Source organism: Neovison vison, chromosome 9 (genome assembly GCF_020171115.1).
Source record: "Neovison vison isolate M4711 chromosome 9, ASM_NN_V1, whole genome shotgun sequence".
Classification (NCBI taxonomy): Eukaryota; Metazoa; Chordata; class Mammalia; order Carnivora; family Mustelidae; genus Neogale; species Neogale vison.
Genome location: NC_058099.1, coordinates 80,987,176 through 81,059,264, shown reverse-complemented (window position 1 = coordinate 81,059,264; position 72,089 = coordinate 80,987,176). Strand labels below are relative to the sequence as shown.

General features: G+C 40.6%; 1 pseudogene; it reads right to left on the bottom strand.

Moving 5' to 3' along the window:
- Positions 1-19,182: 19,182 nt before the first annotated feature.
- On the bottom strand, positions 19,183-40,944 carry LOC122916778 (annotated as a pseudogene).
- Between the last annotated feature and the right edge of the window lie 31,145 nt (positions 40,945-72,089).

Here is a 72,089-nt window from a genome sequence, read left to right as displayed (position 1 = left end):
AAAGGTCAGGCAGTCAAAGATTTATGCTTTGTTTTATAAGATTGCTCAGAGAGAGAACTCTTTTCCCTCTCTTGTTTATTTTTTATCCTCCCTAGCCTGTCGTCCATTTTTCTGCCCAAACTAGACCATAGAAAGGGAAATGGGAAAATGTCCTGTAATACGAGCCCAGGAGCTTGCTGTGTCCCCAGATGGCAGGATATGTGAACCAATGAGGCTAGCCTCCCGTGGCCAGGTACCACAACCCACCCAGAAAGGGACACATGCATCACTGTGCCTTGTAAATCTTTTCTAACCTCAGTTCTGAACTGGGATTTATTTGTTTTTCTAGGCAGATAGATCTGGCTCTCTCTGGGCCCTACAAAATGATCTGTCACTGTCTGCCTGACAGTCTGTAATAAAGTCAGCTTGCCAGGTTTAGCAAATGGATGCCATATCTTAGATCATGTTGGTTTTTTTTTCATGTATTAGATTCCCATCTTAGGCCACCCAGACACTGGTCTTTAAAGTACACACCTCCATCTCCCACTCTGGAACATCTATCTGAACAGGGCACTGTAGAGGACAAGGGCTACATGAGTTTATCACTTGCTTTCCGGGTATTCTTATTAATACCTATTATTATTGACATGGTAACATTTAGAGAAACAACTGGTCCATCAACTGATATGTGAGAACCAGGAAAAAAAAAAAACAAAAAACATCTTCAGAGCCTACAAATTTTTAACCAGTATGTTGACCTTTACCAAGCTCACTTGTTTCTCTCCCAATCTGTGTCTCTTTTTTCCCCCTATTTAATTTAATGATATCATTATGATGCTGTGAACAGAGCTAGAAATCCATCAGTGTGCTTTGACTGCTTTCCCCCTTTATCTTCATATCCACGCATCTCATATATTACTGATTAAGCCTGAAAATGGCTGGAAATGGCCCCTGCCTCACTGCAGCCCTCAGTCATCTCTCATTTGGATTATTGGGATAACCTGGGATCTGAGTTCTCTGACTTTGGTCCTTTTCCATTATAGTCTGTATCCTTCCTGCATAGTCCATGATTCTTAACACATCCTCCTCTCTAGAACTATCAATGCTCTCTCCTCTCTCTCTCTCTCTCTTTTTCCTAATACAAAGTTCAAAATGCTTAGAATGGCTTCCCTTTACTTTCCAGACTCATTTGTTGCCATTACCGTCACCCACAAACTCGTGTGCTTGCTCCAGTAACCCTGTAATCCACCATGACCTTCCACATCTCCAAACAACTATTTCAAAATTTCCATCTATCTGGATGGCCATACCCCCCTTCCTTAACTCAGAAAACAAACACACATATAAAGATTGGATTTCAGGGTCTACTTCAAATATCATCTTCATGAACCATCCCTCAACGCATTCAAGATGAATTAAGCTGCCTTGCCCTCTTTTTTCCTGTGCTGCCTCTTTATTCATCTTCTAGGGAAGCACGTATACTCCTGCTTTATGGCAACTGGCAAGTGTTTCTTATTTTCCCTATATCTGAAGTCAGAGTGTATCTCTTTTATGTCTTTACCTCTAGTAATGGACCCAATGTTTAGCCATTAAGCCTAGAATACTCTGATCAGCTGCAGGAACATGACAAATAATTAAATTAAGGAACTGAAAGTATTTGGTTTTTGCAAAAAATTGCGTGAAAAGAATTACATAGATAGTCTATAGTATCTTCCAAAGGCTTATAACATCAATCACATTCAGGCACTTTGTTTAGATTGAAATGGGTTTTTCTCTACAACTCTTCTTCTTGCTTTATATTTGTACAATATTTAAATATTATAATATCAAATTTTAAGTCCTGAAACTTGAAGTGACCTTGAAGAAGTCAGCTGTTGATTTTTTTGGAACTTCTCTAGGTGAAAGTACTCAGAGAACCAGAGAACTTCAGGGCATTTACCACTCTCTCATTGTGTAGACTCTGCTGAGGCTGTTAAACACAGTCCTGGACCTTATTTTACTTCGTTGTTTTTTTTTCCCATGAGTCTTTTAAATTTATCTTTTGCATAGATAATGCATTCACATGTTTCTAAAAGTCTTGCACCGGTCATCTTTTTCCACCAACCCATTACAACCACCCCATTTCTTTTGCTTCCCTTAACTTCTTGTATTCTGTATCCTTCTACAAATACAACCAAATATGGATATACATTTTTACTTTTCTTCTTTTCCCACACAAAAGGTATGTGTTCATCTGGGTCCTCTGGAAAGCTGCAGCTGAGATAAAATTAAATGCAAGAATAATTACCAGTTATAATTGTTGGGTCAAAGGGAATATACATTTACAATTCATAATAAATATTTCTAAAATTGTTCTCCTTAGAGACTGCACCATTTTGCATTCCTTTTGGCAAAGTATGAGGTTGTCAGTTTCTCATTTTGCCAAAAGAATGTGCTGTTGAACTTTTGAATTTTGTCACTCTCCTGTGATAGGATTTTAATTTATGTTTATCTTATTATGAGTAAGTTTTAACATCTTTCATGTTTTTAAGAGCCATTGATATTTCTTTTTCTACGAACTGTTTATGTCCTTTATAAATGTTCTACTGGCTTATTAGGTACTCTTTATATACATGGAAGGATTAGTCTTTTCCTGTAATAAGATATGCAATTTTTTTCTGGTTATATTTTATCTTTTTTGTTTGTTTGTTTGTTTTTTGTTTTGTTTTTGTTTTTGTTTTTTTAATTAAATTTATTTATTTTCAGCATAACAGTATTCATTATTTTTGCACCACACCCAGTGCTCCATGCAATCCATGCCCTCTATAATACCCACCAACTGCTACCCCAACCTCCCACCACCCCGCTACTTCAAACCCCTCAGATTGTTTTTCAGAGTCCATAGTCTCTCATGATTCACCTCCCCTTCCAATTTCCCCCAACTCCCTTCTCCTCTCTAACTCCCCATGTCCTCCATGCTATTTGTTATGCTCCACAAATAAGTGAAACCATATGATAATTGACTCTCTCTGCTTGACTTATTTCACTCAGCATATTTTATCTTTTGACTTTGTTTATGATATATTCTTCCATTCAGAAGATACTCTGTGTAGAATAAATTAGTCATTTTTTTAATGGTTTCATAGATAACTAGAAAGCTTTCCTCTCTCCAAGGTTCTGAAAGAATTATTCCATGTATTCTTCTAGCACTTTAATGTGTGAACTTTTTAGATATGATATTTTAAAATTAAATTTTCTATTGATTTGAAGTGTATCCAAGTCTATATTACAAAATATGAATTCAGCTATCTTTTGAAAAAGCTATCTAATTGTCCTAAAACATACATGTTGAAAAAATAAAAATAAAAAATAAAAGATATATGTTTGAGAAGAATAGGTATTAACTCTTCTTTAAACTTAAGTTGGGTAGAATTTGCCTGAGAAGCAATCTGGCCCTGGACTTTTGTTTGTTGGGAGTTTACTGATTACTGATTCAATTGCTTTGCTGGTTATTGGTCTGTTCAAGTTTTCTGTTTCTTCCTGTTTCAGTTTTGGTAGTTTATATGTTTGTAAGAATTTCTCCATTTCTTCCAGGTTTTCCCATTTGTGGAGATATAATCTAAATTCATTCTATGAAGCCAGCAGTATTCTGATAGCAAAACCAGATAAAGACTCCACTAAAACAACAACAACAACAATAACAAAAAAACTATAGGCCAATATCCCTGATGAACATGGATGCAAAAATTCTCAGTAAAATTCTAACCAACAATACATTGAAAGACTCATTCACCATGATCAAGTGGGATTTATTCCTGGGTTGCAAAGGTGGTTCAATATTTGCAAGTCAATCAACATGATATGCCATATTAATAAAAGATTAAGAACCATATGATAATTTCAGAAAAAGATGCAGAAAAAGAATTTGACAAATTCTTTGGCAAAAGAATTTGACAAATTCTTTGGCAAAAGAATTTGACAATTTGACAACATCCATTCATGTTAAAAATTCTCAACAAGGGGCGCCTGGGTGGCTCAGTGGGTTAGGCCGCTGCCTTCGGCTCAGGTCATGATCTCAGGGTCCTGGGATCGAGTCCCGCGTCGGGCTCTCTGCTCAGCAGGGAGCCTGCTTCCCTCTCTCTCTCTCTGCCTGCCTCTCCGTCTACTTGTGATTTCTTTCTGTCAAATAAATAAATAAAATCTTAAAAAAAAAAATTTGCAACAAGGTAGGGTTAGAGGGAACATACCTCAACATAATAAAGGCCATCTACAAAAACCTACAGCTAATATCATTCTCAAGAGGGAAAATTGAGAGTTTTTCCTCTACAGTCAGGAACAAGACAAGGAGGTCCATTCTCATCACTACTACTTAACATAATACTAGAAATCCTAGCCACCACAATCAGACAACAAAAAAGGAAAATAGGCACCCAAATCTTCAAACTGGCAAGGAAGAAGTCAAACTCTCAATAGTTGCAGATGACATACAGCATGCAGTTGTAGATACTCTACATGGAAAACTCATAAGCTTCTACCAAAAAACTGCTAGAACTGATACGTAAGATTCACTGAAGTTGCAAGATATATAATTAATGTAAAGAAATCTGTTGCATTTCTTTACATCCATAATGAAGCAGCAAAAAGAGAAATTAAGAAATCAATCTTATTTACAGTTGCATCAAAGACAAGGTATCTGGTAATAAACTTAACCAAAGAAGTGAAAGAACTGTACTCTAAAAACTATAAAATGCTGATGGAAGAAATTGAAGATGACACAAAGACATGGAAAAAATTCCATGCTCATGGATGGGAAGAACAACTATTGTTAAAATGTCTGTCTCTATTACCCAAAGCAATCTACACACTTAATGCTATCCTTATCAAAATACCAACAAAATTTTTCATAGAGCTAGAACAAAGAATCCTAACATTTGTATGAAACCACAAAAGACCACGAGTTGCCAAAGCAATCATGATAAAGAAAAGCAAAGCTGGAGGCAACACAATTCTGGACTTTGAGTTGCATTATAAAGCTGTAGTAATCAAAACAGGCACAAAAATAGACACACAGATCAATAGGATAGATTAGAAAACTCAGAAATAAAGCCATAACTATATGGTCAATTAATCTTTGACAAAGCAGGAAAAAATATCCAATGGAAAAAGATAGTCTCTTCAACAAATGGTGGGAAAACTGGATAGTCACATGCAAAAGAATGGAGCTGGATCCCCGTGTTTTATCATAACAAAAATAAATACAAAATGGATTAAAGACCTAAATGTAAGACTTGAAACCATAAAAATCCTAGAGAACAGTAAGTAACTGCTTTGACATTGGCCATACCAACTTCTTTTTTAGATATGTCTCCTGAGGCAAGGGAATCAAAAGAAAAAATAAACTACTGAGATTTCATCAAAGTAACAAGCTTCTACACAGTGAGGGAAACAATCAACAAAACTAAAGATCAATCTACAGATAGAAGGTATTTGCAAATGGTACTTGATAAGGGTTAGTATCCAAAATCTATAAAGAACTTATCAAACTCAGCAACCAAAAAACAAATATTCCCGTTAAAAAAACGGGCAGAAGACATGAGTAGACATTTTTTCCAAAGAATGCATACAGATGACCAACAGAAACAAGAAAAGATAGTCAACATCATTCATCATCAGGGAAATACAAATTAAAACCTCAGTCAGAATGGTGAAAATTAACAACACACAATAAAACAATAGGTGTTGGCAAGGATGCAAAGAGGGACCCTCTTAAACTGCTAGTGAAAATGCATACTGGCACAGCCGCTGTGGAAAACAGTATGGAGTTTTCTCAAATAGTTAAGAAGAGAGTTATCATATACTTCAGCAATTGCACTACTGGGTATTTACACAAAGGATTCAAAAGAATTAATTTGAAGGGATACATGCACCCTGGTGTTTATAGCAGCATTATCAACAATAGCCAAATTATGGAAAGAGCCCAAATGTCCATCAACTGATGAATGGATAAAGAAGAAATAAATATGTCTTCAAAATGGGATATTACTTGGCCACCCAAAGAATGAAATATTGCTATTTGTAAGGATGTGAATGGAGCTAGAAAGCATTATACTAAGCAAAATAAGTCAGAGAAACACAAATACCATATGATTTCACTCATATGTGGAATTTAAGAAACAAAACAAATAATCATAGGTAAAACAGACAGCCAAGCCAAGAAACAGACTCTTTTAACTGTAGAGAACAAACTGATGGTGACCAGAAAGGGGTGTGGGGGAAGATGGGTGAAACAGGTGATTTTTCATTAAGGAATGAAGTTGTCATGATGCACAACAGGTGTCATATGGAAGTATTGAATCACGATATTGTACACCTGAAACTAACATTAGACTGTTATTAACTAACTGAAATTTAAATAAAAACAAAACTAAAATTAAAAAACGAAAGATACATGTTTGTTTATTCTACTGATGTGAAGCCACATCTATCATACAATAATATGTATTTGCTCTATTTCTGGACTTTTCTTTTATAAAGATTGTATTTATGTATTTGACACAGAGAGAGAGATCACAGGTAGGCAGAGAGGCAGGCAGAGAGAGAGGGGGAAGCAGGCTCCCTGCTGAGCAGAGACCTTCTGGACCCTATTTTAAACAAGTTGAGAGTATATGATTCATGACAATTAAAGGATTCCTACCCCCTCCCACCCCCCCAAAATTTGAATTTTCAGCCCTGTTATAAAGGACTTAAAATGGATTGAAGTTCATTTATTTGAACAGAGCTTCAGGAATCCTCTAAAATCTTCTTGCTATGTACACACAGAAAACTGTTATTTTTTTTTCTAAACCAGGTTCTGCAGAATTCCTGTTAATTCTAAAACATACACAGTATCCTTCCAATCCTTGTTTTTTGCTCAAGTTATCCAGATTCATTTTAGGGCTTGTGAAAGTCCAGATACATCCTCTGTTTTTTTTTGTTGTTGTTATTGTTGGTTTTTGTTTTTTGTTTTTAAAATTTTATTGATCCACTTGACAGAGATCACAAGTAGGCAGAGAGGCAGGCGGGAGGGGGCGGGGGGGGGGCGAGTTGGGGGGAAAGTAGGTTCCCTGCTGAGCAGAGAGCCTGATGTGGGGCTCAATCCCAGGACCCTGGGATCATGACCTGAGCCAAAGACAGAGGCTTTAACCCACTGAGACACCTAGGTGCCCCAGACAGACATATACTCTGTTAATAGAATATTAAACTTGCTCACTATAGTCTAGGTGTTAAATACATTATGTTATACTCATCAGTTATATTTAAATTGGTAAACTATACCAATTGGAATAAACTAAGATATATAGAAACACGGATATAATCTGATTATTAATGTAGTTGAAATAATTCATGTCTAAAAGTTACCTTTTCGATAATTTTAAGAACTCAAATAATAAAAAGTTACATGTAAAAAATTTTATTCCAACCTTCCCATCTTCTAAGAAATCAACATAAGTATTTTGGTGTATATGCTGTTATTAATAATGTAAATGAAGTGTGGCAGAATATTCCACCCAGAAATATGCCTCTCAGGCATAAGGATTATTTTGAGCTGATTATTTTAAGAAACAGCAGACCCAGAAAAAGCTCTGAAAACAGTGTAGAAGTTACCCTTTTGTAAGGGAGATTTGCATTTACAAAGGGAATCTCCATTTCTAAATGGCGTCTCCCTCTCTTAACTAAAGAGAAAAGGGTGACTTTAAATTACAAAAGAATCTTATCAATGGAAAAGGCACAGGCTTAAATCTGCATAACAAATCATACCTGGTTTACCAGGATCCCTCTCACCCTTTTCTTTTGTCTTTCTCTGAAGTATTCATTTTTTTTAAGGCTTTATGTACTTCTTAGAGAGAACAAGAGAGAGAGAGAGAGAGAGAGAGCATGCTTAGCAGGTAGAGGGGCAGAGGGAGAAGTGGACTCTCCGCTGAGCAGCAGCTGGATCCCAGGACCCTGAGATCATAACCTGAGCCAAAGGCAGACCCTTAACTGACTGAGCCACCCAGGTGACCCTGTCTGAAGTATTTAAACTTGAATTCTGAGAGTTACTCATTTTTTCCTGGGTATCTTTCATGTATACACAAGATACATATGTTAATAAATCTCTGCTTGTTTCTCTCTCCTTCACTGGTTTCTTGTTACAGGAGCCCCAGCCAAGAATTTAGAAAGCTAGAGGGGGAATTATTTTTTACTTACTTTTGTCATGCATGGAAGTTCTATAATGTTGACTCACCCACCTTTTTCCCTATAAGTTTCTCCCCCCTAATGCAGCAATGGTATCAAACAGAGATAATAAGACAGTGTGAATACACAATACATTTCATTTATTTACAAAAATTATAAACAAATTAGAAAAAGATACGATGCTTTTCTTGTACATATAAAGTTCTAGAATATGTAGGCTCAGCAAAATCCCTTTGAACTATTGACCTAAGTCTGTCCCATTTTGACCTAATTATCACAACAGAAATTCTTCCTACATATCTCAGAATTCTAAGGAAACATCTAAACAAGATGCTATTTTATGCCTGATAACATTACTTTACTGCATAAACATTTCTCAGTAAAATTATTATGAAGAGTGGCACCTCCTATCAGAGAAACAAACAAACAAAAATCTCTCTTGCTCCATTTTTGCAAACTATAATCTTGTTCTGTGCTTTTCCTCTTGTAGTTTCAAAACTACATCCTCCTGCAACATGGAGCTTCTTACCTTGTCCTTCTCTAGGATTTCTCATTGGCCTATAAATGTTCCCCTGAATTCACTGACATAAATGCAATATATTTCTAAACTAAACTGATATGGAAAACAAGGGCAAAAGAAAAATTGAATTTCCTTACTACTTCCAGACCATTGAAACAGGCAGAGTGACCTTCCTTTGGGAGCTCAGCTGCCTTGATGTTGACACTTTGCTAAGAGCAAAAGACAATCTTAGCCCAACCCCCTATGAACTGTGAGTCTATTTTAAACATATAGAAACCCCTTTATAAACTCCCTTTATCGATACTCCCTAAGATATATGTCAGCAATCATCCTCCAGGCACATGGTCCCCTGATAAACATCTGAGGAGTCTCAGGACTGAGCTTCTGCTAAACTATGATAAATGACCTCTTCTGACCAATAGCTAGCCCTCTCAGGGTACTGGAAAACTTGTTCCCACAATAACTAGAAGGTTTGTGCTGTCCCTAACCCCCTTCTAACTTGAGAGTATATGATGGGCCACTCCTCACCACCTCGGTGCAGTTCTTCCTGCCCATGGGTTCTGTCCCCATACTTTCATAAAACCACCTTTTTATAACAAAGACGTCTCAGGAACTTTTCTTTTTTGGAGTTCTCAAGAAATTTTTTCCACATCATAAACTGATGACATTCACCTTCCCTTTGAAACTAGTTTGCCTTTTGATCTAACTAGCCAACACAGGTCACTATGTTTACAATACCAAATTCTGAAATGAGCCAACTTCAATTCAAATCCAGGTGCTATAATAAACTCACAGTGAGACTGGGGAAAATGCTAAAATTCTCTATACATTAGTTTTCTCATCTGTAAAGTGAGTCTTAGTGTATTAGCTTCAGGCAAAGTTTTGAGGATTAAACAAGATAATGCATATAAAGTTCCTGACATTGCCTGGTACATAGCCCTCAGTGAGACTTAATAATTTTGATAAGGAGGAGGGGAAGGAGGAGGGGGATAATGTTAATGATTATGGTAATAATGTCCTAATTTTAATGTGAATAGAGATAGTCTTGTACTGTACTGAATACATTGTTTCCCAGTCACCTCCATGCCATGAAAAATGGCAACACTTAAGAAACAGCAGAGAGCAAAAAAAGTCATCTTCTCCAATCTGAAGGAGATATCATGGTCTTATTAAAAATTTTCTACAGTAAAGAGGATGATGCTATAGTATGGGAGATTTTCTCTAAAGTGAATATTGGCACCCTAAACTACGTCAGACATTTCAGTCCACTCTGGAGTGTCTAGAGCCCTGAAGCTTGGCTTTGACACAGTATTTCTATTTTCATGCCAATGCTCCACTCCACTGTGCTCTAAGAATATAGCGTAAGTATAAAAATGATGACTGGTAGCCCTACTTTGACAATTGTTTTCAAGGTGTGGTGATCCAATTTCAAATTAATTGTAACATAGCATAACAAGAGACCCAAGGTTGAGGATGTACCTTATCCAAAAGTTGCCAGTCACTTCTTGTGTGACTTTGAATACATTCCTTAACTTTTTGGGATCTCAGCATTTCCAGCTAAGTTGGAAGTAATTGTAGAGGCCACTTTCAGGCAATCAACTTGAACAATGGAAATGTGAGTCAGGCGGAAGGGCCCACAGTGACACACTGGCTGAGTTCGAACAAGCCCAGTGGGTGGCCCACATCAAAATATCCGTAAGCCCTAGCTGATCAATATGTTACTTACACCCAGACACAGGTACCAAAAAAGGAAAATTCTGTATGTTCCCATACCTCCTCACCTTCCCCCTATAACAACAGCCTGCCCCAGCCTCTGTTCTGCTGTCCTGCCTGCTGCTCCCTTGCAGTGTGCTCAAGGTGTATTCTATCTCCTTCATTCTGCCTTAGGTGAATTCTTTCACCACGCGTGCCCTGCAGGCTTCCATCAGATTGGCTCACCTCACATTTGGGGGCCCCCATCCAGTCGGGAGACCCCACAGTAGTTAGGCTTGTAAATACTTCTTTTAGTGCTACACTGAAATCAAAAGATTGGTTGTGGTTCCTGCTTTAAGGTAGCTCTGCTGTTACTGGTCTTCTCACGAAAAGCTGAGTCCTGCCTTGTTCTTGAATCAGATCCCAAGACTATAATATTAAGAAAGACCTGTGGCCCCTACATGGCTCAGTTGGTTAAGGTTAAGCATTAGACTCATAATTTCCACTCAGGTCAGGATCTCATGGGTCTTGAGATGGAGCCCCAGGTGGGGCTCCCCGAATGGCAGGGAGGCTGCTTGAGATTCTTTCCCTCTCTCTGCCTCTCCCCCTACTTCCATGCACATGTGCACACTCTCTCTTCCCAATGGGTGAATAAATCTTGAATGAATGAATAAATGAATAAACCTGTCCGAAAGAACTATACCTATACCTGTGGTGAACACATCATGATGCAAAAACTGGTCAAATCACTAAGTTGTACATCTGAAACTAAGGCAATATTGTCTATCAACTATATGCAAATAAAAAATAAAAATGAAATAAACAATGTAAAAAGGAAAAAGAACTCTTCATTCATGTGAAGAAAGCATCCTGTTTAAAATCAACTTTAGTTTAGGTAACTGGATGTATCAAAAGAAAAGTAGTAAATAGAGACTTGCTTCCCTTTCTTCTGAAAAAATCTTGGGAGATACCCAAATCTCTGAATGCAGTCCCACAAACTGGTTTGGAGATCATATAGCAGCGTAATTAGAAAGAAGAAAACTGAAGGAAAGAAGAGTGAAAGGGAAGTAGGGACAAAAGGTAGAAAAACATGAAAACAAAACAATCTATTTCATACCACTCAAAGTGTGGTCCTTGGCCTAGTTACATTGGCATCACCCAAGAACTGTTCTATAGAATCTCATACATCCCACTGATCTGTTGTAGGGATGGTATTGGTGCATGGATCCTTTTTATCTGCCAATATGCCCATCCTTTAGCTGCCACAAGTGCTTGCTGCTAACAACTCACAGCTGCCCCTTTATCTAGAGAGTTACCCCTGGCCAAACAGGAGCTTCCTCACTTGGAAAGCTACACAGTACCCACCCAACAAACTTCAGTTAACAATTGACTGATACCAAGGGATGAAAGCCTGGTTCCTCATCTTAGGATGAGATTACTTAGTGCAGGATGTGTTCCAAAACTTCCTCCTAGGTTCAGACTAAAGCTCATCTTTGACTGAGACTATAGTCACGATTAGCTTTTATGGCCTGCTTTGTCAGGCACTGTTCACTCTTTTTCTCCTGAGAATACTCCTCTAGTGACTTGAATAAGAATCCCCATCTCACGCTCCACTTTTAAGAAACCCAACCTAAGTTGGTTTGTCCTAGAAATAGATCTGAGAAGCAGATGCTAAGGATAGAATTTTGTAGTTAAATCTAACTTGCCAGCTGGATCACGAGTGGTAGGTGATGTACTGATAGTCTTTGGGACGCTGTAACAGACTTTCATCCGAGGAGAAAGGGATGAGATGCAGGTTGAAGGGATGCACTAACTGGTACAATTTCTTAGGCACTGGAGAGATATGGGGAAGTAGCAACTTTAAAGACTGTGAAATTGAGTGGCTGTTGCTAAGTACCATTGACTTAGTGAAGAAAGAAAATGACAGGTTCAGACCTCTTAATAATTCAAAGTAAAGTGTGAGTGTCAGCGGCCTCCTTGGTAGCTTTTGAAAAGATTCTCATCACCTGAAGCCAGAGGGTGGAAATGACTGTAGACAGAGAACTTAAGTGAGATATTGGCAGAGCTTTGAAGAATTCTTGGGCTCAGCAAATCTACCATGACATTATAGGACCTAGAGAGGGAACGAGTGGAACTCTGAGATTTAAGATGAGGGTCTGTAGGTAGATGAACTTGTGATCTTGTATCCTCAATTTCTCTGAGCCTACCAAGCCAGAAGAAGTGGCCTACTTCTTTTGGAGGAGAGATCAGTCACTTTGTTTAAGACTGTGCAGAGGCCTCCAAGGAGATAGGTACCAGACAAAACGATGAATACCACTTTAGAATCTGCCCTCTCATCTCCACCCATACTTTAATATAATCAAATCTCAGCAGAGCCAGCTTGGAGAAGTGCTAGACCTGTCAGGGATGAGGAGGGATTATACATCAAAGTTGCTATAGGACATGCACTGGCAGGAACCAGGAAAATGTGTCTGGGATTGAATCCTGAAGGTGCTACATCAAGAAGGTGGGGTATAAAACTAGATAAAGGAGGATTTACAATATGAGAAAACTTTCTAATGATATAGGATTCAACTACCTGGCAAGAACCCTAAGTGATGCTTCTAAAAGACTTAGGAGAAAAGAAAATAATAGCTGGCATTAAATTAGAGAGGCCATGGAACATTGTGAGAAACAGGGTTATAGAGCTGAGGCTGCTAGAATGGATCAGTCATATACAACTGGAAAACCTACCAGCTGGTCATTTTCCTTAAGAGGCCTGGAGAGCACTCCATTAATTAAAGTAATAAGGAATGAACTGGGGAGGAACACATCAACATCACTGCAATTCACAGTAATGCTTGTCTTCTGTGGGTTGAATTAGTAACTATTATAGAGCTGAGTTGCCTAGAAGCAATGTGGATGACAGGATCTTGGAATAGCATGGTTAGCAAAGTATGAATGGCTGTCAAGAGGGGTCTGACTTAAAATGGTCTTTAGAAATAACTTAGAGTACATGGTATTCCTAGAGGCAAGATCAATAGCAGCCAATGCCCATGGTACTATCAAATCTATCTATCAACTATCTATCTATCTATCTATCTATCATCATCATCTTCCTCCAAAAAATCAGGAGTACATGGGTAGTGCAAAGAAGTGTTTTTAAGTTGGAAAGCAAGGACAGATACCCAAGGAAATCCTTCCAGCATAATAGGAAGGAAAGGAGAAAGAAGAAAGAAGGGATGGATGTTCACATTTTGATTTTGTTATTCTTTTGGAAAATTTTTAATGATGAAAAGTTCTGTTGACTTTTTATTCTCCTGTTGTGGTCCAGCACATATGCTCAATGAGTGAGGAGAGTGGAGAAATTATAGAAAAGTGGAATTGTTTTGAGCACTTAGGCAAGAGAATTGACTAAAGAACAATCATATGAGGTCAGCTAAGACAGGGAGCTTTGTTTCCTTCACTGGTGTGCCCCAAATGCTTCTAAGAATGCCTAGTACACAGTAAACACTAAAGGAACTAATGGATTATTTTCAGGGTTTGTTGAAGCTGACCATTATTATATAACATTTATGGTGGCATCAACATAATTACTTGTGTTGATTTTATCCTAGATGAATTACCCCTTTATTAGAATATGGGTCTTAAAAAGACACACTCGCTTTTGCCCAGCACAACAGATGAAAGACAAATGAAAAGATGTCAAAAGTAGAGTTCTTTAGGTTTGGAATTAAGTAATGAACAATGAAGTTTTCCTTGGAGAGGGAGGAAATGAGACAAACCATTCTCAGATGGACAGGGAGATGTATAAAGTGTCTTGTAGTTCCTGACTAAGTTGAAGAATTGGCATACTGAGGGCATAAGATGAAAGGATGAAATTGGGTGGAATGTCATACTGTGTTTTCAGATGGCAGAAGTGTTCCTAGTGAGAAGTTCTAGGATATGGCCATTACTAAAATGGAATGGAAGTAAAGGGCTCAGGGATTAGAAGCAGTAGATGGTGAGAGACCAGATTATTGGATGGTCTATCCACATGAATGTTGGGGACTCTGATTCCTCCTACTTCAAGTTCTCTCCTGGGCCCCATTCCACCTCTTTCTTATCCCCAAGTCTCCTCAGAATCAGCGTTTCCTGCAACTCCAAGCTTTAGTCAGGGCATAACTCTGGACAAGAAAGCAGAAATGGGACAGAGAGAAAGAGGTCTGGAGTAGACATCTGTTTTTTTTTTCATACCTAGCATTCATTCACCTTTTGGAAACAATAAAGACAATAAAGATGTCTTTATTGACATCTAGAGAACTAACCCCATTCTCAGTATCAGTCTATGGGCAGGTGGAGTTGTCTTTCCCTAACACTTCTATTTTAAGAATGCATCTATAACTCCAGCTTGGCCAAAAGATGATTTTATGCTTTTGACAACAGTGATTGGCCAGGGATGGGCAAAACTGAGCCAAAAATGGAGCCAATAAGGCACAGTGGGATTTTCTACAGGGACTAATGAGAGACATAACAATTTTTAGCTACACTTAAAACTTGGAGGATACACTTAAAGCTACAAAATTGTTAGACGGGGGGAGAAGTAAAGATAGGGGAGGAATAGCAGACAGAGATGCCATCAGGATGCAGGAGTTCAGCTAGATAGTTATCAAACCATTCCAAACACCTACAAATCCAACAGGAGATCGAAGAGAAGAGCAGCAATTCTAGAAACAAAAATTGACCACTCTCTGACAGGTAGGACATGGGAAGAAGTGAATCTGAAGCAACGGGAAGATAAACTATGGGGAGAGGGTCCAGCTCCTAGCAAGCAGTGGAGAAATGGGGCACAAAATTTGAACTTTTAAAAGTCTGCTCCACTGAGGGGCATCACTCCAGAAGCTAAGTGGGGGTAGAGCCCTCGCAGGGACAGTGTGGTCTCAAGTCCCGTGGGGTCACAGAAGGATTGTGGGGTCTGATTGTGGCAGAGCTCACAGGTATCAGAGCAGAAAAGCCGGCTATAGAGACAGAGCTGAGGAGTGAGCTCTCACTCCGGGTTACCTTAAACTGTGATCTGTGGCACAGACAGGCCAGTGCTCTTTGAGCAGGGATCCCACAAGTGGCAGATCCAGGCAGATCAATCTTCATCTGCCGGAAGAGCAGAGCAGCAGGATCTGTTGGGCTTGAAGACTAACCGGGTCCGTGTGCCAGAGAGAGAAATGCTTGTTTACAGGCGGTGTGAGCTTGGAGCACAGCCAGAGGCCAGGGAGATGGGAGTGATTGAGCACTTTTCTCCAGGGCACACTGAGGAGTATGGCCCTGAGCTCTCTGCTTCTCTGGGCCGGAGACTGGGAGGCCACCATTTTTATTCCCATCCTCAGGGCTCTACAGGAAGTGTTCAGGGAACAAAAGCTCCCTAGAGTGAACCTGAGCAGATTACTTAGCCCAGTCCATGGCAAGGGCGGCACAGCTCCGCCTCAGACAAACATTTGAGAATCACTGCAATAGACCCCTCTCCCAAAGATCAGCAAGAACATCAGCCTAGACCAACCTCACTGATCAAGGAGAACAGTGGAATACCAGAGGAGGGGAAAGCAAAGCATGGAATTCATGGCTTTCTCCCCATGCATGATTCTTTAGTCTTGCAAAGTTAATTAAATTTTTTAAATTTTATTTTTTTCTTGTTTTAATTTTTTTGAACTTTTCCTCTTTCCTCTTTTAATGTTTTTTTAACTAGTTTATCTTAACAATACCTTCCTAAAAAAACATTTTAAAACCTTCATTATTATAGTCATATTTTATCCTATATTGTGTATATATATACATATATACATGTATACATATTTGTATACATACTGGGTTTTTTCTTTGAAAAAATTTTGTGATACAAGTTCTTCTAATAGATAAAAATTTACCCTAAATCTAGCACAGGGCTTTGTTCTAGTCTCCAGCCTGAGAAATTTCTCTCTACTTCTTTTCCTTTCTTTTTCCATCCAACTTATCTTATCAATTCCTTTTTTAGAATTTTTTTTTAAATTTTCATCTTTACAGGCATATTCCATGCCTTCATCATGTTTACCCTTATTTTTGTATATATATAAGTTTTCTTTCTTTAAAATTCTAGGAGGTAGTTTCTTCTAAGAGACCAAAATACACTGAAAGTCAAGTGGGTGGTTCTGTTCTATTCACGAGTCTAATATATATATGTAAATATATATATATATATATATATATATATATATATATAAATTTTTTAAAAAATTTAAACTTCTTTTAACTCCCTTTCTTCTCCCCCTGATTTGGGGTCTCTACTGATTTGGTTAGCATATATTTTATGGGGTCTTTGGCACCCTTTTGGTATTTTATTCTCTCCTTCATTTATTCTTAAATGGATAAAATGACAAGGCAGAAAAACTCACCACCAAAAAAAAGAACAAGAGGCAGTACCAAAGGCTAGGGACATGATCAATACGGACATTGGTAAATATGTCAGATCTAGAGCTCAGAATGACGATTCTCAAGGTGCTAGCTGGGCTCAAAAAAGGCATGGAAGATATTAGAGAAACTCTGTCTGGAGAAATAACAGCCCTTTCTGGAGAAATAAAAGAACTAAAATCAAACCAGGATGAAATTTTTAAAAAGCTATTAATGAGGTACAATAAAAAATGGAGGGGCACCTGGGTGGCTCAGTGGATTAAAGCCTCTGCCTTCGGCTCAGGTCATGATCCCAGGGTCCTGGGATCGAGCCCCACATCGGGCTCTCTGCTCTGCAGGGAGCCTGCTTCCTCCTCTCTCTCTCTCTCTGCCTGCCTCTCTGCCTACTTGTGATCTCTGTCTGTCAAATAAATAAATAAAAATCTTTTTAAAAAAATGGAGGCTCTTACTGCTAGAATGAATGAGGCAAAAGAGAGAATTAGTGATATAGAAGACCAAATGAATGCGCTATATTAAATGTATTAACAAGAACAGAAATTAAACCTTGCAGCCTGTAGGGTTTCCTTCCTCTATAATGTTGGCTAGGTCCACAGAAGCTGAAGGATACTTCTACACACCTATGGTCTGGGAGCTAGGGCAAAAGAGAGAGACTATGGTAAAGCCAGATGAGCCATGTTATACCAGCTTCCCTCCCCGCCCCCCAAGTTTGAATACTGGTAAGTCAGGTGGTTCTCAGGGTTTATTTTACTTAACCATTCAGGATAAACCCAAACTACCTTGACCTCTCTAGGTCACCTTTCCTTCCTTCCTTTGGATGCTCCAGTCTCTTTGATGGTTACTTACCAGGTGCCACTTCATTTAGCCATTAGGCAATTTTGACCTTGATGACTTGGACATGAATGAGGACAAAGATCCACTTGGCATGTTTGGAGACTTTTGCGCCAGCAAACTGAAGAAGTTGTCCAAGAAGAAACCCTTGCATTAGGAAGACTTCTGAGAAGATTCCAATCATCCTCACTTGTGGTGTTCACACCCTTGTGTAATTACACCTCCCCTTAAGCATAGGCTGGACTTAGTGATTTGCCTCTGAGTGATAGAATAAAGGAAAGGTAATAGGATGTCATTTCCATTACTGTTTCCAAAAGATTGTAACTTCTATCTTGTTTGCAAACTCTCTCCTTGATTTGATGAAGTAAGCTGCCATTCTGGAGAAGCCTAAATGATAAGGAATCAGCCAGCTCCAGCCAAGAACCAGCCAGGTACTGAGGATCTCATTCCAACAGAGTTTGAGGAACTGTATCCTGCCAGCAACTATGTGACCGAGTACAGGAGTTGGTCCTTCCCCAGTCAAGCCTCCAGATGAGAATGTAGTAGCCTCAGCTGACACCTAAAATACAACCTTGAAGCAGAGAATCCAGGTAGGCCTCACCCAAATTTCTGGCCCACAAAAGCCATGAGATAATAAGTATGTATTTTTTTAACCCAATAAATTTTGGAATATCCATTACATAGCAATATATAATTAAGGTACCCCTCAATTACTGTAACCTTGGGGTAAAATGTTGCATGTCTCAGAAGGCAGGCTTCATATAGGAGGACAATGTCCCTGGCAACATCCCTGAGGGCACTGTCTTCATGCTCAAAGACTATGCCATATATTCACATGTGGAAATGGTATCATTGGGCCTCAGTAGCCCCCTGGAGGTAAGGCCTAGCTGACACAGTATCCTACCCGACAAATAGTTTGGAAGCAGAAGAAAGGGAGTTTAAATCAAGTTCTAGACTTTAAGTGTTTTTTTTTTCACTATTTGTAAAGGCTTGAAGGTTTTCAGAGTAAGCATGCTATAATTTTTATGAAAAAAATAAATATTTTATTTAAAGATTTTTATTTATTTATTTATTTGACAGATATCACAAGTAGGTAGAGAGGCAAGCAGAGAGAGAGAGAGAGGAGGAAGCAGGCTCACTGCTGAGCAGAGAGGCCGATGTGGGGCTTGATCCCAGGACCCTGAGATCATAACCTGAGCCGAAGACACAGGCTTAACCCATTGAGCCACCCAGTAACCCCCCAAAATGTAAATGTTTTAAATGCAGAACATCAGAGCAGAACCAAATAAAGAACCCCAGGACAAAACTGAGAAGGGCACTGTCAGGCTTTGTACAAGGGACTGGTGCCCTTGTAGAACCCAAAAGTGTTAACTACTAAGAGTTGAATGCGCTGCTTCCTTTTCCTGAGCACAAGGCCCAGCCCCAGTCCCGGTGCAGCACACAGAAGAAACTCTTTATTAGAAGAAACATTTATTGAGGAGGATTAATATTTTTGGTTGTGCTAAAGGTTGTTCTCATCAGAGGATATATTGTCATGAAAATTGTGAAGCTTTCTCAATAAGGACTGAATGATTTCTTTAGAGAAATTTTTCTCTCTGGAAGTGCTGGAGAAGCATTTTCTGCCTGAGTAGAAGAGTCAAATCGCTAAACACAATACTTTCGTCAGGGTCAACCCTGGTGGCCCAAAGGACCTGGAATATTTGATGCACAAAGGTGGGGCTTGGATGAGACACACACTCCCCAGAGGGCAAAGACAGGGGTTGACCCTGGCTTAATAGTTGATCCTTGAAATCTTCAGCTTACTGGGGATGTCTGAACATCTGTTGTGTCTCTGTTGTGTCTGACACTTGTAAGACGGTTCTGGTTAACACAGGCAGCTTCTTGGCTGCTGGATGTGAAACTTGCTGGTTTCTTTTGTTGTGGGTCAGAGAGAGCCCAGTAGTTGGAGTGAGGTCTCCTGTCAGACCTGTAGTTCCTCCTGCTGCTGGCTTAACTCTGAGGCCTCAGATCCGTACATATGTGTCAGCTTCTCTTCTAGGACATTCCCAAAGGAAGTGAGCTGGTGAGCTTCAGGAGGCTGATCACTCCCAAAAGCAGCTACGCTTTCAACTGGGTCTCGGTGCTGCAATAAGGTGGACATGAACTTGGTTTTTTGAGGGGGACATTCTTGATGCCATGTGGTTTTTTTCTTGGAATTCATCCACTGAGAAAATTGCCTTATTTTTTTCTGAAGTAACTCTCAAGAGGAAACTATTCGTTCTGTGACAGAACGAATTAGAGAGTGAGGAAGCACTCTCTAATGTTCTGTCCTCAGCATGGTAGCTCTCCTCTCTGCCTGCAGATGTCCCTACTCCTGAGTCCTCACTTCTGCATTTTCTTGCTTTGGGATCCTGAGGTCTCACTTTCTTTGCACTTTTACTTTGTGAGAAATTCGTAGGCTGGCCCTTACAGAAGGCCAGCTTCAAGTCCAAGGACTCCTCCTGCTGTTCTGTGCTAATTGTGCTGTCCTTCAGTTGGACGTGCAGCACCTGGGATGCATCCATGTCCCCGCTGCACACACTCTGGGACTGAGTGAGGGAGGCCTTGGAAGTCAAGCTATCTGAAGTAGGAGGCATGTCAGTGGGACATCCTTGAGCCTGGTTATGCTCCTCACTCTCCAGTTTAAACTTTCACTCACTCAGGATCTGTCTTTTCAGGTGTGATAGTTAAGAATCTTGGGGAACCCGTATTTTTGGTGAGGGGTGTTCCATGGTCAGGGCAGTTTCTACCTTGCTCATGTTGACATTTATCATTTTGGAGCTTCCCAACTCACTGGTTGTCAAGGTGTCCCAAGATTGGGGTTGAAGAGTACAGAGCTCCTTGGTGTCAAATACATCCCTGGACAGGTTGGACATGGCAAAAGTTTTAAATTCTTCTCCACCATCACTTTTTCCTATTCCATTTCTACTCTTTTACTGGAACTCACATTCTCATGCATGGACTCAGGTCCAGCCCCAGCTTGCCTTGTGGGTTCCTCTGGGCCACAGTGTGTTGTCGTGTACAATCTCACTGGGTTGCACTTGAGCTCTGATGCTGTAAGGGCTGAAAAGTCTGGCTGCCCCACTCAGCTATCTGGATACACTCTTCAGTCTTATGATCAGTGAAAGAGTGTGATGCCTTCAGGCCCCCCTGTCCTTCACTGATCACTGATGACATAGCGGGAATAACCCACAGTGGGGACTGACTTTATGGTTCTCACCTTGTTTCCCAAATAAGGTTTAGAGCTTCCCTCAAGGGGTTTAAAAAACTCAGCTTTGGAATCCACCCCAGAAATATACATGACTGAGGAGGGAAAGTCAAATTGGGGGAGAGACCATGTTTTGGCTTCTCTCAACATATAGAATTTTATGGATTCAAGAACCCTGACGGATAGACCCCACCTCTGACTCATGCGAAATCTAATAATATGGGCCTCTAGCACCTGTTGTATACTGGGATCAAGAAAAGAATGCTCAAGAGTGGTGCCCTGGCAGTAAACCCTACCCACCATTGTCTTTTTAGAATCTGTGTTTTCTGTAGTAGACTGGGAACTCCCAGAGAAAGGCAATGTATTGTCATCAGTCAGCCACGAATAACACACACCTATAGGAATCCTACCCACAGGGATCTGCCAAAACTTCTTGCTCATATGTAAACTAAGAATGCTTTTCATTTGATTCTGGTCTGTGTCCTTCCTTGAGACACTTAATAATTCATTCCCTGAGTGATTCCTTGAATGACACATACAGTTACTTGTCTCCAAGGCAGCCCTCAGACCCTTCAGTAGGTAGCATTCTGAGACCCTTTGTGGGCTGTCTTCTGAACTCTTCTCTAGGATATACCCAAGATTCCTCCTCATATCCTACCTTAGCTGGAATTTTGTTTGGACCCTGCTATCTGGAGATGACTTCTCAGGACCAGGTTTCAATGAGATAGAAATTGATTTAGATTGAATCACAGTTAAAGAGCAGTCTGGCAGTGGTGAAACAGATGGCATTGGTGGTGCATGATGAAAAGCAAATGAATCAGTGGGATTCCTCATCTGAGACAGATTTGGTAAGAGGTTGATACCCTGTGAAATGGTGGGGTCAAGAGCAGAGATGGTATTCAGAGGTAAAGTGGCCTTTGGTTGTCTGAGCATCATATGGTAGGAAAGAAGTCAAAGGAAGGGGTAGAGGTATGGAAAGGTTCCCTGGGAACAAAGAATCCTAGGCTTTTGGCTCTAGTGACAGGGAGTGCCCAGAGGAGAGAGAAAGAAAAAGTCAGTTAAAGGGGTTATTGGGTTAGGTGAGAAGATGGATGGGGTTTGGGGGAAAGGATCAGACAAAGAGGCTGGTATTAGGCTCCTAGAGCAACTGTAGAGAAGTCAAGAGATAAAGTGAATGATGAGTGAGTCACAGGAGCTGTAAAACCAAGGGGATCAGAGAAGGAGTAGAATCTTCTGGGGCCTCTGGGAACAGCAGCCAATTCACCTCAGCAGTTGTGCTGTTACACACCCCACAGTAGGGGTCTGGACATAACAGTTGATGAAAGTGGATGGTATCATGACGCCAGCCTAGGGGGTTGTGGGAGACAGGAGGTACAAAACTGAAACCAGGACCAGAACAAACATATGTGACCCTGGCTGGTCTGGCAAAGGTTGCCCCCCACCCACCAACATCCCCAAGACTTTCAAATTCTAACTCTGAGAATTTTCCATCTCACCTCAATTCCAGGCTTCCCTGAGGCCCTAGAAATACATAGACTCTGCTTAAAAGAGGGGTACAGGAAAGAATGTAATGTCTACTCACCTTTACAGAAGAGAAAGCACCTTTCTTGCCTCCCCTCCTTCTGACAAGTTCTCCACTCTAGGAAATCAGGAGAATGATGAAGATAGAAGCAAGAGATCTTATAAAAGCTTGAATAGAGTGTCTGTTAAAGATATCCTTGGTATATTGGACTTGGAGAGCTCCAAGAATTAGGATACAAGGTTGCATGGTGAATGATAATAATAAGACTTACATTATTTGATCATTCACAATGGGCTTTTGTGTGTATTATCTATCCCATGTGATACTGAAAACCACCTTATGTGGAACATAGGTCAATGGTTACCTCAAGGAAGAAGTTGAGTATCCATGATGTCACAGGTCTTTCAGAAAGTCTCAGAACTTCAGAAGTTCTGACTCTTAATGTCTCACATGGCCACCTATTACACAGCACCCATTGTCCAGATCCATTACTGCTTCATGCTCAGTCATGGTCAGAGCAGGGAATCTGAGGAGGGTTTTGCACTCTAACTGTGTTTCCATGAGCCTCTCCTCTGAGGCCTCTTTTTTCTGAGAGGGAATGTATCTGGCAGCTAGCATCCTCAGAGATTACGGACCTGAGCCCTCATGGAAAGGACAAGAAGGGTCAGCTTTGGAGAGCTCAGGTGGAATAGGCAGAACCTTACCTTTCCTTCTCTTGGCTCTTCCCTGATGCTAGAACAAAAAGAAAAGAATGAGGGGTGGGGACTCATCTCTCACTCTTCTCAGAAATGGAGACATTCTTTATCCAAGAGTACCAGGAATTTAATTTATAGAACTTTGTGTTCCTTGCTTTTCTCATCTTTTAAGGTTTTAAAAGATTTTTAATATTTCCTTTGAAAACCAAAGGAGGATTTTGTCTGGGAGGTCCACACTTGATATTCTCAGTCAGATTTTCTCAAACTAAATCCTGAGAGTCACATCTGTGCTCCCTTAGGTAGACCTGTATCCTAGGATATAGCTCAGACCCCAATCTCTTCTCAGAAGCTCAGCACTGTTCTCCTGATCAGCCCAACATGAAGGCAGGCTTGATTGAGTTATGCTTGACATGGGAATGTGACTCATGATCAAGACCTGGGAAAACTTGTTTCTTAAACAGTCCTCATATTCTCCATATAACCCATCCAGAACTGCAGAATCCCTGTGTATGGGATTTTCCCCAAGACCCACCACCATAGCCAAATAGACTATGAGTTTCAAGTAGAATCCTTAGCGCTTCCTTAATACTTCGCCCTATCAGATCTCTTTTCCTAGAGGAGTTAATGTCTATTCTTTCCTTAGACTTCCCATTTTAGGTGTTTCTCTGACCTACCAAACTCATTGAGAAGTATGAGAAGAGGGACAGGAAAATAAAGAGTCATTCTCTGAAGGGCATCTTCTGGCTCCAGATCTAAAGGCCTGGGAGTCATCTCTTCAGTCTGTGAAAGAAGCAAAATGCTGAATGGACTAAAAATCAATGACATTTCTTGGAACCATAGTGGCAAACCACTACCTCAAATCTTATGAGAGTGTCAGTGCAGAAAATCATACCTAAGATTTGCTTACCTGAAACAGAAGGCACTGGAGGCTCAACACAGCTCTCCTGGTAGGAACACTTAAACAGATTGCTGGAGGATGAATATGGGCTAGCACGAAAGTGAGAAAGTCCTGGGGTCACAATCTAATGGATGATTCCCATTTATGTATGGGTTATATTACCAGGAACCCAACCTGGTTCCCATAGTAAAGAGCTACAAAAAAAAAAGAAGAAAGAAAGAAAAAAAAAAATGAATGCTCTTGTTTCTGGCAGGGGAATGTAGTGTCTGAGAGAAAGGAGAAAGGTAACCTATTTTGAAAAAATTGTGAAATATTCCCAGAGAGTTTTCCATAACAGAAGTCTGCTCAGTTGGGAAAAGCCTACCAGAGCTTTATGCCCCATGGGAGAAGGTAAATTACCCAACTACAGCAGCCCCCTCTAGCTTTCCTCTCTCATCTGTAGAGTGGAAGAAAACAAAATAATAATCTCTGAAATACTAGTGAACATCACAATCCAGGAACATAAGGCCATTAAAAGACGAATGATTAATCATCTCCCCTCCCCTGACACCTTACTACAGTATTGACAGCTCTGGTGTAGGAACAGGATCATAGCTAAAAAGAGCTGCAAGGTATAGGTTTTATTTAGGGAGATTTAGGGAAACCTAAAGACCCTAAAGGAGACAAAGGACACTAGAGGAAATTGCAGCCTCTGAGATGTATAGCTACACTAAATATTAAAGACATGCCAACACCTAACCAGATTAACATAAGACTTCACATTAAAGGTCTCTTTATTTCAGTTCCCATTATCCAATACATCATGCTTGGATTTCATAGAAAAATTACAAGGCATGCTAAAAGGCAGGGAAAAGCAAACTGAGAAGACAAATGAAGTATCAGATGTACATTCAGATATGACATATTTCAGAATTCTCATACATAGAAGCTAAAATAACCACGATTATTCTGTTAATGGTTCTACTTGAAAAGGTAGACAGTATACAAAAGCAGATGATGCATGTAATCCAGGAAAGGAAAATTCTATGAAAGAATCAAAAGGAAATGTTAGAAAACAAAAGCAGTATGAAGAATGAAGAATGCCTTTGATTAACTCCTCTGTAGGTTGCATAAGGTCAAGGAAAGAATATGTGAGTCTGCATAAATGTCAGTAGAAACTTACCAAACTGAAATACAAAGAGGAAAATAATTTTCTTAATGCTAAAATCTAGAATATCCAAGAACTGTGTTTCAAACTATATAATAGATATGTAGAAGAAGAAAGAACAGAAAAAATGTTTGAAGTAATAATGGGCAAGGAGTTTCCAAGATTAATAACAGGTTAGTGATACATTGTAGAAGTTCAGAGTACACCAAGCAGGGAAATATTAAAAAAGTCTATACCTGGATATATCATATTCAAACTTATGAAAACAAAATATAAAATTTTGAAATAATCCAGAGGTAAATAAAAACCCTACCTCTAGAGGGAAAAAACATAAGAATTATGACCTATTATCATAAACCATGAAAGTAAGAGATTGGAGTGAAATGTTAAGTGTGGAAGAAAAAACCACCAATCCAAAATTTTATATCTAGTGATATTATGCTGCAAAAGTAAAAGAGAAATAAAATCTTAGAGAAATAAAAACAGGGAGTTCATCAGCAAAAGACCTTCCCTGCATAAATGTTAAAAGAAGTTCTTTGTCAAGAAAGAAAATAACTCAGATCTGCATAAAGGAAAGGAAGAGAAGTAATGAATGAGGATAAATAAAACTTTCATTCATCTTATTCTCAATTGACCTAGTAATAATAATGATAGTGTGTTGGGTGATTATAGCATATGGATAAGTGAAATGAATGGCATCAGTGGTACAAGGGACAGGAGGAATTGGACACTCCTGCACTATCTAATAAATGATATAACATTATATGAAAGTGGACTTAGAGTAGTTGTAAATATATATTACAAACTCTAAGACAATCACTAAAATATTTTTAAACAGAGAATAATTGATTGACTAACAAAAGTAAGAAAATAGAATTATATATAATGCTTTTTCAAAATCAGAAAAGGCAGAAAAAGAGGGGAAGGATAGGTATAATGAATTGCTATTCATTATAACAGTATGGACAAGGTAGAGATATTAATCCTACTATATTTAAACATCACTTGGGGCACCTGGGTGTTTCAGTAGGTTAAGTGGCTGCCTTCTGCACATGTCGTGATTCAAAGGTCCTGGGATTGAGCCCTGCATGGGGCTCCCGGCTCAGCAAAAAGCTTGCTTCTCCCTCTTCATATACCTGCTGCTCTGCCAATTTGCGCTCCCTCTCTCTATTAAATAAATAAATAAAATCTTTTAAAAAAATCACTAAATGGAAGTAGTCTAAATTCACCAATTAAAAAAGGAGACTGTTGGAGCACATTGGAAAAAAAAAAACAAGACCTAATTATATGTTGTCTATAAAATACTCACTTTAAATATGACACAGATAGATTAAAAACAAAGAGACACAGAAAAATGTACAATGCTAACATTAATGAAAAGAAAATAGGAGTAATTCTATTATTTTGGGCAAAGCAAACTTCACAACAAGGGAAATTATCAGGGGTAAAGAAGAGCATTACATAACAACAAAGAGGACAATTCTCCAAGAAGACAGAACACTCCTTAACAGGTACACATGTAACAACATAGTGTCAAAATAGGTGAGGCAAAAACTGGTATAATTGCAAGCAAATATGAATGAATCCACTGTTACTGTTGGAGACTTCAACAGTCCTTTTCAGAAATGGGCAGATTCAGCAGGCAGAAAACCAGTAAAGATATAGTTGACCCAAACAACATCATCAATCAACTTGCTCTAATTGACATTTATAAAATACCTCATCCAACCACAGAATACACATACTTCTCAAGCTCACATGGAACGTTCACTAAGATGGACCATATTCAGGGCCATAAAACACACCTTAACAAATATAAAATAGAAATCACACACAGTATGTTTTCAGACCATAGTAGACTTAAACTAGAAATCAACTACAGAAAGATAACTAGAAATCCCAATGTGTTTAGATTAGATTAAATGGCAACTACTAATACACAAGCCAAGAAAGGAGACTCAAAAGAAAAGAAATATTTTAAACCAAATGAAAATTAAAATTCAACTGAAGGGGTGCTTAAGTGGCTCAATCAGTTAAACATCTGGCTCTTAGTCTCAGCTCAGGTCTTGATCTCAGGATCATGAGTTGAAGCCCTGTCTTGGGCTCTACATTGAGCATAGACTCATAAAATAAATAAAATAGAATAAAAAATAAACTACTTAAAATTTGTAAGATTCAGCAAAAGCATCATTTGGAAGTTGTTTTGAATTCATCTATTTGAAAAGAAAGATTTAGTATCTTTGAGAGACTTTATTTACCTGATTGACATCCCTGTTTCCAAAATACTGGTAAACACAACTGCCTCTTTCGGTAGCACAGCACCAGAGGAAGGAGCCTCACCCGACCCAGGAAAGCAAGGATGGGAAGACTGAGCAGGTGTAATTGGAGTTCAGCCATGGTGTAGTAAGGCTTCTCAGACAAAGATTATTCACATAATTGCAAATGCACTCCTGCCTCAGGCAGCCGGGCATGGAGAATCCATGTGCTAGACTAGAGTTCCAGGCCCACATCACAGGGCTTTAGTACAGACACCAAAGGTTCCTGAGTGCTGGGGAGGGGACAGCACAGGAGAGAGAAACTCACATGCAACCCTTCCTCCACTATCCAGCCCAGCAGATGTGTCCATCCTTCCTGGCCTGTTAGATGCCTCCAGCCTACCTTCCTGCTCCACCTAGTCACATATCATATATTTACCTTAGTGAAATGTTCTCGGTCCCCTGTTATCCTGATATTACCTGAGACCCTTCTCTCTACTTGATGATCTCACTTTGGACCTCAATTCATCTCTGAAGGTTTGCTCTACCCCGGGATTTACACCCTCAAGAGCTACTCTGCTTTCAGCTGCAGCTCTCCCTCATGCATTTTTCCCTGTATGAAGCCAGAAATAGACTCAGCAGCAACCCCACCCCCATAGTGCCTCAAAAGTATCCCAAAGTACTGAATACCAAAAAGTATTCAAAAGTTCACTAAAAAGCATGAGAAAGCAGAACAGCCTGTACCAAGGAACAGAAAGCATGACAAAGAGGGAGACAAGGGCACGACACACCCATGGAACTGAGGCAAACAACTTAAAAACTTTTAGTAATTCTTTCATTTCCCCAAATTCCTCTTAGGCAATTCATGCCCTACAGGTTGCCTTCCACTAGTATAGTGTCTCTCCCTGCAGCTCCCTCTTCCCTCTCTGTCAAGTCCCCCTTCACCCCCCCAACATTTTTAAAGATTCCTTTATTTTTCAGAGCAAGTGTGCTGCATCACAGCAGACCAAACTAACCTTGATTTAGGAAGTGGGCTCCTCTAGCTTAATGTCTAATGAGCACAACTGTAACTACACCTAGCAATACCTTTTGGTTTTTTAAATGTCACCTATGTTTATTTCTTCCATGAAAACTGTTTTTCCCACATAGCTTCTACCTTTTCACCATAACACTTATAAGTGTTTTTTTCACTTAACACCAAATAAGGTGTTTACCTTATTGTGATCTCTACCAATGTGAAATGATAATGTTATTTTTGTTGGTGGTTATATGTATTTCTTCTCCCCATGTTACCTAGTCATTTAATAGTCAGAACCCTTATGGCTTCATTATTTAGATTATAAACTGTTGAAATTAAGCCCTGTATCATTTCCTTACTTGACTTACCTACATTCCCTCGCTGATGAATCAGTCTTGCCCTAGACACCCAATCCTTTCCCTTCCATATGAGGAGGGTTTGCCAGTAATGACAGCCTTCTTTTCCTCTCTTAACCTGTGTCCACAGCTTAACCATTGTCTGTCCCAAAGGAAAGTAAGGAAAGAACACTTCTAGCCCGCCCCATTTCACATACCCTCCTTTGACTGCAGGACATATTTCCATTAAGAAAAATCCCTCCACATATATTTGAATTTCTGGAATTGTTTTTAAATAGGCCCCTAGGACTCACAACTATAAAAACATTCTTTAAAGTCTGAGCAAGATAAGCTCCACCCCAAAAAATGTCCACATGAGAAGGGGTTATAATATGGCACATCGAACTGATTTTTCAAACCTGGCCTTGTTCTAAAAGAGGCTGAGAAACTGATCCCAATTAAAGGAAACTAAAGATACACAGCAACTGGATGTAATATATGATTCTAGACTAAATCCTGTAAGGAGGTTTACACACACACACACACACATTCAGAGGACATTACTTGATAAATTGATAAAAATGGAATTTGAGTGGGAGAATAGTTAGAAGTTTTACATCAATGTGAAATTTACCAAAGGAGATAACTGTGCTGTCAGAGAATATTCTTTTCATAAGAAATACAGTATGAAATATTCAGGGAGAAAGTGTGTGATGCATGACAAGTATTCTCAAATATTCAAGAATGTATGCATAATTTTCATATGCGTATATGTGTCTTCCTATAGGTAGAGAAGGGGAAGGAGAAAAGGAGAGAGAGATTGTAAACTGGTCAAAATCTTAATAGGTTAATCTGGATAAAGGGTATATGGCTTTACCGTCTATGGCTTTTCCATCTATGCAACTTTTCCACAACTTTATTTTCAAATGCATTTTAAAAATGAATTTAATCCAACCTTTGAGATTTCTGGCTTTGATTCCAGGAGCTTCTGCCTCCACCATACCCCAACCCCAGATGTGTGCAATGCCAACTTTAAAACAGTTGTCTCAAGTTCTGTCCAATGTAAGAAATGTGGGATCTTCTCTGCACATTTGAAACATACTAACATTTCAACAAGGTTTTACAAAATTGGCAAAGAGCACCCACACACACACAAAATTTTTTTAGAAATTATATGCAATATAAAACAAACAACAAAGAACAAAAATTCAACATCAACATTGCTTACTAACACCGAACACCTAATTTCCTTTTTCTCTAGTGCCACCAGGTTGCTCCTTTCCTGGGTTTTGCAGTGTGAATTGATTTGCCAGCACTATGTTTGCTCTGCTAGTCAGTTACCAGTCCTACACCAGATTTCCATCTTCCAAAAATGTGTTGACAACCTTTGGCCTTTATGCTCCCCTTCTTGTCCCCTTTAAGCATTTATTTTTAAGTCCTTTGTTTTAACAGCTTTATTGAAATACAGCTCACATACCATAAAATTCACTCATTTAACATGTATAATTCCTTGATTTTCAGTATATGCATCACCACAGTCAATTTTAAAACATTGTCATGACTTAAGAGAAACAAATCTGCAAACTTTTGCTATTATTCTCCTCTCCCCTCTCCCTCCAGCTCTAAGATGTACTACTTTCTGCTTCTAGATTTTCCTATTCTGGACATTGCATGTGAATGGAATCCTATGTGGTCATTAGTGACTGGCTTCTTTCATTTATGTGTTTTCAAGGTTCATCCCTGTTGTGGCATGGATTGGTCTTTTTTATTCCAAAAAATATTATACCATGGGGATATGTTATATTTTATTTACCCTTTCCTCAGTTGACAGATGTTTGAATTGCTTCCATCTTTTCACCTTTTAATAAGATAACTACAAACATTTGTTTACAAGTTTTTGTGTAGACCTATGTTTTCATTTCTCGTGAGTATATACCAAGATGTGGAACTGCTGAGTCCTATGTTAACCCTATGTCTAACATTTTAAGCAACTGCCACACTGTTTTCTAAAATAGCTGTACCATTTTTCATTCTCACCAACATTGCATGGGGGTTCTAATTTCTCCACATTCCCACCAACATTTGTATTCTTTTTTATTTTAGCCATCCTTGTGTGTGTGAAATTTTGGCAAATATTGATTTTTATTTGTATTTTTCTGATTGGTAATGATATTGAGCAGTTTTCATCTAATCTTTTATTTTTAATTCCATTTTGGAGAGAGGGGAGTGTTTGATCTACTTCATTTAAGGTGAAACACAGTAGTTTATTTGAAAAGTAACCAGACAATTTTTTTTCTAAATATTTGAAAACACAGAGTGTCAAATCTTTAACAACATATACAGTGTTCTTCTATATTTTTTGCATATTACAGTTACTGAGTGATTAAGGGACAGCGAAATTCTGCCCTGAATTTGCTCCGTAAGATTACTTCTTCTGTGGGGTTGAGGAATTCACTCAGATGGCTCCTCAGCGTTGACTATAAGGCAGAGCAGAACTGATTGCCAAAGCCTCTAAAGCCCAGTGCCTTTTTGTCACCAATGCTATGTACACCTGTTGTGAATAAGTGTGTTGCACGGGTGATAAATATCAAAGAAATGTGAGAGCTTTGACGTGGACACATAGCATATGTCTCAGAGATGGATGGCAAGGTGTTTTAAAGGGGCTTTTGCACTTATCACAGTGTATCACACCCGCCCAATGATAATAGTGCAAGTTGGGTGGCGGATATGTGGAAAATTATATTGTTCTGTGTACGCTTTGACAAGCTTAAACATTTCTGTAGTAAAAACCATTAAAAAAAAATGTTGGGTGCCTTATAAGGACAGGGAGGAGGGGTCAGAAGGAGGCCTGGCAAGGGTAGATCAGTCCTTCAAGACTGGAAGTTAGCTTTCTCTCAATAAAGACATTCAGAAAGTATATTTCCTTTGAGATTGGGAAGGAAACCTCTTTCCATATAATAGGAAGGAAGAGGAAAAGAAGAACGGGGAGATTTTTTTGGAAGGATTTTGTTTTGTTTTATTTTGTTTTGTGAGAAGCTCCATCACTACTTTCTTGCTCCTCTGTGAGCTGTGGTCCAGCACATCTGCTGGGCAAGTGAAGATGGCCTGAGTTTGAATAAAGTAAAGGAAATTTGAAATAGATCTGAGGGCCACCTGGCTGTCTCAGTCAGTTAAGAATCTGCCTGGTGTCTTGGGATTGAGTCCTGCTCCTTGCTTGGCAGAAAGTCTGCTTCTCCCTCTACCTCTGCCACTCCCCCTGATTGTGCTCCTGCTCACTCTCAAATGAAATTAAAAATAAAATAAATTCAAACTGAGAACACTGAGGAGAGAATATACTAAGAAATAGTGATCTAACTCCATTTATTTTGTTCAAGTTAGTAAGTCTTGGATAAGTATTTGTGGAGTGAATGAATGACTTCCAGGTAGTGCTGGGGCTGAATGTCATGTGGCATCAGTAGACTCAATTTTGAGTAGACTCAGTTTTGACATGGGATATTTAATCCAACAATAATCAGTTACATACAGAAAGGCTTTTCTAAAATAGGCAGAGAGACAAGATTTTGCCAGACAGGAAGGACTGAAGGGGATTAGATACGGTCGTTCACTTGTACTGGAGCCCGTTTTTGTTTTTGTTTTTGTTTTAATTGAAGAGTGGCTGATGTAATATCACATTAGGGTCAGATATACAACTCTATACTTTGCTGTGCTCATCACAACTGCAGCTACCACATGTCACCAGATAATGCTGTTGGAGTACCATGGACTCTATTTCCTATGCTGGACTGGTGCTTTTTACATGGTTACCCAACAAGCCATCAGTGACATCAGTGAGGAAAGGAAGAATAAGGTCTTGCTGGATAGGCAAGAAGTGGAAAGTGGATAATGTGAAGTAGAAAAATTAACAGGGACATATAAGCTGGAAGGACAGGGGCATGAGGCAGAGAGACAGAATGTCAGACTATAGTATTCCCAGTGGCAGAAGTATTGCCGGTAATAAGCTCTATGGGTGGTGGGAAGTGCACTGGATTTTCCATAATGGACTCTAAGATGAGATTATGTAGGAACAGGCAGGCTGGGTTACTGGCTGGTCTGTCTGCATAGATGTTAGAGCTGCCTGTACACCTTCCTCACCTCTTCAGGTTCCCTGCCCGGGGGCCCATACCACCTATTGTCCCCCTCAGGGCCTCCACAGTGTCAAATCTGCATTCTTTCTGTGACCCCAACATTCAGATAGTGTAGGGTCCATGATAACCTGGATGAGAAGCTACAAGTGTGGTAGTGAGAGAGATCATGGACACCTGGTTTTCTGTTTTAGCCCTGGGCAGCCCTGAGACTGTCCAGAAGACTACCTCAGGTGTTCTCTAATACTCACCCCATTTTGAGTCCCACTCTGAGATGGAGTTGCCTTCCCTCCAGAGCCCTATTGTAAGTGTGGGAATGTGTGCAGTCTTGCCTCTCCCTAAAAAGAAGCATTCCATAGAGTTCCATGATAATCCCCCAAACATCTGTATCCTGGTGCACAGTCTATTACTCACCTCTGGTTCATAAGTTGCACGTGTTCTGGGGAAGAGCTACCATGGCTCCACTAAGGCCGTGAATATTGAAGGTGGCATACCGCCATGCTAGCCATAGTAAAGGCCGTATCTTATATATTGTCATCGAGTGTGGATGGAAGGCAGGCACCAAGATCACCTTCCCCCAAAGGGAATGCCATGCCTGACAGCCTGCAGGTATTGCTTGCATACTCAAGGAACAGAACCATGCCTTTTTGGTATAAGGCATCGGTAGGCTCTGCCAGATTCCAGTCTGCCTCAAAGTGGTGGTGCCTGGATCAGACTGAGGAAGGAGGGGAGTAGGACAGGGTCCTGTGAAGGGGATGATTAGACATAAACTTTTGTTCCACCAGCAAGGTCTCTCACCTTTTCATTTCTACAAAGGTTTCTTATCCTGGAAGGTGGTAGCTGCCTAGTCTACATTTCTACCACTAACAGCTAAGTGACGCTTTTGTTCTGCAAAAAACATCCTCAGTCCAGCAGCCTGAAGAAACACCCAGGGAAGGGAAGCACTTCCAGTGGGGAAATCTCAGTATCAAGTTTAATGTGACTCACAGGACAGACTCAAGCAGCATCTAGGCTGTTCTTCAACCCTACCCCAACCAGGCCAAGATCAACCCAGACAACACCTCCCCCCACAAAACACTCCCATTCAGAGTTCATCTACCTGTGGGATCCTCTGATCACTGACTAATGATTAAGCTACTGTAACACAATAACAGTGAAGAAACAACAGTGGCTTTATCATTTTCTGAAAACTATACCTGTCTTTGATCCTCCTCAGATATAGAAGACTTGCTGTAAAGGGTGTAAAACATTCAATGAGGGGAGAGGTGTGAGCTACTATACATTTTCAGTAAGGCTAAGCCATGGGACAGGAGAGAGGGCCCATCTCCTCAAACTTCATCAGAGAGGGAATGGGCTTTTGGGGACTTTTGGGGGCACATGATACATATTTCCCAAGAGGTCCAGAAGATTGGTCACCTTTTAGAAGCTGAAGGAAGCAATAACAGCTGAACTGAGTTCCCCAAAACCCATGCTCCCAAGACAGTACACAGAACAGACATCACTTTATTAGAGAAATATTTATTCCTCACAAGGGATTGTTTTGGGGTAGGAAATGTCCCCCCAAACCCTCTTACTGGAAACTACGGAGAAGTTTTCTGTCTAAATAGTAGACACGCATCTCTGCACACAGTGCCTTTAGGAGTCGTGAGAGTGGCCAGAGGCCACTGGGTAGCCTGATGCCCGCAGGTGGACTTTGGGTGGGGTGCAGGCTCCCTGTGTGGCATGGAGAGGGGATACTTTTGATGTGGTAGCTGGTCCTTAAATGCCTCAACTTTCTGGAGCTGTCTGTCCTTGTTTCTGAGCTGTCTGTTACTTCCAGTAAGGCCTTGGCCAGCAAAGATAGCTTCTTGCTGGCAGAACATGGTATTTGTGGGCAAATACCCTATTCCTTATGGGCGGGAACCCTGTAGTTGAAAGGATACCCTGGGGCAGGCTGTGCCTGGGCCTGCACTTGTGCTTTCTGCTGAGTTTTCCAAAATTTGGTTGGGAGGGAATGGGCTGCTGAGGGCAGGTGCTGCCTGTTGCATGCTGACGCCCCATTCTCTCCTCTTGGAACTTCCCAACAGCTGTCATGATTTTCTGAGCTTCAGGCATCCCAGTAAAGGCAGCTCTACCTTTAAGTAGGCCTCTGCTTTCCACAGATGATAGGGGACTGGGCTTCTCCTGGGAGTTTTCTTGCCTTTTGCATTTTATCCCAGGAGTAAGCCATTGCAAAAATTCCTTCATTTTTTTACTGAAAAGGCTTTCAGAAGGAGGCTGACCCTTCCATGAAAGGCTTTCAGGAGGCAGCTGACCCTTCTGTGATAGGGTCTGGGAAGGCTCTCTTCCCAGCTTTACCCTCAATACCGCACCCTGAGTAGGGAACCTCTTCTTCACTGCCACATCTTTAGTAAGGAAACTGTTCTCAGTTGGGATGTTCCCAGTCCTGCATCCCCTCCACCATGCTCTTGTGCCTTGGAAACCGGAGTCCTCATGGTCTTTGCAGCAGGTGGAGGATTCTTATTCTGCCACTTCCTTATGACATGCTTAGGGACCCAGGGCTCCTGCTGTTGTTCCATAATAATTCCTGTGTCCTCTGGATGGACACGCAGCACCTGGGAAGCTCTCGTGTCCCCGTGGAAGACACCCTGAGTCAGTGAGGCCTTATAAGTCAAATGATCTGAGGCAGGGGGCAGGCCAGTGTATTGGGCTTGGGCCTGGTCATGCTCCCTGTCCTCCAGCGTAAGCCTTAACTCATGCAAGACTTGTTCTTTGAGATTCAATGATTTAGGATCTTGCGGAATTGATATGTTTGGTGGGATGGTGGTTTTTGACTTGATGCTCATTCCCCTGTATAATTTGGGAGCTAACTGTCTTGTTGGTTGTCAAGATACTAGGTTGTGATAGATGAGTATGAAATTCCTTGATCCTGAATATCTCCCTGGACTCTGTGGGCCCAACAGGTTCTGGATTCTTCATCTTTATGCCTTGTTGCCCTCCTCTTCTACCACTGGAATTTGCACTCTTACCCTTTGGCTCATATCTGAACGCACCTTGCCTTGTAGGCATCCTTGGGGGACATCTGTTGCCTATGGTGTCATGTCTGACAGATATAAGAGTCTGGCTGCCATCCTTAGTTTTTGGAACATCCTCTGCAAACTGATGGTTGATATTAGAGGATGAATGCCTCAGAAGTCCCTGTTCTTCCTTGCTCACAGTTGAGGTGGCAGGGAGAGGATAATCCGGGATGGGAGCTGAATTTGCTGTTCCTGCTTTCTCTCCATGGAGAGATTTCAAGCTTGCATCAAGGGAGTATGTGGACTCTTGATTTAAAGATCTGTATGGATTCAAGGACCCTAGGGGGAAGGCCCCACGTCACCCTCTTATTAAGCCTTTTAATATGGGCTTCCAGCTTCTGTTCTGCACTAGGTTCAACAGAGGGAAGCTCCTGGAAGGTATTCAGGGAGTAGTCCTCAACCTCTGATGCTGGCAAACTTCCCTGATTTATTTCAGTCTGGGATCTCTCAGAAAGAAGTGATGTCTGCTTCATAGTATGCCATGAATTATGCACAATCCCAAGCAACTGACCCTCACTGATTTCCTTGGACTTTCTGCGTAAATGTATCTTCAGGGCATTTTCAGTTGTCTCTGACCCATAGTCTCCACAGACACCATGGAGTTGTTCACTGATGGGCTCCTAAGTTCTTTCTCAGAATCATACCCCATATCTTATCTGAAGGGCCAACTGGGTCACTCAGCAGATCATCTTTTGGTCCATTCTCTGTGTCCCTGATCCTCCTACAGGTCATCTCTGTACTTTGCCAGGTCACTGTCCTCTAGCAGAAGAATTTCTGGGTCCTTATACAATTTTTGCCATACTCCATCTGATCTGACTCTTACTGGAGATTCCTGAGCATCCACAATGGCACTGAGACTCAGGTAGCTGTGGAAAAGTACTCGGACCGCACCTCAGTGTGAGACACTCATACATACTGCAGGGCAGGTCCCACCGGTGTTGGATGAGCCTCTTTCGAAAGTGACTCTCTAGTTTTCTCCGAAGCTCTTTATTCAGAGGAAACTGTCCAGGAGGGACAGAGATTACAACTTGTGCCTTGGTGGCCTTGTGGCTGAGAGAAGGGTTAGGAGCTGAAGGACAGTAGTCCTCTAGGGATTGTTGGACTACAGTGGGTAAATCCCACATGTTTCTGTACCTTCTGCAACATGTTCCATTCCAGATGTTGCATTTCTGTTGACATGAGACTCTTGGATTCATTCTGAGGTCTGTGAAAACACATTCCACTGATCTTGATGTCGGGTAGGGGACCAGATGGCAGGATTGGGAGTGGGGATTGAAGGTGGGCCTGGGGCTGGACATGAGGGATAGGTAGGGGCTGGGTTTGAGGCAGGAGTTGAGGCAGGTTCTCAGGCAAGGATGGAAGAAGTGGATGGGGAACTACTGGGCATTCCTGCTCTGGGGAGGCATTCGAGATGTTATCTGAGGCATCCGAGATGTTATCTGAGGCATCAGCAGCAGGGAAGAAGGACTCACTATGTGGAGTTTGGAGACCCCAGAAGAACTGGATGGGGGTGTGATATAAATGGCCCTCCTCCAAAGTTGTAGGATATGGGCACTGCTGATGCATATGCAGCTCCTTTGATTGGTCTTTGCTGCTCCAGAAAGGAAGGGAGGATGCCAAATCATGCTTATCAGCAGTTGTTTGCTTTGGAAAAGAACCCTTTGTTTCCTTCCACCTGAGGAAGTCACACCTCTTTAGGACTTGTTTCTCTAGAAGTGCCAGGGCATCAGGGCTGAGAAGTGAGAAGTTACCAGGCTCTACAAGGTTGGCTGCAGGGTCTCCCCTGGAAGAAGCCTCTGAAGAATGGAGGGCCAGAAACTCTTGATGGAAATCACATGGAGCCAGGGTTGAAGGGAAGAAGTCTTTGGCATGAGTTTGCCACAAAGGGAGGTCTAAAATTGACAGGTTGGAGGGGTCAATGCCTGTGATTGTTGGGACATAAGTAGACAACCCAGAGCTCTGTGGGGGTGAGCTCTCTGGAACAGGCTTCCTTGAGATGGAAATCGGTTTAGATGGAGTCACAGTTAAATTGCAGTCTGGCGGTGGTGAAGCTGACCGGGTTGGTCATTAGTGATGATGAGCAAAGGGCTCAGTGGGATTCACCCTCTGGGACAACTCCAGTAAGGGGCTGACATCTGAGGAAAAGGTAGGGTCCAGAAAGAAGATGGTATTTAGAGACACTGTCTCTGTTTGGACACTCTGGTCTACTAAATGGGCATGATGTGGTAGGATAGGAGGTGGAAAGGCAGGGGGCTGGGCTGGGAAATGGTCCATTGGGAATTTGGAATCCAAGGGAGGAAAGGGCTCTAGTGGCAACAATCACCCAGTGGTGAGGGTGGAAAGAAATCAGCCACAGGGATCACTGGGTTAGGTGAGAAGATGGAGGCAGGTGGTGGGGAAGGCTCAGGCAGCGAAGCTGGTATTAGCTCTCCTGGAGGGACTGCTGAGAAGTCAGTGGAGAGAGTGAACGATGAAGAAGTCACAGGAGCTGTGGAAGCCAAGGGAGTAGAATCTTCCAGAGCCTGCTGGAACAGCAGCTGATTGATCTCAACAGTTGTGCTATTACATACCTCACAGGAGGGTCTGGACATAACAGTTGATGAAAGTGGATGGTATCATGATGCCGGCAGAGGGAGCTGCAGGAGACAGGAGGTACAAAACTGCAGCCAGGACCAGAACAAGGGGACGAGACCACACAGGCCTGACAAGGGAGGGGCCACCTGAAGCCTGATGCCCCTTCACAGTGCCCCACCTTTATGACTTCACAGTGTACTCAGTAAGCCTTCACCCCAATATCTGTTCCTCGGGCTACCCCCTTCCATGGCTATGACAGACTGCAGTGAATCCTGCAATTGCATAAAACGTGCTCTAAGAGGCAACAGGATAGAGGGGAAAGACTGGTCACCTTTTTAAACAGAGATCAGCTTCCGGGTCTCCTCCACTTCCCGTTGGTACCATCTGTCATCTGGGGAAACAGGAGAATGAGTTATATAGTGAAAGTAGAAACATAGGTATGAATACAGGAGTCCCCTTATGGAACAGCCTTGGGATGTTGGACTCTGAAAGCCCCAATAATCAATAGATGAGAGCAAATGGCCAATGATGTGAAGCTGGTTAGTAATCTTGCTTCCTGTATAAAGTACTTTCATGTAAATTATCCATTTGATGATCAGACCACCTCTGTGAAGCAGAGAGGTCAGTGGTTACCTCACGGAAGGCTCCTGAGTATCCATGATGTCACAGAGCTTTCACAAAGTCAGGAAACAGACATTCTGACTCGAAATCTCACACGACCACTTATTGGGCAGCACTCATTGTCCAGCTCCATCACTGCTTCATGCTCAGTAATGGTCAGAGCAGGGAATCTGAGAACGGTTTTGCACTCTGGCTGCATTTCCATGAGCCTCTCCTCTGAGGCCTCTGTTTTCTGAGAGGGAATGTATCTAGAGGCTCACATCCTCAGAGTTCATGGACTGGGCCCTCATGTAGAGGACAGCAAGGATCAGACTTGGAGAGCTCAGGTGGAATAGGCAGAACCTTACCTTCCAGAGTCCCACCTTTCCTCCTCCTCTTGGCTCTGCCCTGACTCTAGAAGAAAAATGAAAAGAATGAGGGGGGTTGGGACCCATGTCTTACTCTTCTCTCAGAAATGGAAACATTCTTTATCCAAGAACTCTAGGAATTTAATAGAACTTTGTGTTCCTTGCTTTTTTCAGTTTTTAAGGTGGTAAAATGTGTCAATACTTACTTCTTTGAAAAACTCAGGGGACGACTTTCTCTGGGAGGTCCACACTTGGTATTCTCAGAAGTCCTTTGTTCAATGAGGACATAGAAAATGAAGCCTAATAGTCACATCTGTGCTGCCTCAGGTAGGACCCTCTTTCCTAGGTCATATCTCAGACCCACTGTCTTCTCAGAGGCTGAGAGGCTTGATCGAGTGATGCTGGACATGGGAATGTGACTCGATATGGTCGAGTGCTGGGAAGCTTTGTTCTCTTACACAGACCCCATCCTCTCAAAATCACCCAATCCAGGACTACAGATTCCCTGTGTTTGGGATTTTATCCAAGAACCACCGCCATACCCAGATAGACTGTAGTTTCAAGTAGAAACCTTAGTCTTTTCTTAACCCTTACCCCTGCCAGGCCTCTTTTCCTAGAGGAGTGAATGTCTCTTCTCTTAAGACTTCCCATTTTAGGTGTTTAACCACTCTACCAAACTCCTTTTAAAACCTGGGATTAGGGTCCCTGGATGGCTTATTTGGTTAATTGTCTACCTTGGGCTCAGGTCAGGATTCAGGGTCTTGGGATCTAGCCCCACATTGCACTCCCTGCTTAGCTCTCCCTCTGCCCCTCTACTTCACTTGTGCTCTCTTGCTTTCTCTTAAAGAAAATCTCTTAAAAAAAAAAAAAGAATAAAATTTGGGATTAGAAATGGAAACCATAACATCTGTGTTGAGGGCTCCCCCCAGGATTCCTTACCTTTTTGGTGGGTTTGGTTTTCCAAGTTGGTAATGGAATCCCCACCAGGTAGCACAGGAACAGGAGGAGCAATCCCAACCCACACAGGAAGGTGAAGTTGGGATCAGTCTCCAAAGCTCAGACATGGTTTGGTATTGCTATTCAGTAATGAAAGAACATTCTAGTCTTCAAACTCCATAGTCTGAATCACAAGACAGCCTATACTGTGCACACACTGAATATATATTCTCCCCAGGCTTACATCACAGAGCACTGTCACAAAGAGTTTCTGAGGGTGGGGGAGGTGACAGTTGACAAAACAATGTGTGTCCACAGTCCCTCCCCCACCCACTAGCTCAGAAGATCCCTCCTAGGTCCTTCAGGTCTGCCATCCTATTTTCCTACTACTTTTCATCATTTATGAAACTTATGAAATTTTCTGTTTGTTCCATGTATAATTCATATATTACTTGGGTCCCTCTTTACTGTTTCAGACATTGACTTGGGTCTTACCAGGTCTGTGCCTTGAATGTCTGCAAGACTACCTGGAATTTTTGCTTGTACCCTGACATTTACACTCATGATCACATAGGTCCTCAGATCCATCTTTCATATAGAATGTGTTTGCCTGGGGGGTGCTTGGGTGGCTCAGTGGCTTAAAGCCTGTGCATTCAGCTCAGGTCATGATCTCAGGGGCCTGGGATGGAGCCCCACACTGGGGGGGGTCTCTGCACGGCAGGGAGCCTGCTTCCTCCTCTCTCTCTCTCTCTCTGCCTGCCTCTCTTGCCTACTTGTGTTCTGTCAAATAAACATATAAAATCTTAAAAAAAAAAATGTGTTTTCCTGGGACACCGGGTGACTCAGTTGGTTAAGTAACTGCCCTCAGCTAAGGTCATGATCTCAGGGTCCTGGGATCAAGCTCCACATCTGGCTCCTTGCTCCATGGGGAGCCTGCTTCCCCCACTCCCTCTGCCTGCAGCTCCCCTGTTTGTGTGCTCTCTGTCAAATAAATAAAACCTTTAAAAGAAGGTTTTACATGAAACCAAATAGAGACCTTAAAGTTCTTTCACACTTCCTTAGTTTTGTACTTGTTGCACAGCACATTTCAGTTTTTGTTTTATTCAGCCTTTAGTATCTTTAGATACTTCAGAGAGGCTGGCTCAATTAAAATCAATAATGCATTATTCAATAATCCCAAAACTAAAATCAATATAAAATAAATGTAAATAATTAAACCTTCAAATGGTCTTGGGGGTAACTCTGTAGCACTCATACTCCTAAACTTAGTGAAGCTAAACTGCATAAAAGGTTTGGGGACAAGCTAACACACACACACACACACACACACACACACACCCTTTGACACAACAATCCAATATTTTTCATATTGAAGAATAAAGTGTTTTCTCCTTTTATTTCAGTCTTTCATAAAATTTTGACCCCAGTTCTTACTCTACCTAAAATATTGTGTTGTATACATCAGTACACTATTAGGTGTACAAATCCCTTCTCAGTGAGTTGCAGCCCTGTAACAAATCCCATAGACCGGGTGGTTTAAACAACACGTATATTTTTCATAGTTCTGGAGGACGGGAATTCTAGGATCAAGGCACAGCAGACTCAGTGTCTGTTGAGACCTTCCTCCTGGTTCACAGGCAGGTTCCTCTTCTCCCTACAACCTGATGTGGCAGAAAAAGTGGGTGAGAGGTTTCCGTGGTCTCTTTTCTAAGGACACTAAACTCATTTATGAGGGCCCCACCCTCATGACCTAATCACCTCCCAAGTTCCCATCTCCTAATACCATCACATTGGGATTAGGGTTTCAACATATGAATTTGGGAAGGAGCACAAACATACAGTTCATAAACTCCCCAAAGGCCGGGACAGGTTACAGGCTGCTAAGTAAGCTGTTGATCCCCTCCTCTGGGGGCAGGGTGGGACCCAGGAGTGTCCCGGCCTTCCTGCAGAATGTAGTCTTGAAGATCCTCGCCTGATTGCCCTGTGGGCCTTGTATATCCTTTCCTAGGAGCGCCTTGCCAGGAAAAGTGGTTGAGAAGCTCCACCCTAGATTATCATCCCCACGTATGTTTGAAAACAACTACCTGTGACAGTTTTTCCACGTTCCCTTTTGTCAGGTTTAAATAATCCCAGTATTTCCTTCCACTCTTCCTCCATCTTCTTTTCTAAACTCTTTTATCTTCCTGGCAGCTGTCCTCTGAACTGCCTCCTAACTTCTCATGTCCTTCTTAAACTGGGATGCCCTTTATTTGACACCCCTGGCCTAGCATTATGAACTTGGTCATCTGTGAAAGGGTAGGACAGCCTTCACCCTGGCCCAGCAGAGTCTCTTTTCGGTTCTGCAGGAACAGGTCACCTGCCTGGAAGATCAGACCTGCCCAGAGACACCGCTTCTTCCTCATCCTGACATGCAGTCTCAGCCACATTTTCATTTAATCAATAGTGACTTCTGGAAGCCAAGAGACACAAACACCTGTTAATTCCTGGTCTCTGTCCTTAAGGACCTCATGGTGCTGTTCTAGGGAAAAGCCCTGCGCAGGCTGAGAGTTACGCAGGACCCAGGACAGGTATCCTGCCGCATTTGGGAATTGCCAGGTGATCTCTGGAACAGAGGAACAAAGTGACAGGGACTGTGGGTCACAAATGCTCACACACACCATGCTCCTTAGAAAGGCAACTCTGCATGTCTAATCTCTGAGATTATCTGATACAAATTAATAACTTTTGAGAAGATAGTCAAAGAACAGCTTTTCTCTTTTAAAAGGGCATAGATTGGCTAGATATTCTTATGTATATTTATGGGCCTTGAGTTGAAACTTTTCTCAGAACCTGGTAGAAGTTCCTTCAAAATTTAAAGGAACAAGACCTGAAAGGTATATATATAATCTCACCAAAAATAACCTCCACTGAGGATCAGTAGGGGAGGTTCACAGCACTTCTCCTCCTACACTAACAGCAAGTGTAAACAATTTGCTACTTTTTCAAGAAGTTTACTGGGAGCAACCTCACAATCACCCCATGGTGTAAGCAGCTCAGGTATTAGTGTGCCTCTATTATGAAAGAACAAAACCGAAGCTCGGAGAGGGTAAGTGACTTCTCTAGATCACTCAGATGTAACTCGTAGAGCCCTGACGATGAAATCCCCAATGTTCTCAACACCTCTATTTTAAATAATAAGTGATATCCTCAGAAGCCATCTTAATCCTAAAATTAAAGCACCCATGTGGCTGAGAGTATCCACTTTGTCTATACAATGCTGGCAGGTTTGTGATAAAAGAAACATTCTTTTTATTGTTCTATCACCCCTGTAGGTACGTTTTCCTTTTCACTCTTGGCACCAATGTCTTGATAGGTTTCCTCCACTGGCCTCTGAAAACCTGCTTTCAAGAACCATATTATGTATGACTCTCAGTAAGATGTAAGTGAGTAACAAAAGCTTAAAATGTCATCCTTTGCAGGAATACATCTTACACAGTTTACAGACATCTAACCCTAAGCCTTATACTAAAGCCTTCACACGAACATCTCAGGCAGCCATCCTGAGGTGGCAGAGATGGCTTTTGGTAGAGCGAGATGTTCTCACAACCCTAGGACATCTTCCCAGCTGACCTGGGCCACCACAAGTCTTGTCCTGGATTTTATACTACACTTGGTTGTATCATCTCCAAGGAGGAGTATTTCCCAAAAGCTCTAATAAAATAATGGGCTTCTTTTGAGGAAACACCATAGAGATAAGTGTAGATAAGCCATTGGCTTAAGATTCTCGTATGTCCTCCATTTTCTAAGAACAGTCCTCCATGCTCTCTCACTCCCATCCTCCTCACTGTCCCTGGGATGAGCCACATGAGGACAGCTGTTTTCAGGATAAAAAAAAGGCCTGAAGAACAGATTCTGGGGCAAAATCCTTTTAAACTGTATTGAAAACAGTAGCAGGCTCTAAGATGTCTCTCATTCTTTCACACACCAAACTCACTGAAGTCTACTATGGAGTATTTCTAATAGAAATAACAAAACAAGGTATTGCCTCAGCCCCTGAGCAGGTCATAGTTTAGTGAGACCTGCAAACAACTATAATGAAGTGAAGTGATGTGAACTATAAAGGAAGAAGGAATACGCACACAATGAAAACACAGATAAAGGAGTCTTCTACCAGGAAGGAGAAGAGAGAAGGGTTAGGGAAAATTTTATAGCTGGTGCCAACTGAGATGAGCCTTGTGAGGTATTCAGGACTTCTTCCTCTCCCTCTTCTCCCTCCTTCTCCTCCTCTTCTTCTTTCTGTAGACTTTATATTTTAAAGCAGTTTAGGTTCACAGCAAAACTGGGCAGAAAGTCCAGAGTTCCCATATGTCCCCCTGCCTCCCTACCGTACACACAACCTCCCCCACTCTCAATATCCAGAACCAGCAGGGGTTATTTACTACAACCAATGGACCTACAACGATACAGCATTCTCACTCAAAGTCATAGTTTACATTAGAGTTCACTCTTGGCATTGTACCTTCTGTGGGTTTGAACAAATGTATAATGACATGTATCCATCATTGTATCACACAGAGTAGTTTCACTACCCTAAAAATCCTCTATGCTCTGCTGTTTATCCCATCCTGCCCCCAATCCTTGGTCAAAGATCTTTTTACTGGCTTCAGAGTTTTTCCTGGAATGTCATCTTGTTGGAATCCTACAGTGTGTAGCCTTTTCAGGTTTGCTTCTTTTACTTCATGATATGCATTTAAGGCTCCTCTGTGTCTTTTTATGGCTTAATGGCTCACTCCTTTTTGCCGCTGGATAATATCCATTGTCTGTGTGTACCACAGTTGATTTATCCATTCACCTATTGAAGGGCATCTTGGATGCTCCTCAGTTTTGGCAACTATGAATAATTCTCCTATACATTTTTTAGACCACTTTACTGAGACTTAATTCACATATCATATAATTCACCCATTAAAAGTGTGCAATTCAGTGACTTTTATTGTACTCACAATATTGTGCACTCATCACCACAATCAACTTTAGAACATTTTCATTATTCGATTTTTTAAAAGCTTTTTTTTTTGTTCTTTGTTTGTTTTTTTTTCCAATTTATTTATTTTCAGAAAAACAGTATTCATTATTTTTTCACCACATCCAGTGCTCCATGCAAGCCGTGCCCTCTATAATGTTTTTTAAATTTGACAGAGTGAGAGAGCACAAGCAGGGGGAACAGTGGGGAGCGAGAGGGAGAAGCAGACTCCCTGCTGAATAGGGAGTCCAATGTGGGGCTTGATTCCAGGACCCCAGGGTCATGACCTGAGTCGAAGGCAGACACCTAACCATCTGAGCACCCAGGTGTCCCCATTTTTATTATTCTAAAAAGAAATTCTTCCCCACAGGCTTCATTCACCCTTCAGTCTACACATTCCTCCTGCTCCCACCCTAGATTACCACTAATCTACTTTGTCTACTAACTTGTCAATTCTGGACACTTCATATGAATGGAATCATACAATATATGGCTGTTTGTATCTGCCTTCTTTAACTTATCATACCATTTCAAGGTCCATCCATGTTTTAATGTGTAACAATACTTCTTTCTTTTAAATCATATTCCCTTATACAGATATACCATGTTGTATTTATACATTGATCAGTTGAATATTTGGGTTCTTTCTACTTTTGGGCTCCTATGAATAAATCTATCTGTACGTGTTTTGGTGTGGATGTATGCTTTCATTTCTTGCTTATCCATTTTTATAGTAACTTAACGTAATACTTCGTCTAAGCATGTTGCTTTCTGAGATTTGTTTAGTAAAACCATATTGAATTCCCTATGGGATGAGATCTCTGGGGTCTAATTGCAACTTTTATCAAATGTCTGGGTGCATCAAGTTTCCCTCCTGCCAACACTTGCAAAATTAGCCCTTGAATCAGCAAGAATGATGGTGATACCTAATGTTTCAGAGTAATGAACGCCCTATGTTCTCAAGGTTCTATTCTTAGAAAGTCAGAAAAGGGTGTGGGAATCCAGCCAGAGGGAACCTGAGCAAACTAGAACATATATAAACATATATAAAAATACATGTCGGGTCACCCTAAAGCATGGTATGTTCCTGAGAATGAGAGTAGCAAAACATTGGGCTGAAAAAGTAGAAGCAGAATTCAATGATGAATGCCTTTGAATGGTAGTTTCAGAAACTTGAACTTCACGAGACTGAGGGCAGTGGGAAGCTTCATAGCCAGAAGAATGGCATACTCTGTTTTGGAAAGATGACTGGCAAAAGAGAAGCTGGTTAAGAGTTCATGAAGAAATATGCAAGTTAATCACGGTATCACATAAAACTCACCTTGTGGGTGAGAGAAAGCCAGATGAATTCTTGCTTGCTTAATTTTAATTTACTGTCTTATATTTCTCTACAATATAGGAGTAGATCCGGGTTCCTATTCACTATCCCTAGGTTCTGCTTTCTCAGTGTTGACTCATTCCCAAGCCATTTCTCTTCCCATTAAGAGAAAAACGTGTCCCAAGATGTATCTGGCCAGGAAAAAACAGAAAACTCTTGTCCCAGTGTTCTCAACTAAAGTCCCAACATTCAGGTGAATGGCACCAGCTCAAGTCATAAGAACACTCCCGAAATAATTACTGGGTTACCATCCACAACAAGTACAGAGATTGAGGATCGTGAGAAACTTCTATTACAATCTGACAGAGTAACTGAGTCTAATAATTAAAACTGAAGCTTATATTTTGTTTGTCTTTGTTTTTTTTTTTTTTCCCCCAGTGGTTCATTTGCACTGTGTTTTATGCAAGTATTAGCCCATGGTGGAAGGGGGAGTGTGAGAGGAAGCAAACTGGTCCTTCACCACAGAAAGCCTGAGAAAATGTGGGTTTATGTACCTGCTCCACGGTGGAGTCTGAGAGTGAGTCAGCATTCTGGAAGTACACAAGGAAGACTTTGGGAAGATCTTTCCCTCATGCCATAAGGGGAGCAAAAATAAACATTCACTAAAATCGTGAGACCTAATTTAGAGAGGTAAGGATTCTCCCAGACTTTCCTCAACTCATTCATTTTCTCATGCACATTGACCTACCTTTACTCAGAGTCCCTGATAAGAAATTTACTCCACATAAGCTCTGGATACGGCCATTTTTACAGGCTAAACATTACACATCCACCCACCCTCCCCACTGGAACTTTGATGACTAGAATCAAAGCATTTGAATGGCTCTCGTAACCCATTAAGAGAAAAACAACTTTGAGCAAGACTAACACAAGGTAATTAATAAACTAAGCCGAATTCCTTTACCATGCTCTTGGCACCGAGATATGGAAACTCCAAAGCCCTATAAAAGTTCTAAAGGAAAAAAAAAATGCACAAGACAAATTTCAGGGATCTCAGTTTCTCATTAAAAATACATTTTAGAAAACTGTTTTAGGTTAACATGCTAGGGCAGTTGTATAGCAAGGGAAAAGTGTGCAGCAATTTGGCAAATTGCAGGTTTCAAATGGAAACAATAAAATCACAATTAAAAATAAAATTAAAAAAACATAATCTGAAAGAGAATTTTGATTCTTTTTCTAATTAAAGCTCTGCAATTAAAGTTTTGCTGGAGAGCAACCTGTGTTCTTCATCTCCCGGTCCACAAAGGACTGATACAGATTGAGGATTTGAGATGCGTGCTACATTAAGAGCTGGAAATGACTTTGGAGAACCTTCTAGCCTGACTTTCTCATTCTGCAAATTGGAAACTGAGGCCATGGCAGGTTTACTTCTTTTATCCTTAATCTTCTCTTTCATGCATGCGTGTACATGAATGTGTGGATGTACATGTGTCTTTTCTCTCCAAAGGCTTGTAAACTTGGAGTCTACACAGTTTTAACATAATTCAGATATTTGATATGAGACTTCTTTCTTTCTGGGGTCCTAACACACCTTCTAGTATGAAGACAGGGGTTCAATAAGCACCAAATTTTACCCAGTGCTGCCTCAAAATGTGCAATTTTTGCATAAGTGAACTCTACAAACAACATAGAGTAATACTTTTTTGTGAACTCTAACAGAAATCTAGTGCATGCCTTCATACCTTCTGCAGTAAAATAAACTGAATGTAATGTTCTATCATGACCCCAGCTTAGTCTAGCAAATAGTTGTCATACTCCAGAGGAGCAGGTGTATAAGTTCCAGGATATAGACACAAATGCACATTGGCCCCCAAACCTACCATCATTTAAAAAAAAAATCCATCACTTAGAATTTAGTGTATTATTTCTTTTTCTTATAAATGTAGTGGTTGTTTATCAAATACATACAGAGTGAAAACTGACCTATGACAGAATGTCCTTAGGCAGAGCACAGGACTACCCTTAAGAGTTAATGTGCCACCCTTGCATCCCCAGGCAAGGGTGGTTAACCTTTCACAAATCAATCAATGCGATGGAACAAATCAATAAGAGAAAAGAAAGGAACCACATGGTCCTCTCAATTGATGCAGAAAAAGCATTTAAAGTTCTTCAAAGTATAGGGAAAGAGGGAACATCCTCAACTTCACAAAATCCATCTATGAAAAACCCTCAGCAAATATCATTCTCAATGGTGAAAAGCTGAGAACCTTCCCACTGAGATCAAGAATACGACAAGAAGGGGCGCCTGGGTGGCTCAGTGGGTTAAGCCGCTGCCTTCGGCTTGGGTCATGATCTCAGGGTCCTGGGATCGAGTCCTGCATCGGGCTCTCTGCTCAGCAGGGAGCCTGCTTCCCTCTCTCTCTCTCTGCCTGCCTCTCAGTCTACTTGTGATTTCTCTCTGTTAAATAAATAAATAAAATCTTTAAAAAAAAAAAAAGAATACGACAAGAATGCCCACTCTTAACACTTTTTTCAACATAGAACTAAAGCTCCTAGCAACAGCAATCAGACAACGAAAAGAAATAAAAGAAATGAAAAGAAATAAAATTGGCAAAGAAGAAGCCAAACTCTCTCTTTGCAGATGACATACTTTATGTGGATAACCCAAAAGACTCCACCCCCAAATTATTAGAACTCATACAGCAATTCAGTAATGTGGCAGGATACAAAATCGATGCACAGAAATCAGTTGCTTTCTTATACACTAACAATGAAAATGTAGAAAGGGCAATTAGAGAATTGATTCCACTTACAATAGCACCAAAAACCCTAAGATACCTTGGAATAAACCTAACCAAAGAGGCAAAGGATCTATACTTGAGGAACTACAGAACACTCATGAAAGAAACTGAAGAAAACACAAAAGATGGAAAAGCATTCCATGCCATCCTGATCAAAATAACAGTGGCATTTTTCAAAGTGCTAGAACAAACAATCTTAAAATTTGTATGGAAGCAGAAAAGATGTCAAATCGCTAAGGAAATGTTGAAAAAGAAAAACAAAGCTGTGGGCATCATGTTGCCTGATTTCAAGCTTTTGTTACAAAGCTGTGATCACCAAAACAGCATGGTACTGGCACAAAAACAGACATATAGACCAGTGGAGCAGAGTAGAGAGCCCAGATACAGACCCTCAACTCTATGGTCAAATCTTTGACAAAGCAGGAAAAAATATCCAAAAAGATAATCTCCTCAATAAATGGTGTTGCAAAAATTGGACAGCTATGTATAAAAGTATGAAACTTGACCATTCTCTTACACCATACAAAAAGATAAACTCAAAATGGATGAAAGACCTCAATGTGAGACAGGAATCCATCAAAATCCTAAAGGAGAACATAGGCAGTAACCTCTTCGACATCAGTCACAGCAACTTCTTTCAAGACACATATACAAAGACAAAGGAAACAAAAGTAAATATGAACTTTGGGACTTCATCAAGATAAAAAGTTTCTGCACGGCAAAGGAAACAAAACAATGAGGCAACCTACGGAATGGGAGAAGATATTTGCAAATGACACTACAGATACAGGGCTGATATCCAAGATCTATAAAGAACTCCTCAAACTCAACAAACACAAAACAGATAATCACATAAAAAACGGGCAGAAGACATGAACAGACACTTCTCCAATGAAGACATACAAATGGCTAACAGACACATGAAAAAATGCTCATCATCATTAGCCATCAGGGAGATTCAAATCAAAACCACACACCTTACACAAGTTAGAATGGCCAAAATCAACAAGACAGTAAACAATGAGTGTTGGAGAGGATTTGGAGAAAGGGGAACCCTCTTACACTGTTGGTGGGAATGAAAGTTGGTACAGCCACTTTGGAAACCAGTGTGGAGATTACTTAGGAAATTAAAAATAGAGCTACCCTATGACCCTGCAATTGCACTACTGGGTATTTACCCCAAAGATACAGATGTAGTGAAAAGAAGGGCCATCTGTACCTTAATGTTCATAGCAGCAATGGCCACAGTCACCAAACTTTGAAAAGAACCAAGATGCCCTTCAACAGATGAATGGATAAAGAAGATATGGTCCATATATACAGTGGAGTATTATGCCTCCAACAGAAAGGATGAATACCCAACTTTAATATCAATATGGATGGGACTGGAGGAGATTACGCTGAGTGAAATAAGTCAAGCAGAGAGAGTCAATTATCATATGGTTTCACTTACTTGTGGTGCATAAGGAATAACACAGAGGACATTGGAAGATGGAGAGGAGAAATTTGGGGGAAATTGGAGGGGGAGACAAACCATGAAAGACTGTAGACTCTGAGAAACAAACTGAATGTTTTGGAGGAGAGGTGTGGGGGGTCAGGAGGGCCTGGTGGTGGGTATTAAGGAGGGCACATATTGCATGGAGCACTGGGTGTGGTACATAAATAATGCATTTTGGAATACTGAAAATAAAATAAAATTAAATTAAATTAAGTTAAAAATATATATATAGGGCCCAAATTCAATCTGATACCAAGAGATTCAAAGTGCCACCTTGCTCTCTTCCCCCATTAGAGTTGAGGGAATAAGGGGTTCAGTTAATAAAGGTAATAAATGGAGTTTTGACCCAGGTCTACCCACAGTAGGGACTATTGTCTCTATGGACCCACTCGGTTATCATTTCCTTTGGTACCCAAATGTACAATTGAAATACATATATTAAGCAGTTGGCAGAAACATAAGATTGGTACGTTGACCTATAGATTAGGAATGGCCATAGTCAAAATGGCAAGTGGTAACCCCTGAAACTATCCCCACCCACCCCAGAAATTAGAATAAACACAAATATCACAGCACAGCACAATAACAAGATCAGTGCTACACTCAAAGACTTAAAACATTCCCACCATATTTCCATTTCATCCACCAAAATACCTGCTACAAAAATTGGATGGACCCACTGTACCACATGTGGTATCTTTCCTAGAGAAGATTAATACAGGCTCAGGTACACAGTGTGTGGATATTGTACTAGGAATCCATAACCCACAAAAAAAGGAACATGAGAGTTTATATTCATATGGGATATACATTCACTGTCATATCCCAGGGTTATGCTAATATCCACGATGTTTGGCAAACAATAGATTGAAGGCTCCTGGATTGTATATTAAAGGAAAACTGTTTTCCTTATACTTATCTGAGGTTCCTTGGGTGGGGCCCTATGAATTACCCTGATAAAAGATGGATTAACAACAGAAAACAAACAGAACTTCATTAACATGTGGACTGCACACATACTTCAGAGCTCTCAGAGATGGGTAACTTAGCGGTGGTTAGAGTTCAGGCATGTATAACATCTTAACAAAAGAGCAATATATTTTTAGAGATGTGACAAGACAAAGACAAGAGACTTTAAGTTCTAGGGGCAGCATTCTTGGGAAAGCAAACATAAGGGGAAACTAACAGTATATAAGAGCTAGTTATAAGGTTGGTTATATAGATTCTTTCAGTATCATCTCTGGGCTAGGAAATACCTGATTATCTCTGGTGATTAATTTCTCTCCTTCCTGCTAGAGAAGGAAAGGGGGACACCTTTATCAATTTATATCCTGCCTTTAAGTATATTGGAGTAGGGCAAAGAAGTATATAATTCTTCTGAATTGCCTTCAATCAAAATAAGCCTATGCCAAAGTGGCATATTTTGAGGTAGCATACTCTGTTAAGCTTCAACTGAAATGGCTTATCTCATTGGTCAATGGCTTGAAAAGAACTAGATCAAAGAACTGAAAACAGGAAGTCTGGAAAAGTGTCAGGCAAATGGATTTTTGAGAGTAAGCACAAAGTATGAGCATCTTTGTATCACACATTAATGCTGAGCAGAGAGTATCCGCCTAAGAAGAGACATTAAAGCACTTAGTGGACAAGCTGACTCAACGAGCAGACATCTTCTAACCTTTGTCCTTGGCCACCACAGTGCTTGCATTATGAACTCACACAAAGAGAGTGGCCATAGTGGCAGAGTTAGAGGTTATTTATGATCCAGATAGCATGACCTCCCTCACTAATACAATCTATCTCTTCCTCTCTGCAATATCCTACCCACCAGCCAAAGAGAACAAAACTGAGACCTCAGAAGAGTACCACTGCTCAAGAAAACCAAGGGGCCACTTGTAGCCAGTTGATGTTATTAAACTCCCTCTCCACCCTGCCCCAGGAGTAGCAGCCATTTGTCACTGACCAGAACCAAAGCATATTCTAGGTTTGCCTTTTGGATCCACTTGCTCTTAGCTAGTGCCACTATCCAAGGGTTGGCGGAGTATCTGATCTACCAAAATGTTGCAGACAAGCACATTTTACCTATGAAAGCACAGCAGCAGACACTACAGTTCATCCCACTAACCTGTTTTCCCGCAAATACAACCAACCAAAATCCTGAAGAAGCTGTGCTTTGAAGACTTGACCTTAATATAGGTAGCAAGTGATGAGAAGTACAAGGAGTTGATAGTTGAATGCTGTGGTCTCCCATGCAGATGTCTTCTATTAGGCAGCATACATGTGAGCATTGGCTAATCACAACTCATGGCTGCTCCTGTTTCCAGAGAACTGTCTTTGTCCAAACAGGAGCACCCAAACATTAGTGGGACTAATGATGTAGATAGGACAACCTCAAACTGTACCAACAGCACAAACATTTGGCAGACATACAGGATTCCTCAAAATATTTGCAAAGTGATGTATTAAGATGATTACTGGCAAAGATCAAGTCATCAGAAATATAAGTATGTATCATCAAGTGCTCATAACTTCAGGGAAATGACATATCTCAGAGATCATATCGGTTTTCCCTGTTTTATAAATGCTAGTACACATGTAAGTAACTACACATCTTCCATTTTTTCTTTAATGGATGGCAGCATTCTGATCTTCTTTTCTGTGTTGAGTGATACCTTGTTGCCACATGTTACTGCATTTCAAGATAACAACTTATAAAAAAAAAGTGAAAAGGAAAGCATAAAAGCAAATATCAGTGGTGGAGTGGAAACGTGCTCCTGAAAGTTGTAGTGTACCACATCAGAGGGCTCATCAGAGCACAAGAGCTGGTAGAATGTTGAATGCCAGCCATTAATAGCTCTTATGTCAAATAAAATCTTCCAATGGAAGATTCTGAGGTGACAATATTCTGATTAAAAATGACTGGGAGACATGAAAAAAAAATCAATAGTGCTTATAAAAGATGGTTACTTTCAGCAGCACACACACTAAGGAGTCAGTAAGGGAGAAGCTCAGACAGTAAGGAACCAGGAATTTAATAAAATTAATACACCTATTTCCTTCTTAGGAGAGTTCTTCTAGGAGAAGGTGAGCAAACTGTAGTCTTGTTCCTGAACTGTTACAGCAACAGTTTATAAGTATTCTATTGCTCTGATCTGGTCCATCCTAATGTCCGTCTGTTCCCAGGATAAATGATTTAGTTCCCAGTTAATATCACTGCACGAAATCACTGCACAGGATAATGGTCTCAGTGATGGCTGAGAGAACAGCCTCAGCACCTGTGGCTTTGGTTTACCTGAAGAAGGCTGGTGACAGGCACACAAGTTTCTTCCCACAGGTGCCTGAGCCCCAGCAGAATTCTCCTCTCTTTGGGGCGCCTGGGTGGCTCAGTGGGTTAAAGCCTCTGCCTTCGGCTCAGGTCATGATCCCAGGGTTCTGGGATCAAGCCCCGCGTCGGGCTCTCTGCTCCGCAGGGAACCTGCTTTCTCCCCCCTCTCTCTCTGCCTACTTGTGATTTCTCTCTGCCAAATAAATAAAATCTTTAAAAAAAAAAAAAAAAGAATTCTCCTCTCTTTCATCCTGTTTGCCTCCCACCCACCTTCTTTTTTTTTTTTTGTCCTAGATACAAATACACTCACACACACAATTTTATAATCTGTTTTTCATCTAAAAGACATGCATCAATGTCTAAGTAGAATTATTTATGCTTTACTCTGGCTTTGACTTGCACCTATGGGTCAGTCCTATGCCAATAAACCTAATCCACAGTAATGACCTGAGGTTCTAGCCACTGGACTCTCAATGCTAAATCTTTTGCAGTTTTTCTTATAGCCAAAGCCCCAAGTTGGTTGGTTGGTATAACAAAGTAGCCCTTCTAGGGAAAGGGGAAACGGCTCTAAGGAATTTTGTAGTGCAGAATCAGATTGCCATGTCATTTCGGTGAGAAAAGTGGCAAACCATAAAGTGAGGACAGAGAAACTGGTAGAGTAGACCTTAGCTAATTTGAGAGGTCTGGTATGGTGTCTGGAGAGAAAACAGGAGGTTGACATTCAGTGCCAGTCACTTTACAATATTTAGGTTTGGGTTTTCAAATCGCCTAAGAGAGACTACAGATCAGAGAGGTTAAGGAACTTGTCCAAAACTTGCAAGTAAGTGGCATATCCCTGGTTCAGTTCCGGAACTCTCCTTCTGTAACATCATGCTGCATAAAGAGAAGTCTCACAGGGGGGGAATGCCATGTATCACACACCAATGGTTCCACCAGATAATTAAGACAAGACAGAAAAGTGCAAATGGACCTCTTCCCTATCATCTTTCGTCACAGTGAGCTGGGTTGTGGGCCTGGAGGGAAAGTGCAGAGGATGGGACAAGCTTGCTCTGTGCTATGGCTGCCAAAGGAAAGACCCCTGTGAAGAAAAGACTATTAACAATCTCAGCTCCATTAAATTTAAAGCAGCTGCTAACAGTAGGGGCCTTTACATTGTCAATTATATGAATTTTCCTATTACTATGTCATACCAAAGAGCAATTACAGTACATTCATCAAACACTGCTTCCGCTTCTCTGGTTCTGTCCATTAATGCCACAGTGGCAGGCCATAGAAATCCTCAAAGACAAATCTAACATGCAGACTTTAATTGTTTCAAGGATTTGTGGTCAGAAACAACACTAGGTGAGTAGTAGGGGGTCAATTACACAATTAGATAGTGATAGGCAGAGACCAGCTGAACTTACACGACGCACCAAATATTTATATATCCGCTCACTTTGCAAAGTGTTCTGACACCTACCATTTCACTCCGAGTTTGCTTCTCTCCCATTAACTGGTCTGGGAGCTATTTAATCACCCTGCCTCTTTTATAGTCGAGAGAATGGAGACCGGAGAGTCTCTGCTGAATCAGAGCCGGGGGGATTCCCGTGCAACCCCACCCGCACTGAGGCAGAAGAGCAGTAAATGACCAGCCTTACCTCATCATGTGCCATCATGAAAACAAAGGAATAAAATGAGGAAAATGGTCCTACAAAAAGAGATAAAAAATAAAAGCAAGAGGAGAGAGAGGGAAAGGAGACATAAAAAGGCTCCTGATTGAGTTACCTTCAAATCAAGCCCCCACTTACACATTCTGTAAGCTTAAGGTGTACAATGTGTTACTTTGACATATTCACATACTGTAATAGGTTTGCCAATGTTGCGATATTTATCACATTACATAATTATAGTACAGTATTATTGTCCAGATTATTACATTGTGCATTAGATCCCTGCTGCTTATTTACTACTCATTACTAGTTTATACATTTAAACACCACCACGCTTTTTCCCCCATCCCCTGATAACCACCATTTTACTCTGTTTTTACACAGGTTTAACTTTTTTAAATTCTACATATAGATATCACATGATACTTCTCTTTGTCTTTCTGACTTCTCTCGCTTAGTGCAATGTGCTCAATAGTTTAGAAATCACCAGAGAAACGACCTCTGCACAAGATGATTCCATTCAGTTCTATGCAATGAAGTGCTCCTGGAGCACCTAAGTTTCAAATTCTTTCTCTACCCTTGGTAGACAATGAAATCAACAAGAAAGGTTTTCTGCCCTTTGGAAATCTGCCATTCCTGGAAAAGACCAAAACACTGGCAAATGATTCAATATGGTGTTTTAAAGGGCAGAGGTGAACTCAGGTTGTCATGGGAGCATGAAGGAAGAAGAGCATCTACATAAGCCTAGGGGAGTTCTACCACAGCTGTCTCACATGACAGGTAAGAGCTGGTAGGCTTTTAAAAAAAAGAATAGGAAGGACTTTCCAAAGAAGGAACAGCATAAGACACAGATTGTGCTTTACCACTTGGCCAAAGCACATTATGGAAGAAGACAGGTTTAAGACAGTTTTTGTGAATGGAGCTGCTCATCGGGCCCCATATACCTCAAGGGATAGGATGCTTTGGTGTGATGGTCAAAGTGCCCAGGACCAAGGACAGTGATGCATCAAACATTTCTCAGACCCTGTGTCGTTTACTCCGGCTCCTCTTATTCTTCCCTTATTTTTTCCTTTCTGCAGCTGCCCTAGTTTTCCCACTGATACCTCAGGTTCCTGGAGACACACTGACCCTCTGACTGCTTGGAACAATGTGTGCAGAAATCCAGTATATTCTTAATTCAAATGGGATAATCATTCCCAATGAATTAAGGATAAAAACAAACTCTAAAATTTGAAAAAAAATGACTGGCCTTAGGATTATAAAGCTGATTTATGAAGTTATGTATTTCTGCATCAAAAATTACCACAGGGCTTAAATTACCCCAAATGACTTAAAGCAATCACTTCAATTATATGAGTCAGAGATTCAGAATGAGCTTGGTTGGGTGGCTGGTATCTGATCCACAAGGCATTAGTTGATGGCTGAAACTGAAGAAGGATCCACTTTCATTCTGTACCCTATAAAATTCTGTACTATATATACAGAGTATGTACAGTATAGAGTAGATATATAGAGTATATTCTGTACTCTATATACTCTATAAAATTCTGTACTCTTTACTGGCAGCTTCAAGGTTCCTTTGCCTTCGCTTCTCCCTCTGTCTCTTGCTGTCTTTCCTTCTCCCCTCCCTCATTCTTTTTCTATGATGTCTTATTCTCTGGGATTCAGTCATGGGGCCTGAGATTCTTACAAAGTGATTGTTTCAAGATAGTCTCCCTTCCTACCTGGCAGCTAGTTTCCAAGAGAGCGACACAGAAGCTGCCAGGCCTTTTTTAAACCTCTGACACTTGAATGACATCATTTTTCCATATGCCATTGGTCAAAGCAGTCACAAATCACCCCAGATTCAAGTAGAGGATAAACAGATTTCTCCTCTCAATGGAAGGAGTATCAAAGAATTTATGTCCATCCTTAATCTGTCACGGTAACTCAGTAGAGGCTTCATTAAACTGGGAGGCATTTGGAGTAGCCATTCCCTGGATCCTTATTTCTCATCATGATGAAGGAAAAAACAAAACAAAACAAAACAAAGTTTATATTCTAAGATCCTCCTCATAAGTAGATGCCATGTTTGTGAAACTCTATGGTGGTCCTCATGGAAAAAACAAGGAAACAGGGTGCCATCTGCAATGGCAGATGTGGAATTCACCCACACTATCTATATCTCTTTGTCCCATTTGGACCTCCTATAGCAGATGGAATATACAGAGTGGACCACTGTGAGACCCACACGATTCTCCCCCCACCATGTGCTTATAAATAATTGCTAGAACTTTGTCATGATGTTAACCTCCTCAGTGAGCTAGAATATGTAATATTAAACTCAAATTCCGCTCTCTCACAGGTTAAAAGTTACTGGCAGAAAAAAAACCCAAGACCTAATTTCCAGTATGTCTTTATAAGGAATTCACCATGAGAACCATTCTGCACATTATGTCTAATATGATTAGATGGAAGCAGTGTTTAAACCTTTAAAAAAAAATGCTTCAGTATGTTGCCATCATGAGTAATTGATGGAGGTGAGACCAGAGCCCTGGCCATCTGACCGACCATCTGACTCCAAAGCCCATCTTCCTACTATCTGCACTGAGCTTCCTAATGCAATTAAGGAAAAAAAAAAAAAAAAGGCTCAATAGGAGACAGGGACAAAAAATGCCATCCTTGCTGAGAAAGGATAGAAGCTGCCACTGTCTCCAAATCCTTTTTAGTTCCCAAAAGTGGCCATGGCAGGTGAGCAGACAGGGTGCTTCTTGGGAGCTGCTAATGAACACAGGGCCAGGAGATGTTGGGGAGGATTAAAGAGGAGGCAAGCTATAATATCAATAGTTGTCTCCTGTGTCTGGCTACAGCTCAGGGGACTTAGGAAAGCCCCAGGCAAATTTTCAGGGTAGGAAGCTTGTCCTCAAGAATTCAACTTTTCTTTCCCTTTACCCACTCTGGACCTCTGAACTTATCTGCTCCCCTACCCCAAGTGCTGTCACCACAGCTTCTTGCAAGTCTGGATGCCCAGCAACATCATGCTCTTCCCTCCGCCACCAAGACCTCTGCTTCCCCCACCTCGGTACAAAGTGGCTCCTAGGAATGACTGCCGTATCTGCCATTTGCATTCAGGTTTAGGGTTTACCAGTGTGGCTTCCTCTTCAGATAACACTTGCATTTCCAAGCTTCTACTCCCCTCTCCACTGGCACCTGCTAAACCAAGTAATGGAGGCAGCAGCCATTAGATTATAAATCAATCCCAGGAAATGCTTTATTTAATCAAAACAGGCTTAATCAAAAGATCTAAAGAAAAAAAGAGACTCAATAAATAACTTCATTGTTATTACTGAGTAAACAATTTCGGAGGACAGGTCACATTTTACTATGTCTTTACAAGGCTATGGTAATTAATTGTGAGAACACTTCCACATACTCTGAATCACTTTCCTAGGTAGGGATGATATTTTTAAAAAATTCAATAATGTTTTATTCTATTCAATTTACAAAATTTACATAAAAGGTGAATAAGAATGAAGGTGGGACTAGGACCAGGTCACCTGATCCAAATCCTGTGATCTTTCTATTTTCCTTGCAAATTTCCCTATTGCTTTAGCTCTGAGCTGTCTCTATGGTAACAAAAGGAACTTTTCCATTCCTTTTTATAGTTTACCAAGAACTTTCATACATATGCTTTCATACACTTAAAGGTAATGGGGATCCATTAAAGGATTCTACATTGTTTCAACCAGGTTAAACTGCTATAAAGAGATCCCCCAAATCTTAGAGGGTGTATTCCAGTGAAAGTTTATTTTCACACACATCCAAGTCCAAAGAAAGTTCAACAGATGGCCCTCTTTTTCATAATCCTCTGGGGATACAGGCTGAGAGAGCACCATCTTGTACGTACTGTCTCAGGCTCTAATGCAATCGGAGGAAAACCCTGACCTGCACACCGGCTCTAAAGCTCCCACCTGAAGTGACACAGGTCTACTCCACTTACATTTTATTGGCTAAAGCAAGTTGCATAAATTCTACCTAAGTTCACAGGGAAGGGGTTACTACTCACTTACCATGTGCATGGAAGGAAAGGAGAGGGAACATGTGTGAACAATCAAAATTATTACCATATACTCAAAATGGAAATAAGCATCCGTAAAGGTTATCCTAAACAGTAATTAAATAACTCAGTTATAATTCATTTAAAACTTAAAAACAAAGAGGCAACCCACGGAATGGGAGAAGATATTTGCAAATGACAGTACAGACAAAAGGTTGATATCCAGGATCTATAATGAACTCCTCAAACTCAACCCACACGAAACAGACAAACACATCAAAAAATGGGCAGAAGATATGAACAGACACTTCTCCAATCAAGAAATACAAATGGCTATCAGACACATGAAAAAATGCTCATCATCATTAGCCCTCAGGGAGATTCAAATTAAAACCACATTGAGATATCACCTTACACCAGTTAGAATGGCCAAAATTAACAAAACAGGAAACAACATGTGTTGGAGAGGATGTGGAGAAAGGGGAACCCTCTTACACTGTTGGTGGGAATGCAAGTTGGTGCAGCCTCTTTGGAGAACAGTGTGGAGATTCCTCAAGAAATTAAAAATAGAGCTTCCCTACGACCCTGCAATTTCACTCCTGGGTATTTACCCCAAAGATACAGATGTCGTGAAAAGAAGGGCCATCTGTACCCCAATGTTTATAGCAGCAATGGCCACAGTCGCCAAACTATGGAAAGAACCAAGATGCCCTTCAACGGATGAATGGATAAGGAAGATGTGGTCCATATACACTATGGAGTATTATGCCTCCATCAGAAAGGACGAATATCCAACTTTTGTAGCAACATGGACGGGACTGGAAGAGATTATGCTGAGTGAAATCAGTCAAGCAGAGAGAGTCAATTATCATATGGTTTCACTCATTTGTGGAGCATAACCAATAGCATGGAGGACAAGGGGCGTTAGAGAGGAGTAGGGAATTTGGGTAAATTGGAAGGGGAGGTGAACCATGAGAGACTATGGACTCTGAAAAACAGTCTGAGGGGTTTGAAGTGGTGGGGGGGTGGGAGGTTGGGGTACCAGGTGGTGGGTATTATAGAGGGCACAGCTTGCATGGAGCACTGGGTGTGGTGAAAAAATAATGAATACTGTTTTTCTGAAAATAAATAAATTGGGAAAAAAAAAGTTAAAAAAAAATTATTTGTAGTCTGTGGGTAGATACCGATAAAAATAAGAGAAGTCCTAGGAGTAGGCATGGTTCATAAGAAGAATGAAATCAGGAATGAAAAACACTTTTCAAATAAGCCCCCAAATTAGTCACAAGGATAAGATGATGGAACACAGATAAATATTTTGTATATCACAGGTTTCTGTTTCCCGAGATTTAAAAAGTTTCTGGTTCCCGAGATTTAAAACTAACAATCAAGAATATCCAAAGCTTCTCAAGGGCAAAAATGAACTATTGGTATTTCATCAAGATCAAAAGCTTTTGCACAGTGAAGGAAACCGTTAACAAAACCAAAAGACAACTGACAGAATGAGAAAAGATATTTGCAAACAACATATCAGATAAAGGGCTAGTATCCAAAATCTATAAAGAGCTTAGCAAACTCAACACCCAAAGAACAAAGAACCCAATCAAGAAATGGGCAGAGGACATGAACAGATATTTCTGCAAAGAAGACATCCAGATGGCCAACAGACACATGAAAAAGTGCTCCGCGTCACTTGGCATCAGGGGAATCCAAATCAAAACCACAATGAGATACCACCACACACCAGTCAGAATGGCTAAAATTAACAAGCAGGAAACAACAGGTGCTGGCAAGGATGCGGAGGCAAGGATGCGAAGAAAGGGGAACCCTCCTACACTGTTGGTGGGAATGCAAGCTGGTGCAACCACTCTGGAAAACAGCATGGAGGTTCCTCAAGAAGTTGAAAATAGAGCTACCCTATGACCCAGCAATTGCTCTACTGGGTGTTTACCCTAAAGATACAAATGCAGTGATCTGAAGGAGCACATGCACCCAAATGTTTATAGCAACAATGTCCACAATAGCCAAACTATGGAAAGAACCTAGATGTCAATCAACAGATGAATGGATAAAGAAGTTGTGGTATATATACACAATGGAATACTATGCAGCCATCAAAAGAAATGAAATCTTGCCATTTGTGATGACATGGATGGAACTAGAGGGTATTATGCTTAACGAAATAAGTCAATTGGAGAAAGACAACTATCATATGATCTCCCTGATACGAGGAAGTGGAGATGCAATGTGGGGGGTTAGGAGGGTAGGAAAAGAATAAATGAAACAAGATGGGATCAGGAAGGAGACGAACCATAAGAGACTCTTAATCTCACACAAAAAAACTGAGGGTTGCTGGGGGGAGGAGGATTGGGAGAGGGGGGTGGGGTTACGGACATTGGGGAGGGTATGTGCTATGGTGAGTGCTGTGAAGTGTGTAAACCTGACAATTCACAGACCTGTACCCCTGGGGCTAATAATACATTATATGTTTATAAAAAACATTTTTAAATTAAAAAAAAAGAATATCCAAAGCTTCTATACTATCTCAAAAGCAAAGTTATTATAACTAATCAACTGCATAAGGGAGGTAGATGGAGAAAATTTTTATGAAAATTGGTTGCAACTTTATTGTATGGCAGCTTATTTATCCTAGGATATTGAAACTGACATTATTTGACTTTCTATAATTTATATGGAAATTTCTCACATGTCATCACCTCAGATCCACATAACAATCCAACAAAGCAGTTCAGCCTTATCTCCATTTCACAGAGGAAGAAACTGAGGCTCTATAATTTTATATAGTTTGTCCAAGAGCACTCTTATGAAAAGAGTACCAGAACCCATTCTGAACCCATTTCTGTTCCATTAACCCAACAAAGGGTTGAACTGTGGCAATAAGGTCACAGATATTAAATGCTTAAAGCTGAAATTATTTAACCTTCCATTTTTTAAGATGTATTCCCTATAAGAGCAGGTATTCTTGGAAATAAAGAAAAAAATGGAGATAGGTTTGGGACCCTCCAGGTTAAGGAAAACATAATTTCTTAAAAAACTTTGCAGAACCTTTAAGGTGCTATGAAGCATTGTTAGTTTCCATGAGTGAGAGTGTGGTAGACAGAATAATGGCCCCCAAGATGCCCACATCCTAATCCCAAACCTGTGAGTATGTGACATGGTGATAGGGACTTTGCAGATGTGATTAAATTAAGGATTCTGAGATGGGAAACTGTCCTGGTTCACCCTGATGGCCCTAAGGCCACCACAAGGGTCCTTATATCAAAGAGACAGGAATGTGAGGATCAGAGAAGATGAGATGATATGATAACAGATGTAGAGTCTGAGATAAGATGGTCCAAGACACAATCCAAGCGGGAAAAGACAAGGAGATCAATTCTACTCTAGAGCTTCTAGGAGGGAACAGAACCTTGCCAAAACCTTGATTTGGGCCCAGTTGATACCCATCTTGAACTTCTGATCCTATTGTAAGAGAATAAATTTGTGTTGTTTTAAGCCACTAAATTTGTGGCAATTTGTTAGAGTACCACAGAAAACAAACATGGAAGGATATAGCAAGTCTTTGTTCTTAAATTTATTTGTCATTGAACCTTTTATTCCCTGAAACACCCACCTCAAGAAATAAAGTTTGGGGAACAATGGTATAATTCAACCCCCTCAATAATCCTGAGATATGGGTCACTGATATTGAGCATAAGCAATTTGATTAGGGTGAAAAAATAATAGTAAAATTGAAGAGAGGGCAGTATTTGACATTTAAAGCTCAGTGAGAATAACTCACTTCATCACCCCCTTGGTATCCGTTGCGAAGATTTTATCTCCTAAACGTCGCATGCGCCTGCCTCTCAGCTTCCTGGAGAGAAAAGGCAGCCCTTCTTTCCCTGTCTCCTCTCTCTTCAACGCAGACACTTCTCCTAGGTGCTGTAGGCAAAAATAATTTGAAGCAGGTGACAGCAGAGCTCTTCTTTCTAATGCCCTTTGCCTCAGGCACAAGACAATCTTTCCAGACACTAGAATTGTTCTGAGCGGACATTCGCCCGTTCTCCCCCTGGCAAAGCCAAAACATACTTTTCAATTGGATCTCAGAAATGCTGATGAATATCAGAGGCCTGACAGGATGCATTTTTTACTTGTGTCTTATTGGGAGTGGCTTGCCCAGGAGAGGAGAAAAGAGTGAGGGCAAGTCTCTCCAACCTTCAGCCCTGCCTTGGCCCGCCAGGGCTGAGAGGCGAGGCTGGTGAAAATCCATCCTGCTAATGCAGTAGGCTTAATGCTGGTGGGTTTGAAACCAGCAGAACCACAAAACTGCAAACCTTCTCAGAGTACAGCATCTCAGGATCATAAAAAAAGCATAAATCATCACTAAAATAGTAGAAAACTGGGCCCCCAGTCTTCACAGGTTTCTACAAATCATTTTTACCTCTTACTCAAGAGAAACACTCATGATGTATTAGTTCTGGAGAAAGGAGGAAAAATTTCTGGAGAGCGCAACAATGATTATGTCACTATCACTGAAGGGGCCAGCATAATTGAACTGTTTTGCCAGGACAGTAGCTCCAATCCCCCAAAGGCAACTGCTATACTCCAGCAACTAGAAAATGAAGGTCTGCTCAATAATCTAGAATGATTGTTAATGTGAATTCCAAAGACATTAAATCTGCTTTATTCCAACATGTTCGAGGGCCATTGTTTATTCCATTTTCGCAGCCTGCCCTCCCTCAGTCTCATCAACATTTGTTCATTGGGATTGTGGCCAATATCCTATGGGCTAGAAAACAAGCCACAATGAAGCAAGCAAGCTGCTGGCAGACTGTTAGATTTTTTTGTTGTTGTTGTTTTTTTATCTAGTTGGAGGGCCCAAGTGATGTACAGATGTCTTCCAAATGCACTCTACTTCTTTACACAGAAGGCAGGCTATGACCATAGGCTATTATCTAATATTTCCAGTTGTCAAGTCACTTTGGATGACTGACAACATTTACCTTGCTACCAGGAAAAAAAATGGGTTGATCTTTAAGAAATGCCCAGTACAAACACTGCTCATCTCCCTTTCTCTTTGCAACGATTCAATCAGCAAATACCGGATAGTCTTCCAGTGGCCAAGACACAGAAATGATGAATTCCTTATCTAAAAGGAGCTGACAAGGTTTTGCAGGGTAAATATGCCTGCAAATTTGTGGAATACAGATTGGGTCACAAAGAGCAGAGACATCCATTCTGTCTACATGTCAGCAAAAGTATCACATTACTAGAGGCATTTGAACTCAGTCTTGAGAAGTAAGTCAGAATTCAGAAGTCATGGCTTTTCAGAGCTGGCAGAGGTATGGAGTGGAGCAATAACGCAACCACTTGGGGCAGGGTGAGTGATTCTGAATGGCTAAACTGTGATGTGAGGTGGCAGTTGTCAGAAGGTAAGTTGAAGAGACAGGAAGAAACCATATTAGGGAAGGCTTAGCGTGACCCTCAGCTTTATGCCACATTGAAGAGGATTAACAAGTTTACTCAACGCCACTTGGGATAACAGTCTTGAGCTGAAACTGAAATAACCAATGTTCTCTTTGTTTGTCCAGCTTTTTCACTTTTTGTATCAAACAGGTCCAGGTATTTCAAACAAAGGAGTTATTTTTCAAACAGAGAATTTAATACAGGGCATTGTTTACATAGTGATGGGAATGTCAAAAAGCAAAACAGAGGCAGTGAGGCAACCTAGAAATTAGCAACAGCAGAAAATTACTATGAGATATTATAGGAGCCCAGAAGTCAGCGATGTCTGGCTGGGACCCTTGGAACTGTGGTAGCAGGTCTAGAAGATAGAGTGATAGACACCCCAGCAAGAGACTGGACCCTGGAGATGACTTGCTTCGAGATGCCACCAAATAGAGGGAAGAAAGAAGAAATACACTGGCTTCTTCCTTCTCCTCTGGTTTTCTCCCCATACTTCCCATTGGGCAAACATATCTAGAAGGCAGCAGACAAGGAAATATTGGAACTGTCTATAGTGTATGAATATACAGTGGAACTATAGTGGATGAATATGACTGAAACCATCTGTGACTTCCACAGCCCACTAGTATTTTGCTTCTCAGCGTTCATTGCATTTCTCTGCCCACATTTAGCTCCCACACTATAACCTGTTTCATAGAATATTATCCACAGAATCCACAGAATAACTGTCCTACCTAAAATGAACATGTTTCTCACCCACTTCCCAAATGGGGAGATGTAAAGGTCCATCACTCACCATGTCCATACTGAAGTAAATATCTCCATGTGATAGGAGTCCTCCCCTTCAAGCCATCACTAGTCCAGTGACCTATGAACCAATTTTCTAAAAGTAATCACTACTGACATCTTTGAAACAAAATAGTAGGGAAAATGAAACAAGAATCATATGCATAGCTGCTATAGTCTGTAACTGATCATGAGGCTATAGCTGATAATTTTTAAAACAGCATTATTGAGACATAATTGATATCTGATAAAGTGCACATATTTCAAATATGCAATTTGATATATTTTGAAATTTGAGTATGCCAGTGAAGTCATCACCACCAAAAGTTTCCTCAGGCCTCTTTGAAATTCCTCTCTTCTGTTTCTCTCTATTCCCCACCCACCAGCCACACCCCCAGTCCCAAGTAACCACTGATCTTTCTGTCATTATGAACTACATTTTCTGGAATTTTATATAAATGGTATCATACAGTATTTTGCATGGCTTCCTTCACTCAGCAAACCTATTTTGGTACTCATCTATGTTGTTGTGTGTAGCAAAATCCATTCCTTTTTATTGTTGAGTAGTAACATATATTATATAATACATATTTTTATATATACACATATAGAAATATAGATATAGGTAAGATAACCATAAATAGATAAAATATATAGATATACCACAATTGATTATCTATTTATCTGTTGATGGACATTTGGATTATTTGCCACTGGGGCTATTACAAATAAGATTGCTATGGATATTCATATATATGTCCTCATATGGGCATATATTTCCTTTCCTCTTGAGTAAATATGTAGAAGAGGATCATATATTAGGAATATGTTTAACTGTTTAAGAAAACTGTCAAACTCTTCCCCAAAGTTGTTCCCAAAGTTGTATCATTCCTAGTTAATATTCCTCAAACATAATGTTACCTTTGCACTAAGTCATCTCTTTGGTCAAGATTCTTTAACTGGTGGGGTGTTCTAAACATTCCTGAAATGTCTGGTTATTTAGCTTTCTGCTATTACTGGGTTACTATTGTTTTCCACTGCCATTTATTATTAGACATGAAATTACTAAAAGACACTCTAGCGAATCCACTAATGTCCAGAATCTAAGAATGAGGCTCTGAGTTTCTACCTACCTATTCCCATTGTGTAGAGGCAACCTAGTTTACCCCTAGCAATCAGAGTTAATCACCCAGCCAGAACCAATCACCCTTCCCTGAATATTGAATCAATGGCATGAGGATCCCAAAAGAGCTCCAATCCAATGGAACAAATGTTGTGTTCCCTGGTAAAAATAGTCCTCCTTTGGGAACCGAGACCTCTGAATGGGGATAGGGACAGGAAACAAAAATTCTGTAAATGTGCCACTATGTGTAATTATGACACGGTCCACCCCTACTTATACTTTGGTGCCAAGACTTGTAGTAAATTCTAGCCATGAAAGAAAAAGTGTCACATAGTGCAAAGCAATGCTTTATCCTGTGGGAGAGCAAATTAATCTCACAAAATGCTGTCTCTTACCTAGCCCTGACACTGAATCTTCAATTATGTCCACCATTCTATCAGGCTATCTGCTTCTGAAAGCAAAAATATAAGAAGAAAATTAACAATTTTTATGGGCACCTTTCCTCAGTCAAAAGCACTGTTGTGTGGGTTACTACCATGATACTTACATGCCATGATAAGTAAGGCACTAAGTCTAGGATAGAAATGCATACAGAATATTTTAGCTATGTAAAACAATTCTAAAGCAGCTGGGGTATTTTCTAGTAGGTACAGATTGCTGCCCCTAACATATGATGGAAAAGGAGTGAAATATAATCAAACTGTTGTTACCAGATGGCTAGCTTGAGCCCTGGTGACCAGGTACCAGGTTAGGGGCTCAGGACTGGTCTTTGCTATTGGTTCATTAAGCACTTAGGAGCCAGGTAGCCATATCAACTTGAATGAGGGGAAATGTGGGTTTTTGCATCCATGCAGAGCTTCCTTTCCCACCAGTAGAGGCCAGTTTGTGGAGCAAGCATCAGCACGGTTAAGAGAAGAGACTGACATCTACAGAAACTATCATCATATCCACCTGATTAGTACAAGATACCTCTCCATGGACATCTCTTGAGCAGTGTTCACATGGAACACAAATATGCTTACACTATTACATAGGGTCTGTCTACATATCTTCTCCCAAACATCCTTGTTGATAATCCTTTAATCATATTTGTTCTGAGTTCCTAAACAAGCCAAATTATTAGCCATTGCTAATAAGAAGGTGTAGATCCATACCTCAAGACATATCTATTTACAAATAAAAGAGATAACCAGGTGAATTATCTTAAGTTAATCCCACTGATGGGATTTTTTTTTAAATATTTTATTTATTTATTTGACAGACGGAGATCACAAGCAGGCAGAGAGGCAGGTAGAGAGAGTGGAGGAAGCAGGCTCCCTGCTGAGCAGAGAGCCCGATGCGGGGCTCGATCCCAGGACTCTGAGATCATGACCTGAGCCAAAGGCAGTGGCTTAACCCACTGAGCCACCCAGGCGCCCCCACTGATAGGATTTTCCTGACAACTCTCTTTAGGGGCTACCTCAGTAATTTTATAATACAGCAACAATGATTTTTGGCTGGTTCCATCAAGTTTTATAGACTCATCTGTAAACCAGCTTTGATTTTTTTTTTTTCTTCATCAACTTGTAATAGATCTGGAAGCAATAAGATATGCTTCCGGTGAGTCCTAAGGAAAATGCACATCTTCTTTCAAAGCAATTTTTTTTCAGGTGAATAAATAATGAGCTATTTTATCAGGGAAGACTACCTTTATCAGATATAATTATATCTGCTGTTAATGAAACTTTGGGGACATGTTGTGTTCATGGTTCTCAAATTCAGCTGCATCTGCACATACATGCAGGAGGGGATCCTCCACACTCTCAGTGATCTACCATTTAAAATTCATGCCTTAATGTTACCCTAATAGATTGGTGAGCCTGTGCTTCCAACTCACATGGTAACTCTGCAAATTATACATGGTTCTGATCCTCAACCTTGATATCCCTTCTGATATAAAAAAACTCTAAGAATTGCTATAGCAGCTTTCTGATTCTCTGGTCATGTCCCTTCGGTTAAGAATTTAAAGCTCTAAGCTTATCATTTTCTTTTTGTAAGCAGTCCAGGACAATCAAAAACAGCCATCTCATTTTTGTAGTTAAATGCAATAGCTACTTGTTTTCCCAAAGCCTAGCTTTCAATTGGCACATCAATGCAAACAAACCAGGTTATAATTTAAGTAATTGCAATGCCATTTGACGAGATAGATTAATTATAGTATCCCATTTTCCACCTGAAAGAAGTTTTGCACTGTGTTCAAGCTAAAAGAAGCAAGCAATTTAAGTTCAGAATTTGTTCTTGAGAATTTGTTTCCTGGGACTATTAATAAATTATATTTTTTATTGATTGATCTGTACCCCTGGGGCTAATAATATATGTTAATATTTTTTTAATTTAAAAAATAAAAATGAAAAAAATTGTATCAGTCAAGGTCTAACCAGGAAAATATAAATCAATTTAAGTATTTCAAATAAAAGAAATTTAATGCAAGCAAATGGTTGCACATGTGTTGGCAGAGGTAAGAAACTTAACAGGAGATCATGAAGCAACCCACAGATTAGCAACAGCAGGAAAGCCAGTGTCACCACACAGGGATAGAGAAAGCAAAAGTGATTTTACTGAAAAAGTTCTGGAGCAAGGCAGAAGGGGCACAATTTGAAGTTTTAAATAATAGGGATATCTCCCTTATAAGGAAGAAGGACAAGGTAAATGCAAAGAAAGTGCTGGATCACAGAATTCAAAGAGTGTTTTGAGGAGGATTATGTCAAAACCTGCTGAGAAGTAAGGAAGAAGAAAAGTGTAAGTGTCCATTTACTTTAGTGAAATGGACATTATTGATGACATAAATGAGAGCAATTTTGGTGGAGTCAGGGGATCAAATGCCACACTGAGGTGAATTGAGAAGCAAATTGAAGAAAGTGGCTGTAGAGGGGAAGACAAGAGAACATAGTATCTGAAGAGAAAGGGGATTCTTTCCGTTGCTCTTAAAACATAAAAGAGATCAGCATGCTTAAAAGTTGATGGAAAGTATCCAGTGAAGAGGGAAAGACTTACTCTGTAAGAGTGAGACGTTCTGGAGCAATTGAGAGGGGGTAGAATTCAAAGTGCTAGGCAGCTGGGACACTTCCACTGTAATGAGAAGGAAGGACAGGAGACGTGTAAACACACATTTGCTTGCAATTCGAAAGATGCTTTGTTGTTTCTGAGGAGATAATAAAATTGTCTTGTGAAGGTTTTTCTTTGCCAAGTCAAGGTCCTCTTCCTGGAAAGAGGGAAGAATGGCTTAGAGGATAAGAATTTTTGGAAAATGAAAGGAAGCAGAAAGCAGAAAGGCAGGGCATTCCCATCTCAAGTTTTAATGACTGTATTAGTTGGCTTCTTATTTGGTACACCTTGACTTCAAATTAGGAAGTACTTCCTTGACATAGTATCAGGTTCCTTTGGAAAGATTATTTTGTGTCTCATTGAGGCTTCTCTCCTCATATTCATGCTCTTCCTCTCTCTGTCTCCCTCACTACCCCCATCAGATACGCACGTGCACACGCACACACACACACGCACACACAATCACATACCATCATACGGTTCAATCCTTTGAAAACTTAATGCTATGTGAATATTGCTCTTAAAAATCAATCTACTGCCACAAATTTTATAGCTAAAATCACAGTGGAACTTAGTTCCCCGCTAACAAGGAACCTAAAAAAACCACTGCCTGACATTTGTGAGATCTGTACTAAGACCTCCCTGGAGAGTTGTTGTCTCTTTTTATCACAACTGAACTTGTGGCAGAGGCACCCCCTTAATCCAAAGGCTGCACAGCCTTTACAAAGCCCCTATTAAAACTACAAAGAAAAAGGCGGCAGCCACAAATTCTTTTCTTAGTTTTCCATACATTTCATGTGAGTGCCCAAGAAACCTATGTAAGAGCTATTTTAACTTCAGTGTGTTACAGAGGAATTGGGATTATATGGAAAAAAATGCATAACAGGTAAAGTGCTTAAAAACTAACATCTGTATAAGCGAATCTCGGGATTACATTGATTTGTAGCTTCCAGTTAGGGAACTTGCGACTGAATCATATCAAGATTCTCCTTGCCTTAGGTACTAACATTTGCAGAAGTAGCTTCCTTTCTAGAGAACATCACTGGCCACAGAATATTCACCATAACAGTGCAACATGAAAGTGATCTTATAGATTTCACTCTTACCATTTAAATTAAGAGAAATCTTCCAAATATAAAAGGAAGGAGAATGTTCCCTCCTATTTCATCAATTGCTATAAAATTCATGAAGCCCTGTCTGGCTTGGGCCTTCTATCTACTGACAAATGTAATTAAAATTAGACTTGAGAAAAAATAGGAATGGAAATGTCCAAGTATAAGGAAGTTGCCACTGAAAATTGGTTTCTAAAAACAGCATCGATTAGAAAGGAAGTGCAGAGAAATGAGAAATCTGCTGCCAATAGTGCATCTCCAATTATATAAAATATTGCAATCAAAGGCTCATGAGGTTAGGGAGACTTTTATTAAATAATGCAATTAAAAGCTAATAAGTTTAAGCATTCCACCTATACACAGAAAGGGTATTTGATGAATTAGCTTTCCAGTGCTGCTGTAACCAGTGGCTTAAGAAAACGCAGATTTATTATCTCACAGCTCATTTTTTAAAAATTTATTTATTTGGCAGAGATCACAACTAGGCAGAGAGGCAGGCAGAGAGAGAGGGGGAAGTAGGCTCCCCGATGAGTAGAGAG